Genomic DNA, 72089 nt, shown 5'->3' on the forward strand with positions numbered 1-72089 from the left:
AAGTCCATGTAGTCCATTTGCATACTCGCATACAGCTCCTCCAGGTAATGTCTAGATAAGTTTAGGGTTGCAGTGCATGTATGAAAAGGCTATAGTTTGAAGTGTAGGGCCATTGACCAAGCATCGGGGTTCGATAAACTGGAAGTGAGAACATGTTGCTATGGTAGATAAAGAAAGGGGATAGATAGGTCGAGAGATCTAGGAGCTGTTTTTTGATAAATGTCTAGACATCTTTAGGATTTCACTTTCAGCCCTGGCAATCCAACAATACCATTTAAGGTAGCTGTTTTTTAGTATGAAGTGAGGGAAGTGTTACTGTTAACATCCACCTTTGGTTTCATCTCTCTGTTAGACGTTTGAGAGCTAGGTAGATGGACCTTGGATCTTGATTGAAAACCTACAGTTGACAGAATCATGAGAGAACTGACCTTCTCTTGGTGCTCTCTGTACCTCAAAGGCATCTTAGCAGCCATCACTGCAAATGATTCATTGGTTCACAAAATGAGGACAATACACACACACACACACACACACACACACACACACACACACACACACACGTAGAGCCAAGCCAAGCTGAGCGCGTCACCTCAGAAGGTCAGTGTATGGAAAGATGGAAGGTGACACCCTCTGACACAGACCCCACCCTCTCGCTACAGCTCTGTATCCCCTGTTCACAAAGGAGCCGGACTAAGAGGACAATGATGAGGTACACATACACACTCACAACCGAGTATGAGTACCAATCAGTAGCCACGTCTCATCTCTCACGTCTCAGGTTGATGTAGAGCTGAAATCCCATCCACTCCATTACATAGTCAGGCAGATGTCAGCAGCTGTGCACAGAGCTGCTTGTTTCCCCACTGATAGCCACGCAAGCAGAATGTAACTCTATTGATTTGCTATAGCAGGAACTGTAGGCTATTAAAAAGAGAAAATATCTCTGGCCCTGTGAAAAGGCCAGCACATGCAAAGAGGAGAGGAAATAACACCAATTTGATGAAAACACTTGATATGCAACGTGATCTCACCAAGTTGCTGATGAAAAGCTTGCAAGTGAGAGAGAGGCTGAGCTGCCTGAGTGCACAAAGCAGGCACTAACACTCTTCCACCACCGAGTATAATAGAGTCATACTGTGTTTTATTTTAAATGTCTCCCAGTTTGTGTCTGGTACTCTGTTCTTTACCGGACGACGACTTAGCAATCTGCAGGGGAGCATAAACGCAGACTCAGGCTCTCATCCCTGCCACTGTGGTTACATAATCCAGAAACTAGTCCTCACCCAATGCTCTGCCCCTTGTTCAACTTCCTCTTTTACCCTCTCTTGTACCCTCCACAGGGTTTCCCTCTTTCTCCTTACCTCATACCCCTCCCTCATCTCTCATTCCACTCTGCCGTGTCCCTCCGTTCCCCTCTGATCTCCTGCTCTCCTCCCCCTCCTCTCCCTCCATCAAATGGTAGTATGTATCTGCTCGCCCACTGCCGTTGGCTAGGGCGGCGCTTTGAACCCAAGGATGAAAGAGCTGATCCTGTAATGAGAATCTTAATGCCGAGAAACTGTTTGGTTCTAACACACACACACGCGAGGAGACACAGACACACACTCGCGGGCTTTGAAAAAGTGAATTTTACAGTGCTCCTCTGCTCACAGCTCGGCTGCATGTCTAATGCGAGCTATTTTGAAATTCTGCTGCCGCATGAAAGTTGAGTTAAAGTGGTTATGCAATTTCAGAGTATCACTCTCGCTTGTTGCGGATGGATTGCATGCATATGTTCAGAGCACAGAACTGGTCTTTTTACAGGAGTAAACAACTGACATGGATGTTAGCGGTGCTTGCAAACCAGTAAACACTTACTCCACACTCATTAGGCATGACAAAATCCACTTGCATCACAGATTCTATGAATTTGACCTCGAGCACATACTCACGTGACTAAAGGTAAGAGGTGCATGAGGATGTTGGTTGTGGTAACATTTTCCATAAATGAAGTGTGTTTTCTCAACAAGAAGGACTCTGTGTTTTTCAGATTGTGAAACCTTAAAGCAGCAGTAGGCAGTTTGATTTTGCTGTCATTTGGCAGCAATACCATTAAAACATTCAAGCATATTGTAATTTAAGTGGTCTGAGAGACAACCAGACTTCTGCACCTCCTCTTGGCTCTGTTTTCAGGCTGTAGAAAAATCTAGCCTGTGACAGGAGACTTTGGCCAATCACAGGCCATGTCAGAATGAGGGCTTTCCTATTGGCTGTTCTACAAATGAGGGGCGCATGCACATCCCTGACAGTGAAAGCCCGATTCAGTGGTGGAAAATCATACTGAAAAAGTTGCTACAGTATATCAGCAATGGCAACGACTGCCTACAGTGCAAAGCAATCCAAAACAGGGAGACAGAGTCTAAAAGTCTGACAATAAATGACAAAAAAAATGTCGGAAACGCATTTGAGAGATGGAGAAAATGTTGGTAATAGTTTATAGCCTTCTGCTAACAAGTGCCAAAAGCTGATGGCTGCAGCTAATTGGAATTCATGTGTATATTTTTAACACCTTCATACCTTATGCATCAATATGTTTATATTTTTAATGCTCATGAAATGACTGGCACAGATGACGTACTTTTTACAAGTACGAGTATCATCTGAGTAAATTGTGTCAATATCCTAACTTGTGATGAAGAAAAATCATCATCTGGGTTCAGCTCTGGTGATCACAAATGATCTGAAGTTAAATTGATATTGTTCTGTAAATAATTTAATAATAAATAATAAATAGAATGACTTCTGATCAACCCATATCAGTTTCAGGCTTAAAATGACAACTTGTGGTTAGGCCACACCCATTTTCAATTTAAGCCGCATCCACTCCCACCCTCTCTAAGTACAGATACAGGTAATTGAGTTGGTTGAACAGATACAAATGAAGGTACAGACAATGGTGTAGCCACTCGCTCATTCCTAATGTTTATGTAACGTTAGCTAGCTACAATCTCAAATCACTGAATTTCCCTTGCCTCACTTGCCAGTGCTACCGACCACCTCACCAGCAGAAGAGGGAGCTGAAGCAACCCGAATCCCACCAGCACAAACCCCAGTGCCAGGGTACCAGAGAGCTCTGACTTCCTGCCAGATCAGTAAACTTTCTGTTGCTGCCATCACACAGGTTACCCTGGTGCTAGGAGGTTTGCTCTGGCTGTATTTGAGCCTCTACAGCTGCCAACTGAAGGTCTGCCTCTAAGCTGCAGCCAGCTCCCCTCCCAGGGTAGCAGTTCAACGCTGCTGAGAGTGAAGTGGAAGGATCATGAGCTGAGATAGCTAGTTAATTCTTGTCTCATCAAGGTTTGGAAAACACAAGGTTACTGTATGAAGCATGTGCCCAAGGTTGTCTGGTGAGAGGGGCTTAGGACAGAGAACTGCAGGATGAGGGTGTATTTTCAAGTTCTGCCATTTCTGGCCTTTTACAGACAACTGCCTACCCCAGCTTTAAAGGCCAATTCTGCTGTATAAGAACCTGGATCTTGTTTTTGTAGGCTTGGCTATCCCTCATGTTGGTAATAGTGAGATTGTACCCACACCAAGGTAATTGCTGAGATCCAGGAACATGGTGGCAGTATCTCTTAAAGAAGTCTGAGGAAAGAATCATGAACAGTGAACAAACCCCTAACTGTTTTTGTTCCAATGTCCCTGTTCAACTTTGACTTAATGTATTGCCATAGTTGTACATGCACAGTTTTCCAGAGCAATGACAGACTATTTCCAACATTTTTTACTTACAATTTTAAGTCCAACTAAACTAAAGCATTGTTAATTATATACAATAATGGCAGCAATTAATTCTTCTCAAAGCATAACTGACAAAACAAATTAGTAACGTACAAAGATTATTTCTAGGAGACATGGTTGTTTGTGGTGATGAGGTGGTTGAATGATAAACTCATTGACCTAAAACAACATGGTAATATGCTGGTGTCTGTATAGTTTATAGGCTTTCAATACTTAATGTATGTTTGTGACACAGCCCAGAAAAAAAATGAATTCACCACCTACAGTATGATGATCTCACTGTGTTGCCAGATGTCAGCAATTACTTTACACAATGTTATCCTAACCGATTATTATGAAAATGAGATCTAAGTTGTAATAGACTGGAATTAGCCTTTGAATAAGCACACATCACACTAGCATTTCTACACAGTGGTATCACTTTAGTCATCCTCTCTCTCTCTCTTCTGTATAATAATGTCCCGTGTGGTTTCCAGCAGCAGTCAAACATTGTGTGGTTGCTATAAAGGTTCTAATCCAAACCACGTGGGAGGAGAAGTGAGTGTTGGCCTTGAATGTGTGTCATCCTTTGACTGTGTCAAACAATCGCCTTTCAGGAATCAGAAGAATGCAGGAGTACAATATAGGATGTCAGTAGCTGTAACCCATGTGCTTAGAGTCAAGGAGTGCACGTCATTGTCAGGCCAACAAAAGGATAAGGTGGGGAGGACATTCTTTGTATCTGAGTTTCTGTATGTTTCTATGCTCAGATATGATACACTGAAACTCTTAAAAGCCCATGCAGTTGTCAGCACTAGCAGCTAACAACACAATGATGTATTGAATGTGACAACAATGTTAAATATGAGAAATCATATTACAAAGTTAAAAGCTAAATAGCTGGATTTTTTGTTCATCCTCAGGGCCACAAGTCTAAGAAGACATCAGATGGGTCGATATTACTGAAAGGCTTGGAGTTGGAGTAGTGGAATGAAAGCTGTATCGACCCGCAGAGCAATGATCTGAGGCTGATGTTACTCCAGCCTACAGATTTCCCAGCAGCACTTGCTCTTGAGGAGTCCTAAAAACGGCACAGATGTGAATCTTTCCATTCCACCTTGACCTTTCCCTGAATATCGTGTAGCGCATCAGAATGCCATTTACTCTCTCAGCTAGTGAAATATTTAAACCGTGGGAGAGGGCTGCTTAAAGTGCAGCGCCGACTCCTCGCTCTTCTCTTTTCTGAGAGAAATATGACAGAGGCAGGAGCCAACTGCACTGCATGCATCTATTTTGATGTGAGCCATAAATCAAACATGGAGTTAGGGTGATGGAGCCTCAACATGGATAAACAAAGAGCATTTTGGTAAAGTGTTTACATTTATGATTTACTGCCTCTGCAATCAAAACTCAAACAGCCTCACCTGCTCTATTCCATGAGCAAACTGAATATGTTTAGAAGCAGGCAGCTTTCACATCTGTTCCCAGCTTATCTGTCGTCCTAATCACTTCTCATTCCATCAGTCGTTAAAATCATAAGGAGGAACAGGAGAAGCTCAGGCAGAGGAGCATTGATGGATGGTTTTCTTAATACTCCTCGGAGCAACTGACTGACTGGCCTCCGTGTATCGGACAGAGTTCTTCAGTGATGAGTCATCTTGGGGTGGTTCCCTTTCTGTCTATACATACGTCACATACAGAAACACATGGCAACAGCACACAGTACTGAAATTCATCCACCCCTTTCATTTGACACACACAGGAGGTGATCTGGAAGCTTATAAACTGCTGATAACTGAACCCTGCCCCGCTTAGTTACTGTTGCTATGCCTAAAGCTATACGTACTAGTGCTGCATTGTACAAAGTTCACACTGATAACAGGGACAGATTTAGTTTAAAAAAATTGGTCCTTAATTTCATAAGTAGACAAAAACAGGCTTCTCATTTCAAGCCAGTGTTCTCACTTGTCATTTGATATGACAACTGTAACTAGCAGATTTTAGGTGCCATGATAATTGTTCCAATGGCCCAAAATTCTAAAGCCAGATTAGTACAAAAAATGTCCCATTGGAACAGAAGCACATTTCAATCAGAAAAACAGACACCCACTGCGAAAACAAACGCCAAGGTCCTGCAGTTAGCTCCATTTTCCCAACAGCATTTGAGCCACCAATCGCGGGTGTTTTAACCGACCCTTCCCAGAGTTAGCCACTGAACCCAGGTGCTTTTCACCAACCCATACCAGCATTTTAAGCGACTTTTGTGCCATCAAACATAGGTGTTTTGAGCCAAAACATTTTCTTCTTCCAACTATTCTTTTTTTCCTAAAGCTAACCAAACACCAGAGTTGTTGACAATTGTAACGTATCTGTGGTTTACATAAACATACAAATTGAATATTATTTTCTGGTGATTGTCTAACTGCAGGGAGTGTGTATTTTCCGACAAACCTGACTTCAGGGTAGGCATTTGTTTTTGGGAAAATGAGCTTTGAGAGAAATCGGCATTCAGTTCAGTGGGACATTTTTCGGACTTTGGAATTTCGGACCATCGGAACAATGGCCAGTCCCACAGATTTTATTGGCTAAAGCTAGCTAATAACTCAATACGTTGGTTGAAAACTGTCCTCATCTGAGCTCAGTGTTTCAAGACTTGTATTAAAACCAGAACCCTGTAAAAGGATCTTGAATGTGCACTTGATGGCTGCTTAAATGATATAATGCTGAAAGGATTAGGCTAAAGCTACCTACCTGTCCTAAGTAAGCACACTCCCCACCTAATGATCCATGCAGAAGACATGTTGTTCTTGTAGCTTGTTATAGCTATGATTGTAGTGCAGTATTGTCAAAATGTAATGAAAGTGTTATTTTGGTTCAAATACAACCATGTTTGGATGCTTGCTGTAGGCAAACAGACTTGAACAGCAACACAAAAGCTGGACTTGTGCTTTGTTCCCCGACATTTTATGTGTGTAAGAGAAAAGTATTTGAGACTGGAAACTAACAGATACATTTTACAAACGCAACTGTATCCCCAAAAACAACTCTTGCCTTGTTGCTGAAGTATTTAATTCTCAAACCCAGTAAAGGGCGGGACATATTAGCCTAATATTAGGCCAAACTCTCATGTAGCATCTTGGCTCTCAGATGATGGATGTGTCCATGCTGGAGGGGCCTTATTCTTACATAACCTGTAACCCCACGAAATAGTGTAAGTGCTGTCTGGCCTTGGAAGTAAAGCTTACTGTAAATTTTAAGCTAGTTACATAGCCAGTAAGCTAATGTTTGCAGTTTATGGCACAACAGAGAAAAACACTGTTAGCTTAGTTTTAGCTTTGTTTGCTCTTTTGATTTACATTTTAGAAAGGCAATAAGATGCCACCCAATCCCCCAAAAATCATTTGAGAGCCCAGCACACACAGCTTGGGCATGTGGCTGAATCCAAAGCTTCACAGGCAGACAATCTCTGTTCAGGGTAGGGGTTTAACATCAAGTAAGAGAGCAGGATATTCAAACCTTCCAAAATCCCAATGTGATGATGCTTTCATCAAATGCTGGCCTTCAGCTCATCATGGATGCTGTTTATCCAAAGAGATGTATCGGTTTTAAGTTCCATGTAACTAGAAAAAAAGCATGAGAAAACTTTGTTTGGAAGACACATTTTAATTCTTACCCAGCTGAGTGTGGGAAGCAGGCCTCTCCGGACACATATGACAGAGCTTTGAAAGCCAACAGAACCATTACTTAATGGTTTAATCAGTTAACTTAAATTCCTCTCTCATGCCTTAATGCTGCACCTAACACTGGTGCCATGTACTTGTGCTGTATCCGTCTCCTGAAAGCACACACAATAGAGAGTCTGCACAGCAACAGCACTACACATGAATGGTTCAAGGGTCTGGTATTCCTTATATTAACCACCCGTTCCTACCTCGCTCCCTCTTTCCTGATTCTGTATCACTGCTGCAATTTGTGAGTGAAAGTTAGCCTGGCCAAAACAAATGCAGCCTTATCTCTATGGTGCAGAGGCAAGAGCAGTTACACACAAACATCCACACAGAGAGGCAGAGATTAGAGAGGAGACTGTGCCTGGGCTTCCTATTATTAGAGCAGAGGTTTATGGTCGGAGAGAGCTGCAGGGAATCACTGAGATTAAATTACACAGACGGAGAACATCAAATACAGGAGAAACTTCCCAGGCTCTGGAGAGAATGATGGGGTTTGGATGAGTCGGGAATAGAGAGGGAGAGATATCGGAGTGGTGTGAAAGAGAGATGTATTACACCAAACCAATCTCCATTAACTCCTACTCTCAGTCTCCAACACACCATCAAGCAAGGCCCAACTGGAGTTAGAAGTCTTGACAGGTCTACCCAAACCCTTCGACCAAAGACCCAATCCAGGATCTGTAGAGGTTTGGGTCCACATTTTATTATGGTCAAATGGGTCATGGTATGGTCCCACTCTATTGTTTGTCATTATGTGTGACACCCAAATAGATCCGAGAATACCCATGATCTGCGCTGATCATAACCTCAGGTACTTTGTTGATCCAAGCTGGGTAAATTAAGGCGTTACAGCACAACAACAACAACAACAACATAAGTGACAATAAAATAAAGTAAAATAAAAAATAGACATCTGGAATATTATTTAACACTATTTACAGTAAGATGGGAAAGAAAAATATGTTGTGTCTAACATGATGAACGTTTTTAGCATTAGAACGGCATTTTTTGGTAGCAATTTTAATAACTGGGATTGTCAGGTCCATAAAATACCTGAAATCCGACACATCTTCCGACACATCGTCCTGACACCCATCTTTCTCCTCTTGGATATGCACTGGGCAAAAATGGGTAGAGCATATATATTAGATTTTGTAATGAATTTCCTGGGTCCATTGTGGTTCGGGTACAACATTTTGGACCAAGGATGAAGACCTCTCATTGGATTGTGGCTGCCATAGAAACCATACAAATGCGCCTCAGCTCAAGAAGACCTCAGTGAATATTTAATAGTATAGACACCATCCTGTGGCTGAAATGTCACAGAAGCAGTCTCTAAAATCTCTTAAAGGCTGACAGGTGAGTTAACCCAAGTTACAGATCACATCATCTGAAAATGTTACACTGTATTACTTTCATAGGTGTACATCATATTGAAAATGTGTTACAACTGGGGCTGCAACTGAGTTTTTTGTCCAATCTGTGATGTTAATCAGATGTAAATTAATGATGAAAATATCAGTGCTAAACTTTTTGTATCCTCTGTCCCTGACTTTGACTTTCTCAATATGTCAGTGTTTGATTTACATGAATTCTTGTAAAGGTACTATTAATGCCACCTGACAGGAGCATCAAGTCTTTTTTTTTTCAGATTAGAAGGGATCCATTATGTTCATTTTCAGGTTCATACTTGTATTTTGTCTGTCTTCTATGGTCAAAAAACAATTAATTTTCTTCAAACAGTCTGTACTGAAACACCTGTATTCACAAATTGACCAAAACACTCTGTTTTTGCGCCCATCTCTTTAACCCAGTCTACCAAAAAAGCCCAGTCTGCTCTGATTGGTCAGTACTTCAAGGTCTTCCATATCTTGCCATCTCTACACCTTTATTGCAGCCGGAGAAATGACTGTAGCGGAGAATAGCAGCACTTTCTGTCATAAAAAATCTCCAATGTAAGCTTCTGAACATAACCAAGCATGTTCCAACAGGAATATGATCCAAAATAATTAAGAATCAGCAACTGAGGTAACATGTTTCCCTGATGTTAGCATGTAGCTACATGAATAAAAGAAACTGATGTCTCACAGCTCAAACATCTAGCTGCAGTAGAGAGATCTGTGGAAACTCCTGAAACTGCCACTTCCCCACTAATTATCTTTATATATAATATATAAACTATTTAATAATATCTAATAATAATAGGAGCCAATACCTGAGAGACCCTTAATTGCTTGCACAACCCCTCTACACAATAAACAAGGTTATACCTGTGAAGGCAAAACATTTTCAGTGCATTTATTTGCCTTTGGTGAATTGCCCAGACCTAATTCAACAGCTAGTGCACTCCTTTCTGCTTCAGCAAGCCATTATCAGAATGAAAAGGTGAAGGAAATGTGTTGTCATGGCTACATGGTCTGCCATCAGTGTAGTTGGCAAAAAACATCTGTGTATCTCACTCCTTTGTCTTTTTTATTTTCACACTTTTCTTCCTGCAGACATGCCTGCTTTTCCAGCTTCTCTTCATGCCTCTGACTTGAGAGGGCAGGGTACCTACATAACTCTAGAGCAGGACCCACCCAGGTTCCTCAAAAGGGTATTCGTTCCTCTTTAGGCGTTACGTCAGCGCAGGTTATGATGCAGGTGCTAGAGGAAAGAATTCTTCCATGCCTTATTTGCATAGTCGTAGTCCCTGCTGTGAAGTCAAGCATGGTTGGCTGGTGGGAGGAGGAGGGAGGAGGGGTAGTATGAGCGGCGAGGATTCTCCTACGATGACGCAGAAACCCTGCAAGGTCTATTTTTAAACCTATTGAAGTGTGCAACACCCTTTCGGTACTGTAACCTTCAACTGCGCCTTCAAACCAAAACAAACAGAGACAGAGAGGCAGAGGAGGAGAGAGAGAGAGAGACAGAGAGTGAGAGACAGAGAGAGACAGAGAGAGAGTGCAACAGCAACAATACATCCAGCTCTTTCTTTTCTTCTCAAGCTTATAGAGCCACAATGAAATATGGATTATGACTCCATATTGCTGAGATGTGGTGCTTTTAGGTTGAATTATTGTCTGGCTTGGAATAAGAATAGGGTCGAATGGATGATCCCCACTAAAATGACTTGGCAGCACTTGAAAGCAGCGACTGACTGAGGTTCTGCTCTGGCCAAACACAGCACAGCCTGTATTCATTAAAGTCTCAGCTCCGGGTTTATCAGCGAATAACACAGACTGGATGGGGCTTTTTTTTATCCTCTTTATCTTTCCCCTCTCTCTGGTCCTCTTTTTTTCTCTTTCAATCAAGTGAAATGTTGAGCTACCTTAAATTGCAGATGTGCTTCCCGCTCGTGTGGCAGTATCTCTGGCCCACGAGCTTCAGAAATGTCACTGGCCATACTGTACATGCCACACTCAATAACCAGGAACAGGTGCTAACCTCACTTCCTAACGTTCAGCTCTGATCAGAGGCTTAATATAGAAGTGTGAGTGTTGATCAAGGTCAAAACCTATACCAGCACCTTTTGACATTTTACGACAAGATGTCATTTTCTTCCATGATTCTATGCTATACTACGTGTTTCACCTCTGGCCTACTGATCCAAAATCCTCATCTGGTATCAACTACAATCCAAAACATGCTGGATTTCCCTCCCAGCTCCTCTGTGTTCCCTGGCATCATGCTGAAATACTTGGACCCATCTGTCCTTGCTGAAAGCCTTGTGATATGCAGCACTGTCTTAAAACACAATTGAAATGTATCATCTGCACTTTAGGATGACTCACTCTGGCCTGCCCTTTGCCTTGTAAACACTGTGTTTACAGCATATCAGCCATTTGGATCTTCAAATTGAGGCTTAAAATGTGCACTTGTTTGAACAAGTGAAAAAAAAAGTCTGCCAATGAGGCAACAGGATTCTTTCCACAGCAGTTTGCCTCAGTAATTATATGCAGCTTCATATTTAGGGTTCAGATATGAGCATGATATCAATCTTCCCTCCAAGAGAGGAAATAAGTGTATTTCTAAAATGTTGGACTATACCTGCTGACATTTAAATTATACTAAAGTTATTCCATTAAAATATTTCTTTAAGTGAACAATCTGTCGAAATTCATGAGGTTTAAATTACTTTATCTTTAATTTCCAGTAGGTAATTATGCAACTTTAAAAAAACAACAAGATCTTAATTAGTGAGCTTCAGAGGTACTGATAAGTAAATTTTGTTACCTTCAGACAATGCCAGGCTGTTTCTCCCTGTTTCCAATCTTTATGCTAAACTAGCCCTGGTCAATGTGGAGAAAATCAAAAATTACATTTTTTGACTAAATACCTCAATAATGATATTGTAAAAAATATATATAGGGTTTACTACTGGTATTCTCACAAAATATTTACAGTTACATTTTTTGATTTATAATCGTCAGTAATGTGAATATAATGACTGAGTGGGTAAAGGAAAATAATTGAACAGCTAGAAGAGTCTGGTAAGTTCAGAAAATTACATCACTTTACTGTAATGCAGCCATTAATACCAGGAAAAGACAACACTTAGAATATTATGATATCCAAAATCTAAGACAATACCTAGTCTCATATCATGATTTCAATATGCTCTGCCCTATGCTACGCTAAGCTAACCGGCTGCTCACTCTTATTTCTTTTTCAGAAATGAGAGTGGCATTGTTCTTCTCATCCATTTCTTGGAAAGAAAGTGATGAAGCATACTTTACAAAATCGATTCCTTCAAATGGAAACACTGTTGTTAAATTCTGCAATTAAATATTCAGTTATTTTTAAAATTCTAATAATTACTGTCTTTCCTTGCTAGCTCTAGATGTGCTGGTGGGAGAATTCTGTAACCTCTAAACAGAGCCAGGCTAGGCCGTTTTTTTTTAAGCTAAGCTAAGCTAACTGGATGCTAACTGAAGCTTCATATTTATCATACAAACCCACCCATTCTCACTCCCAACAAGCCATATACTGACGCTTGTTGCAGTGGACCTTGGTGTCAAAATATGACGCTCTAGGTACCCTCCTGGGTCAGTTTTGGATGCACAGGAACAGCATGTCCATATACACTTGTTACATGCATTGTGTCTTTTCAAAATAAACTTTTGTATTCACAGGAAATGTACAGTTTCTGCTTGTTAATCAATCAGTCAATCAATCAATCAATCAATCAATTTTATTTATAAAGCCCAATATCACAAATCACAATTTGCCTGACCCTCACGGCGGATAAGGAAAAACTCCCCAAAAAAAACCCTTTAACGGGGGGGAAAAAAACGGTAAAAATGCATACAGTCTCTTTTCAAAATAAACAAAGTAGGTAAAAAATTACTTATTAAGCTATTGAGTTTAAGCAACAAGATATATGGTTAGGTTTAGAGCTTGTTTAAAGCTCGGAGCAACCGCATCAACCCCGACTTACTTTTCGATTCAAGATGGCTGCCAGTCAGACACATAGTGAGAAAACACTCTGCTAAAGTACTGTTTATAGCAATTTTATCTTATTTGTTTTACATTTGGTCAGCCTCATCTGCAGCGTTCATCAGTTGGAGTGCATGATGGTTTTGAAGCTGTCTATACTCTGAAAGTGCAAGGGCAACAAAGGCTTTCTTGCGGGCGTCCATGTTTTTTTCTGACTTGTCCACTGTTGTCAACTAGAATGCAAAAACTGTTGTCAACTCAGAGGTGACGTCATTCCCACTTCCGACTTCCGACTTCCAAGTACAAAACGAACGCACCATAAGGTAATGTCACATGCCATGTTTCACATGACATACACTAGCATAGCATGATACACATACTAGTATACTGTTGTTATTAAAATAATTTGATATGCTTTTGGTTTCACATGGTAGACAAACTACAGTCTCCTGAATGAAAGAGTTTATTTGACCAATCCAACTTCCCTCCCACCCACCCCATACAGACTATCTTGCTTCTTATGCTTTAGTTGTTGCCCTAAATGTCAAAAAATGCCACCGCCCGGTGCATGTTTTACCACCTCTAAAGGGTGCCTTTGTGCCTCTGTGTCTGATGCCGAAGGCCACTGACCAAGTGTTGGTATTTAACAGGTTGGGAGAGAGACCAGGCTGTACAGACATAAGAGTGGAATCTTCTCATCTAACTCTCGAAGAATGTTTAACTTAAATCTTAGCACTGTGATTAAATTTCACAATGAGCTATCTATAAAATTCAAGTTATTATGGCATGTCTTTACTTCCATAGATATTCTTTGCAGCTTTAAACACAGCACTCGCCTTGGCTGAGAAACAACCTTCAGAACAAACACAAGTCCTGCCTGTTTAGCACACTAACACTACTGGGCGTATGAGAGATACGGTATGATAAGGTCCTGTGTGTAATACGTGAAGCTCATGTCAGGAATGTATCTCTCTGAAGCAAGGGGAGAGCACACTCTGGAACAGACAAGATGGAGTCACAGCAAGGCAACACCCCACACCCTGGGAGTCTCCCAGCTGGTGTGACACCAGACCATCTGTGGGCCTGTTTATCCCAGAGAGCTGAGGTGGTCATGTGGAACTGTGTGTGTCTGTGTGTGAATATGTGTGAGTGCTTCTAATATAGTTTTCCACTCGGACTGCAAGGCTTGCAAGACTTCTATTGAAAAGTGACAATTTGGGATGAGGACTAAAATAGTTTTATCTGGTACAGACCGACCCAGTTAATTACAGCAGTGCACACAATGTGAAATGGACTTTGGTTTGGGAAGTTAAGTTCCAGAAATAGCAACTGCCTGGATATGCACCTTAGTACCACCATACCATACTGACATTACATTCACTTTAATACATCCAAAGTAAATCTGCACAGGTGTAGGCTGTGGACAATTAACTACAAAGGGTGTGCTACCTGACAAGAAACCAGTTATGAAAGCAAAGACTGGTGTCCTTATGCACAAAGGCATTGGCATTATTCACAGCATCAACTAGGAATGTTTTAAATGCAACCGTGTCTTACAAGGGTGGAACGCAACTCGCAAAAATCGCTTTTCCATCTAATCCTCTGCCAGCTACTCCCCTGAGCACCAGAGGAATTCATTTGCAACGTCTGGGATTCTGAGCAATTTATTTGCCACACCAATCTAAACTGAGATTTAGATTACCGCAAACAGAATTCAGAAGTAGATGTATACTTCCAGGCCATATTAAGTGTTTTAACTTCTACAGGCTGCAACACACACACTTCTAAGGCCTTAGCCATGACTGTCTACACCTACATGATGATACAGAAATGCAGTGGTGCTAAATAACTAAATACATTTACTCCAGCACTGTATTTCGTACTGTACGTCCACACTATTGCTAGCTGCTCTGTAGCATGCTTGCTCACATTAGCGGTAATGTGTGCAACAGGAGATATTACTGTCAGCAGAATTCAACATGTCTCCTTCCATAGAGCAAAACAATGGATGGTCACGCAACACTTCATCCTCGCATTAGTGTTTACACTACAAGAGATATGTGGTCACATGCGTCCCAGATCACTTCACCTTGGCAAGTGGTTTGAGTGATCGGATCACAATGCGTCTTAGTGGTTGTTTACACTTGTCCTTAGGTCTTGTTATCAGGTCTAAACAGGACCTAGGAATTGTTTACAGGTTCACCAAAAAGGCATTTCCCCTCTAAACCAATTACATGGCTTCATTTAAATGACAGTTTATAGCCCAAATATTAAAGAAAAAAAGAGAGATACCTTTCATCACATCTGTTGAGTTTGTACAAAAACTCAAACTCAAACACATGGTATAACTTTTGTGCATCTAAAAAAAAAACAAAATTTCAAGAGTGTGCCAGTAAACCCGGAACTCCGTTAGCGCTTTTAGCACTTCCGGTTCTCTCGTCTAAAAGTCAATACGGTTTTGAATGGGAATTTGGTAAAATGCCTCAAATAAGGTCTTTGGTTAACAAAAGCTTAAGCGAGTTTCAGGTTTTGTTTTATGACATAAAACACGTCAGTAAATACCCTACTTGTGAATTTTGAAGCTTTTACGTGTCGTGAAAAAGGTGGTTGCTAACAAGTTGCTCAATACGACTACAAACCCTGTCGGGGACATTAAACGTCATCACCCCCAAACAGGCGAGAGTGCTGCTAGTCCACCATTACAGCTTCTTATTTAGCTTAAACAGTCCGATTTCCCCATTATACAATGTTTTTAAAATAAAGCAGCCGAAATCAGTTGAAAGCTTAGTGGCGGTGACATCAAGAGTCATGCGACTGTGGAGTAGTCATGTAGTCCGTTAAAGCTTAATGTTAGCTTTTTACTTCTGGTGATCGCATTTAAGCTTCAAATGCGGTATGAAAGATGTTCATATGTGAAGATTATGTCACTGAACAAAACCTGTAAGTATCATAAACTTTTGTTAGCCACAGAGTTTATTTTCTGACATAATCCAAAACACAATGCAAAAATCACATTCACTTTCTCTTCCGGGAACCAGCGCGATGCTAAACTTCCGGGTTTTGACGTCAGCCCTGGCACTCTATTACTGAGCTTTGGAGGTGCTGTTACCTTCGGACAGAGCCAGCCAACTGTTTCTCCTGTTTCCCCTCTTTATGCAAAGCTAAGCTAACCTGCTGCTGACTCCAACTCCATTTCTTGGCAGGAGCGTATCTATGTTTCCCGGGTTCTATGTTCCCCACTTAACCCTGCAAAAAAGTTTCTATGTTCCCCGCTTACACAAAAAAGGTTCTATGTTTCCCGGGTTCTATGTTGCCCGCTCAACCAAGCGGGAAACATAGAACCCTTTTTGTGTAAGTGGGGAACATAGAACCATTTTTGTGTAAGTGGGGAACATAGAACCCTGGAAACATGGAAACCCCTTTCTGGGCAAGCCAGCAACTGAGAATCCTGTCCAAAATGTTTAAATATTCCTTTAAATGGCAACACTCTGGTTAAATTTCACAAATGGAGAAGCTCTACACAATATCCAGAGCATATCTGTAATTCAAAGTCTAATTCAGGTTGTCTGCACACAGTTCTCAACATGGAGGCAGCTAGCAGCTAACAGTGCTAACAGCACAGTGCTGACAGAGCTGATGATGTTAATGTGGGAGGAACCGAAGGATTGGCTCCATTTCTGTGACGATGCTGTGGGTCAGGACAGCGCTATTGGCAGTGACTGCCGTACGAGCACATTGAAGAGCGGAGGTTAGCCAGCCAGTGGGATATACTCAGATTAAAACACACACACAGGGAACGTGACTTCAAAATCTGCTCAGGATGCCATTACTCCACTATATTGTCACATCGCAAATAGTGTTTTGCAGCTGTATTAATGACTTGAATGTTGTATACTGCTCCTTTAAATAATCAGCTTTTTTCAGATTTAATTATGTCACATTAATAATCTCTCAAACCCTCAGATTCATTGTAGCTGGCTAACTGTATAAACGTTAAATCTATCTCCATGTCAACCAGCTACAACATCAAAATGTCTCTTATGCTTTGATCAGTATTATTACCTCATAATAATATAAAATCTATCAGCTACACAGGCAGTTTGAGTACATTCGCTATTTTAAACTCATAGAAGTCTGTATTCTGTTTAAGTGTGACTTTGAATGGAGTATTTTTTACATTTTTGTATTGTTGTATTGCCATTTTTAGTCAAATACAAGTCATTCTGTCACCACTGCAGAAATGTAACTACACTGTTCTTAATTTAGATTTTTTTTCATAAAGTGGTAAACCAAAATACAGCATTAGAAAATGTACAGAATGAAAGTAAAAACACAACAATGACAAGGGCACAGTCTTTGTCATTAGATCAGGCATTTAAGAAAATTCACGTGTATTTCTTGACAGGCTCTAGGTGTGTTTAGCTGGCTGGGTTTGTTTAGTCATAATGACACTTCTGTGTGCATAACAAGTCTTTGACAAAGAAGGGAGGAGGAATTGTTTGAGCATAAGAACACACAAGCCATTTCCTCCTCAGACCTTTGAGCCGTACAGAATTGCAAATGCGATGATGTGTTTGGCAAGTTCCACTGTTGGAAGTCTAAACCTTGGTGAATGTTTGGCTTGTTCTTTACTCCACTCTTTCCTTCACAACATCCAAGCCCATAATAGCCAACCAGTGTGATTACAACACTTTCCCGTACTGTTACTGTAATTGATGTTTTCAAGCCTGTAAACATACCAGCACACCAACACAAACCTGCCCTGAAATAAACAGACAGGCTGAATGAGCTGTGATGGTTCATACTGCTACAGTGACACATCATAAATAGCTCTCCACCTGTCTTCACAGCCATCATGTCACGTGGCTTACTGAGACTGTAACCTCCACCTTCCAACCCTGAACAGAGCCAAAGTTTACAGTGCATAAGCTGCGAGCCTTATGTTGCCACACAGATTGCAGAGTCAAGTCTTCATTTTAACAAGTTGCCCGCATGACACAGAGCGGATACTCCTAGCATGTGACCATCAATACTATTATCTAATCAGACAGAGGACTGTCCAATGGCAAAGTCTGCTACTGGTTAAATATAAAAAAAAAAAAAATAAAAAAAAAAAAAAAAAAAAAAAGTCACAGTTGTGTTTAAACACGCAATAAATAAGTCCGCTTCCAACAGATCATGTTCAACTGTAGTTTATTTTATTAAAAAGACCAGGGTGCAAATATGAAATTAAAAAAAATAAAGACAAGCATATAATTTTTAAGCATTTAATACAAACTTAACAATATAAACTATTTCAGTCCCTCTTGACATGTAAGACACTGACTCAAAATACTTTGTTATACCGTATTTTTTTATCAAGTATTGCACAATGTAGGTACAAAATTAATATTCATACGATTACATTTTGTCCATTGTATAGCAAAATCTTTTTTACCTCTTAACAGAAAATACAATTCATCTTTCAGAAAAAAAAGCAAATATTCCTACACTTGAATTCCACCACTAAGGAATACTCTGTACACAATCTTCAGAATATTTGATGTATTTTTTTTTTTTTTTTAAAGATGGTTTTCTTTAACAATTATCTTTAAAAAAAGAAAAAAAAAAATAAGGAAAAGCTGCTGCAGCCATCACAGATCACTGGAGTAGTAAAAAGATATAAATGCAACACCATGTCATAGAAACAATATATACTCTGATATCTTACAAACTCTGTACTAAATTAAATTATACAATTAGAAAAAGACCAAGTAACCCCACTTAGTAGTGCCAATTCATAAAAATCAGCCTTGTCTTACCACCTGTAAAATACTGTAAGAGGCCAAAACTTGAAGCTTGTGGTTTTTTTTTTCCTTTTACATTTTTTTGGAGTATTTTCTCAACATGGTAAAAAATTTTGTGCTTGGTTGGCATAAAGGAAAAAGAAAAACAAAAACAATGATGCATGTTGAATTGAAGTAACCAAGCTTGGATGTGTTTGTACAACAAGCTTTTAGTAGAAACAAACTCAAGGGGGCACGGTAAAAACACCCTTGGGCACATGCGCTTGACTGACTAGACACTATATCCTTGAAAGTCCAGTTTCTAAGTGTGCGTTTTTGTTTTTCCTTCTCTTTGAGCCACCATCATTCATAAATAACATCTTGATGATGAGTTTAGTTAGCCATGACTGGCTGGAATTGCTGGTTAGAATACTGCATGTTGCTCAGACTGAAATTGAGGCCATCCATAAGGGACTTGTCGTTGAGGCTTCCATAGGCCGCAAATACGTCAAAGGCATTGTTGTACTGCAGGGGACCGAGACCCAGGGAGCCCTCCCCGGGGAACACGGCTCCAGGGCTGGCCTGTCCCTGGAGGCTAGGGAACACAAACTCCTTGGCATTAGGGGAGAGAGCAGAGGCCTTCTGTTGTTGTTGCTGCTGCTGCTGCTGCTGCTGCTGACCCAGACCCAGCCCGTACAGTGAGTGCATGGAGGTGGAGATGGCTTTCTGCTTCAGTAGGGTGTTGACATTCAGACCCAAGTTATTGGTAGGGGAGGTGCGGGCCACCTTGCTGCTACTGCCGCTGTTGCCGTTGTTGTTGCCTCGGCCACTGCTCTTCATCTTAGTGGAGCCGAATTTGGTGGCAGCAAAGGTGGCAGTGGTGAAGGTTAAGGGCTGGGTGGAGCGTGGCATGAACGAGGGGCTCACGGCAGCTGACTGCCCGAAAGGAGGGGATGGGGAGCTGGACTCTGAGGAAGCCCCAACAGGGTCGCTGATTGGCATGAAGACCTGGGCCTCAGGATTAAAGCTGTTCTTGATCTCTTTGTCCAGCTCTGACCCGTTCTCATTGTTATCATCCACATATAGCACCTTGACCGGTCCTTTCTCCCCAATCTGGTAGGAAACCTCAAATGGGTCGATCCACACACTAAGGTCCTGAGGGAGATTATTCCGGACGTCTTCAATGTCCAGCCCGCTCTCTTTGGCTGCCTGCTCCACCACAGGGTCCACCTTCTCCCCTACATGGATGCACCTGAACCCTGAACCTTTGTATGGCTTATCCGGATACCAGTGGCCTTCATATTTTTTCTTCAGCTGCCTCTCGAGCTCTTCGCCGAAGATATTCACACGTCGTCGAGGGAGTTTGTTGTATAAATAAGAAATAATAAAGTTGAGTGCTACTTGAATTTCAAGCTGCATAGCTGCTTCAGTGGCAAGGGTGATTCTTTTTCTGTCACAGAGTTGCTTTTTCCAAGCCTTGCAAAAACCTCCACGGCAGCAGCGATCAGTTTGATGAAAAAACTCTGATTGAGTGCTTGTTGCCAAAATGAATATCCTTCCTGCAACAGGGTGAGGTTTAGGATCCTGAAAGGGAGCAAAAACAGAAAAGCATTAAGTATATGAAGCTGTTTGTATAAGCCAAAATCAAATTAAATATCAAATTAAGCACCATTATGATCAATGACATTTCATCTGTATTCGCTCCTATTACTCCCTATTCACCATCCACTCCCTCCTCCCCACAGCAGTGCTGTATCTCAGCTGTACAATAGAAACAGCTATAAATAAACAGAGGCCACTGACTCAGAGACAGTGTCAGCAGTGTGTGTTCCCCAGCGGTCTAGTGTGACAGAAATACGCAAGCACGGTTGACCTCTGCGGAGGGCGGGGGATCTGATGGCAGGTGTCAAGTCAGAAAGATTTTCGATTGCCTCATTTTGGCACACGGACATGTTCAGGCAAAACTCCTGCCTCGTGCGTCGATGTGAGAGAATGTTTATTAATCTAACAAGGCTATTCTAGTGCTTTCCCCGTGCACCGACGGAGCTACAGTGGGTGAGAGGAGCACGTAGAGCTCGCGACGAGAACTGCTGTTACATAATCAACATTCAAAGTCTAACCACGACCATAAAGCCCCTTTCTGCAGCAGAGAAAAAGACACTCGTTCAATTGCGTGACGACAGTGACAATAAATAGTTAACGCTACAACCACGACTTGCTTTCTGGTCACGTTCGGCTCTGATATAGCCGAGCAACTAGCATTAGCTGGCCAACTTAATGAAGGGTGTGAACAGAAATGTAGCCTGCTAGCTATCTTGAAGCCAGATACTGTTAATGTTTAGCTCGACCGGCTGGTTATCAGTGTTACCTCATGGTGACATAGTGTTAAGCAAGTCAAAGATATAACGTACGGACACGGACAGAATAACGTTACGGCAACGTTGCTGTTAACAAACGGAAGAGCAGAAAATTCGCTTTTAATCAGGACTAACGACCGTGTTGAAGGATAGCAAGCTACGTAACATTTGAATTAGCTAAAGCTACAGCCTGAATATTCGACTGTAAGACTAATGTTCAAAAACACCACTGAGTGACAGCGTGAGGTATCAACAAAATAATGCACACCTATTTCAGAAAACAAAAAATAATGTAATGTCGACATTAAGTTAATATTTACTTACATGGAAATTCACAGCAGATCCTCCTTGCATTACCCAGAGTCCGCTCCAGCAAACGCTTTGCTCGTTACAGCCTAGTGTTTCTTTCTAAAGGAGATACAAAATGAAGTTGCCGTCGCTGTGTCTTTATAATGCTCCAGGCGATTTTTCTTCTGTGGGGTTTAGAAATTCCGTTTCACAGGCTAGCAAGCGAACTCCCCACAGCCTGGGAGTTTTTACAACTCTGCCCTTTAAAACTTGGGCTGATTTGTTTATATAGTAGTCCTCCGCCACGGACATGGAGGAGGTGGTGATGCGGCTCACAGAGGTCAACACCCAGTAACGTGTTTCTATTGGCCAAGAGCGGCGGCGTCATCGACAACCACCGCCACCACCGCTGTGATTGGAGGACTTTGTGCTCAATCAACCGCAGGGTTCTATTTACGGTAGTGGTTTGCCTTTCATGTGCTCCGGACTATTTTTTGCGAGCAGGTTTTGGCTAAAATATCATTTGAAAACCCAATTTGGGGCAAAATATAATTCTTGTAGCACCACTGAAAAAAATTCTAACGCTAACATGGTTGAAGGGTAAAAGACTGTCATGTCTGGACATGTCTGTTTATGTGATGCCAAGCCTTAAAAGGTCCTCTGTGCTCAGAGGTTGTGCTCAGTCATGCATGAAGCCTATGGCTGAACAAGGAGTCTATTGTGATGATAACGCTCAGTAGTCTGTATTATTACTGTTGCCAGCCAGAGTCAACATTGAAATGAAACCTCATTTGCCTCTGCTCTTCCCACTACAGGGTTAAACAGAGCTAGATAGTCACTGTGGCGGAGGGACACACCTGTCACTGGTTGTGTTCCTGCTCCTCACCAATGACATTTTGATGTTCCCTGAGCCAGCTGTAGCTGTGGATCTAAACCTAAAAGCCTCCCCTTACTGAGAGAGAGAGCAGTGTTCTATGATACAGCACAATTTCCACCTCTTTTAAACAGAACAGACGGAATCTCATAATTGCCATCTGCATAAATATTGACATTATTTTCCCACTGTGTACCTGTGATAAAATTCTCTCCATTATAAGGCCCGTGGGCTGTGAAAATGCATTGTTATACAATGGATCCAGGCATCTCTCCGGTGCCTGCATGCTGGCCTCTTGTTTTCAGCAGCTGTACAGTGCAAGGCTTAAGCTCTTCCCTGTCAGGCCTAAGGTGTCTGACGCCACAGCCTGCTCTTACCTAACATGGGCTCCCGCACTGTGTGTTTGCACAATAAATACAATGACATATGAATTGTACTGTTGGAAGGGAGGTGGCAGGGCAGGGGAGGAGGAGAGAAGACAGGCTGTTCTTTGGAGGGGGGAGCTGAGACATAAAGTATATCCTGACTCAAAAAAACCCACTCGAATGGTGTTTGTCATATCTGTAAATGTTGCATTTGAAGGCTGATTTAAAGAGAGCTGCTTGCTACTTACAGGCTCTCTAGAGGAAACAGCAGGGGAGGGGAGTCAATATAATTTCAGAGGCATATATGATTGGTCTGAATCAATAATAATTCATTTAAAAAGTCTGTTGTCCAAGTCATGTTCCTCACTAGATCTTCATAGCAGAAATGAAAAAATGGACACATTCCTCTCCTCCTTCTTCGCTGAGCTAAAATGAACATATATGCTTCAAAGTACATTATACATTACGGCAACATCAGAGTGGCCTTGAACAGCCTGCTATATCCCCAGTGAGAACATTTGCTCTAAGAGGATGTATAGAATACAAAGAGAAGAGGAGCAGAGCGGGAGTGTTTCATCAGCCTCTTATAGTCATTCTTGTCGTTAATTTCCTTTTTTGTATTCATAGCATCACCTCTTTTCCCAATGAACTCTGCAGGTGTCTAAAGAAAATAGTTAATGTATACATTAAAGGGACAGTTCACCCCAAAATCAAAAATACCCTTTTTGTCTCCTGACTGTAGTGCTGTTTAGATTGTTTTGGTGTGAGTTGCTGAATGTTGGAGTGGCCATAGAGATGTCTGCCTTCTCTTGAATGTTATGGAACTAGACGGTACATGGCTTGTGTGGCTTAAAGCGCCAAAAAAATACATTTGAGAAAGTCAACAGCAATGTTATTCAAGATAATCCACAGACCTCATTGCGAGCAGTTTCGTGTAGGAACTATTTCCTTCTAACAAACCACACCCGCTAACCATATCACCACATGACAGGAAGCATGCATTTTCTGCTAGCTCAGCTGAGCTAGCTGAGGTGAACACCATTCATTCCAAAGATTACTTTGTTCGCATACAAAAACTATGCGGTGGTCAAAAAAAAACAAAACAAAAACAAGAATAACAGTACGCAAAAAGTGTGGGTCAAAAACTACAAAGACACGACAATTTCCACCTTTGTTCAACATTTGAAGCTTCATGAAGTATGCAAAGTCAAGACCAACAGCCTATTAACATAGTTAACGAGCTAATGTTTAGCTAACGTTAGCTTAATAGTTAAATAGGTTTTAACAAACATGTTTCAGCAAATAAGATTTAAATAGCATTCATGTTTTTTTGTAATGTAATACACTGCCTGGCCAAAAAAAAAGTCACCACCAAAAAAAAGGTCATACACTCTAATATTTCATTGGACTGCCGTCTTTAGCTTTGATTACGGCACATATTCGCTGTGGCATTGTTTTGATAAGCTTCTGCAATGTTACAAGATTTATTTCCATCCAGTGTTGCATTAATTTTTCACCAAGATCTTGCATTGATGATGGTAGAGTCTGACCGCTGCGCAAAGCCTTCTCCAGCACATCCCAAAGATTCTCAATGGGGTTAAGGTCTGGACTCTGTGGTGGCCAATCCATGTGTGAAAATGATGTCTCATGCTCCCTGAACCAGTCTTTCACAATTTGAGCCCGATGAATCCTGGCATTGTCATCTTGGAATATGCCCGTGCCATCAGGGAAGAAAAAATCCATTGATGGAATAACCTGGTCATTCAGTATATTCAGGTAGTCAGCTGACCTCATTCTTTGAGCACATACTGTTGCTGAACGTAGACCTGACCAACTGCAGCAACCCCAGATCATAACACTGCCCCCACAGGCTTGTACAGTAGGCACTAGGCATGATGGGTGCATCACTTCATCTGCCTCTCTTCTTACCCTGATGCGCCCATCACTCTGGAACAGGGTAAATCTGGACTCATCAGACCACATGACCTTCTTCCATTGCTCCAGAATCCAATCTTTATGCTCCCTAGCAAATTGAAGCCTTTTTTTCCGGTTAGCCTCACTGATTAGTGGTTTTCTTAAGGCTACACAGCTGTTCAGTCCCAATCCCTTGAGTTCCCTTCGCATTGTGCGTGTGGAAATGCTCTTACTTTCACTATTAAACATAGCCCTGAGTTCTACTGTTGTTTTTCTTCGATTTGATCTCACCAAACGTTTAAGTGATCGCCGATCACGATCATTGAGGATTTTTTTCCGGCCACATTTCTTCCTCGAAGACGATGGGTCCCCACTATCCTTCCAGTTTTTAATAATGCGTTGGACAGTTCTTAACCCAATTTTAGTAGTTTCTGCAACCTCCTTAGATGTTTTCTCTGCTTGATGCATGCCAATGATTTGACCCTTCTCAAACAGACTAACATCTTTTCCACGACCACGGGATGTGTCTTTCGACATGGTTGTTTAGGAAATGAGAAGCAACTCATTGCACCAGTTGGGGTTAAATAACTTGTTGCCAGCTGAAAGATAATCGCCCATGCAGTAATTATCCAATAGGAGGCTCATACCTATTTGCTTAGTTAAATCCAGGTGGCGACTTTTTTTTTGGCCAGGCAGTGTATATTGTCTTGTCTCGACTTTGGACTTGAGTACAAAGATTTGAAACATACTTGATTTGCAAAACAATGACTTGGTCCCACCCCTGGCACTCTGAGGACCACAAGCTGAGTACCATCTAGTTCCATTATATTGGAGATAAGGCAGACATCTCTACAGCCAATATCTCAGACACTCAGCAACTCACACCAAAACACTGACAAATAGCACTACAGGTAAGAGGAAATATATGTTTAGTTTATTCTGGGGTGAGCTGTTCCTTTAACCCTGTATGTATAGATATTGAGGTTAATTGTTTTAATCACAATGCTACAGTTGATGTTTAGCTCAGTACCACGTCCCAGTGCCATAAACAAAGTGCTATAAAATGCAGTCAGATCATAGCTGGAGGGCTGCAGGACGCTGCAGGCGCAATGGAGAGTTCTTCCAGTCTCCAGATTGAGTCTCAGCAGGTGTAAGAGATGAGTCCCTCCACCACCAACGATCTCGTGTGATGGATGACCTGAGCACAAACTTAACACACCATGGGGGCCTTGGAGACACACCAAGGCCACCAGAGCAGGGCTGGCTTGTTTTTCTTTTTTTTTTTTTTCCTCACAGCACAGGAAATGTGTGACTATGACCAAATGCTCAAATATGTTTCAATTTTCACCAGGCTGCATCACTATTCAACAGAAAAAAAGTTTTTTTCCCAGTACTGTAAGAAATACCATGAGCAGGTCCAGAATCCCTCATTCTCCCACTGTGTCTGCTCAGTAAGTAAGTGTTAGTTTTGGCTGTGGGGAGGTGGTGTTTAACAATGACCTATTTGTTATTCTCCACCAGAGTATGGATCTGGTGAGTGGCGAAAGTTTCTTCCTGTTGTTGTGAGTCTGTCTGTCTGGGACCTGTAGGTAAACACAGCTAATGAAACGAGATGTTTTAGCATGACTCACGCAAATTTTTTAGTGAAGTCAGTTCACATCGACATTTTACCCCCTTCTCTTCACAAAGCTGTGAGATCCTTTTCTCTTCTCTCTGGCTTTGTAGCCGCACACAAGCTCTGTTAAAGTCCCAGATGTGGTCATTGGATATTAATCTGATATGTGTAACATCACATGCTCAGTAGTGGGGGGGATTAAATGTAAGAGGAGATGAATATGTGCCACTCTTTGTTTGCTTACTACCAAGAAAAGAATGAAAAAACAGTTTTATAAGGGAAGAAATTGGGTTCTTGCATACTGAACTGACAGAGGTGGCGAAAAAGCATTGCTCATGTGAGCCTGCTGTATAATGAAAGCTGCCACAGACAGCATTCATTTTCTTTTGGTTATTTGACTTACACTAAAAGAGCTTGGGTAGATTTATTAGATCTTGTTCTTTGCGGCAGACTTCAAAGCTCAAACAGCATTCGGAGAGGTGACTTCACTCTTTCACACTCGCCATGTGGGCTTTGTTCATATCTTGAGCTGAGAATTTCCACCTGCAGGACAAAGCAGAGACTTCTTTATTACCCTTTTCAATTTTACGTTATGGCAACTCATGTAGCACTTTCTCATCTGGTTGTTTCTTTCCTTAGAAGATGAACAAGTATAATTCAAATTCAGGCCAAAATAAATAGATTGCTATAACAATCTACAGGCTCTTAGCTTTCCTGCAGTGTTTTATTAAACCCTGCACCCCTTTGAAGACAGGTTCACTTATCTTCATTTCTTTTTATTCCAACATTTTGTGACCTCTAACCAAGTGCAGCTGCATAAATCTTTATGTATATTGCAGAAAGTAACAACTAAAACATGTTGGATATTTTCTGCTTTTTAAATTAACAATTAACAATTATATGACGATGTGTAATGTGAATGGGTGGAAGAGACGTCAAACCAACACAATGGGGTTTTTTGGTTTTTTTTTGTTTTTTAGATTTATGACTAGAAAAACCTGAAACAATGGGCTGAGCTCATCTCAAATTAATCATCAGGTTCCCAGCTTTCACATGATGTATGCTACTTGTATGGGGCATATACTGTTGACCTGCTATCTCACCCCGAACATCCCCGGTCCCCACCTAAAAACACAAAAGTGTGTCTATGCTGGGCTTCAGAGGGTTAAGAGCTGATAATATGTCAGTGTTGTGTTTACAGCTTGTTGTGCTGACCAAATAATCAATTGGTTTAAGGTTAAAGTATTCTTGGGGCATTTTTGCCTTTTAATCTAAGCTTGGACCTAATTGGAAATCGAATCGGGGTTGACAAAATCACAGTAGATCATCGCAATGCTACTTTTTTGCCCTTTAAAGTGAGACTATCCTTTGTTGACTGAAGGCTACAGAAGCCATATTTAGTAGTTAAGGGTTAATTATAAAGGGTAAAACTGTGTAACAGTAGCACAAGTAGAGAGGAGTTGTGAAGACTTAGGCTTTTAACAACAGTCACATAGCACATTGCTCTTAGGTTTGCTAACTTGGCTAGCTTACATTAGCAACCATAAGCTACTGGCCATAGCAAGTATGGCTGTAAGAGCAAAACCTCTGAATTATTAAAGTGAATAAAAGCCATTGTACATCAATATATTTTTTAGAATTACTATTTTTGTCATTAGTGCTTTAATACAGAACACAAATATAACAGGGTGAAAAAAGGACAATTTTTTTTCCCCAAATGAGGTAGACTTTCCTGAGCTTTCATACTGCAATTAAAGGCATTAATTAAACCCATTGGGAGAGCGGATGTTACATCACAACGTCACGACCATAGACTAAAGGTGGGCGACATGACCGCTCCTCAAAGGTGAAGTCAAAATATCTTGACTGCCCCCTGGTGACTGCCTAAACCCAGCCCTTTCCAGTCAGTGAATTGGACATGGGCCAAGCTAAACCCTCAACCTGATGTGTGTTCAAGTGTTCATTTTTCTGATCATTTTGGTTATAACTAGCAATTTTCTGTTTAAAAAAAGGGGGATTGAAGTTATGATTGACAGCTATGTGCCAATGGATATGTTCACTATCAGTGGCACTGCTTAGGATTGGTCACACGGGTGTATGGACAGGAACTTGGTATCGGCAGAGATTGCTACTCTCCGGCTCCAAATGACATCACCAGAGCAAGATGGCAGCAACCCTATCCAGAATATTTTGTCTTCATTTCCAGTACAGTGGGGGGAAGTGGAGACATGTCGTCCATCTTTATATACAGTCTACAGTCATGACAATGGCTGTTGGTATGAACAGTTTTGATGCCAAATATTTGTGTTGTTCATGCGTCACACCCCCAGTGTATAGAGGCCTTACAGGTGTGTTTTATTGCTCAGGAACTTGGATTTCCAGAGGAAGACTTTGTTGTGTCACATTTTCAGATTTTAAAGTGTAAAGGATGTTTCTTAGTGAAATGAGAAGTTTGACAGTGTGACCATGTCAGGGTTTTGAGGATTATATTGACTTATTCGATCAATATCCTGCCTTTGCTAAAATGAAATTATCTCAGCAACAACCTGACAGCCACTATATGTGATATTTCATCATGATCTCTCAAATGAGCCCAGTCACCAGAAGAAAATGTTGGCATTGTGCATTTCTGCAAAACACGGATACGTAACATTTGTACATTTCATACATATCACATCAACGTTTCTAAAATGACATAGCTCTGATTACATGTACATGAGCTGACTTTGTCATCAGGGAGGAAGAGGGGATGGTAGATGGTGTGACACCTAGGCAAGATGGCTGCCAATCTACAGACTACCATTCAAGAACAACAACCGGTTGTTTTTAGTGATACATCGGCAGCATTTCCAGCTGTGATTGTGGCACCAAAACCTGGTATTTTAAGCCAAATCATGATCTTTTCCTAATCATAACCAAGTGTTTTTTGTTCCAAAACATAACCATACGTTAACCAAACATTTCAACGTATCCGCTACATATTAACATACAAATATTACATGTCCATAATTTGCGGAAAAATATAATGGCAACATTTATTCTGGCAACTGGGTTGCTCCAAAATGTTAACAACTCAAAAAATAGCTTTTATTTTGTATTTATAAGAAAATACTGAAAATATACTGTTTTTGTAAGACAACCTGACTCAAGGCATAATATTATGTTAACGTTCCATTTAAGTGCAGTTTTGGCAGCATTGTGGATCAGTACTGTTTGTTATAATCCTCTCTCTAAACACAAGGCTCTCTTCAGCAGGTATCTTCAACCTGTAGTTCTCTGTGCATATATATAATTTACCCGCTGAATAAATGTGATCCTGTGTGGAACAGAAGTTTAACTGCTCTGTTATTGAAATACAGTCTTAGCCGTGGAAGAGGAGGTGGTGCTCAATTAGTATTCATAGCGGATCTGTGGCGATAGCAATCTAAGATTACGCTGCTCACTGGAATTTATAGCTTCATGCACACATGCACAAGCACCTGCTTTATTCTTCCCTTAAATTCAAAGGAACGACCGTCTTTAAACACTCTGACTGTGATGATGAAAGTGGGCAGATATCTGCAGCACGTCTGAGCTGTTTACACTGGAAAATCATTTAAAAGTTTGGAAAATGAGTCTTTACACTGCTACATGACAGCCCTCTTGAGTGTGGTGTGCATGCTGCTTCCTCTTGAGTTGTTTACAAATGCTGTGGCAGGCAGGGGGAGGCCAGAGAGCTCTTTTTCACACCAGTGCCAGGAATGTCATTAATAATATAAGCAGTGGTAATATTTGCCACCACAGCCCCCCTGGAACACACATACCTGCATGCATGGACAAACACAGACATTTCTCGGTAAGTCTGAGCTTGGGCGTACTCGCCATACATCTGGAGAGGGAGATGAAGTGGTGTTTATGTGGAATAATGAGCGTATTCATGCCATGTAGTACCCAGCGGTTACACATTTGAGCCTGGTCACAGTGTTTTGACCCCTGGACAGATTCATATCAAGCCATCTGGAGGAGAATGAAGGTTACACAATAGGGGATCAGCTGTGCTCCTCCTATTTAAATACCATTCTGCTCTACTATTTGGTTTCATGTCAGGGGATTATGTTTAGCATGCCGGGTGCTGTGTCATGAATCAGCCAACAGAACAGAACAGAGTTGCATTAAGCTTAATAACACAAGCATGGCACGAAGACAAGATCGCTCCGTGCTTTCGCTGCCGTCCTCCCTCAGACGGCACACTACATGGCAAAGCTGTGCCCTTGCAGTCAGATCGACTTTTTGAGAAATTCAATTACGCTCTGAAATGAACAGCCAGTGCTTGTGGATAGAATGGGTTTTAGAGTGAGAGCCATCCATTGCAGTGGGAATGTGCCACATTTCCATGAATACTGAATGGAGTATGCTACAGTAGGCAGGCTGTCCCTGTCATTGTGATTTGTATTTTTATCACCCCCCCCTCCCCCCCCCAGTCCTCTTCCATTTGGACTGTAACCTTCTCCCCCGCACCCGCTGCATGCTCCTTAAAACAGATTTCTGTCTTCTCCCTTCGTCTATGTGGGTGAGATCCGTCCCTGGGCCAGGCATTGCAACGGATGATGTCAGATTATGTGAACGACATGCATCATCATCGCAAGATATTAACAGAAAACATTTGCATATACAAGCTTGAATGCATCCTCAAAACATGGCCTTTTCACATGAACTCCCATCAAAGTGTATGCACAGCCAGAATTTGCACAGACCCTCTATTGAAAAGTCCTCAATCCTGTTTGCCAGAAATGATGTCAATGTAGTCATGGCAACTATTCTTACACATTACCCCATGCTCTTCCACAGTTAGAGTAGCACTCAAGTGCTATTTTTCTGACAAATGTCAGATCTCATCTCTTAAATGCCAATGAGGATTTTTTTTTTTTTTTTTTTTACAGTTGGTAGTTGAAAATGCAGAAGAGGGAGAGTAGTGTATGGGCTGTAGAGACAAATGTGATGGGAAGGAGAACAAGAGGAAGCAGCTCTGTTAAAAGGGACCTATTATGCTTTTCCTTATTTTCTCTCATATATATTATTACAATGATGGGTGTTCGTATTCAGCCTGGCCAAAGCTTCACATAATGAGGCAAATATGTGTAAACGTAATCAAGACAGGTGTTACTATATATATATTTGTAAATAATCATGTTAGATTTTCTTATATTTTCACTTCAAATTGCCCTATATGATATGTCTTGTAAGGAGCACCTGTAACGCCAACAATTTCCCCCCGGGGATCAATAAAGTATCTCTGATTCTGATTCTGATTCACACTACATAGCTTACTATGCTACATGAAGCTACATGCTGACACCGGAGAAACTCAATCTTGGTAGCCAGCGTTGTTATTTTTCCCAGATTTTGGATCATATTCCTGCTGAAACATGTCCAGACTTGTTTAGAAACTTTTATTGGTGATTTTTCCCCAAACAAAGTGCCACTATACACAGTCGTTTCCCAGCTGCAACTACAATGTAGCTACATTGTAGTTGCCACTATACACAGTTGTTTCCCAGCTGCAACTACAATGTAGCTACATGCTATCATCAGGGAAAAATGTAATCTTGGTTGTTGATGTTGTTTATTATGCCCCAATACCAGATCATACTCCTGCTGAAACATGTCCAGTTTTGTTAAGAAGCTTTCATGGTGATTTTCAATGGGAGAAAGTGTTGCTGTACACAGTCATTCCCCAGCTGCAAAAACATTGCTACATGTAGCTACATGTTAACACCAGGGAAACATGTAATCTTGGTTGCAGATGTTTTTAAGTTTTTCCCAATTTCTGTTCATATCCCTACTGGAAGATGTCCAGTTATGCTTTTATTTATGATTTTTATCTGGAGAAAGTGTCATTCCGCATGTGCAAGCACACTGCCACATGTACTTACATGCTTACACCAGGGTTGCTGTTGTTGTTAATTTCCTCACAATTTCAGATCATATTTGTGCTAACATCTGGTTTAGCCAGAAGTAGAATGGGGTTAAAATGATTTAACTGCACAGCTCCTCTAGAGTTTTGAAATGTAATTAGACTGAATGGATCAAATCCCAATAGTCAGTCATTTTGCCGGTGTTGTGGTGCTCAAAAAAATGAATCCACTGATTTACAGTCATCCTTTCCTAATCTAAGTCTATGGTAAAAGGAAAAACTGGGCTGAGTGACATCACATGACAGACCCAGAAGTTGTATGGACCCAGAAACGCCAACCATTCAGAGTAGATATGGCCTTTTCGGGAGGTCGGCTTATAGAGACAGGAGCTAAAACGGCGTCCCCTCTGACAGAGGGTGAATACCATAGACCTTATAAAATAATGGACATAGCTACCGTGACATCACCCACTGGTTCAAAGACAGCTGTTTTGAAGCCTTGAGTTCAGCATTTCAGCCATCGCCATCTTGGTTGGTTGGTTGGTTGGTTGGTTGGAGCCAAAAGTGATCATATTTGTGAGAAAGGGTGGAGCTGTGAAAAGGCGAGGGGTGAATCTGACTCATAGACTGTGGCGATGCCCTGCTGATAGCCTAATAAAAATGTAAACAGGTGAGTTTAAAAAAAAATTGGATATGTTTACTTCTGCTGTAAAGTTGGGCATTTTAAAATAGGTCTATATAAGGATTTATCCTGTTTTGGAGCCAGCCTAGAGGGGCTATTTAAAGAACTGCAGTGTTTGGCACTTTGCATTGACTTCATTTTTCAGCCTCGAAGCTCACTACTTGGAAGTATACAGGTGTTACCAGCTAAGGAATTATGAAGAAAATAATGCATGAAAAAGTGTTTTTTTTAACCATTGAAGCATGTTCTAGTAGAAACCCGAAATACAAGTATGAACCTGAAAATAAGCATAATAGGTCCCCTTTAAGGTTGGTCCTTTGCTTCATTCTGCCTACATGAACAGATGACCAGGATAGGGAAACAGGATGAGAAAGAATAATTAGCCAGACATTATGATCAGTTACATGTGGAGAGGGTAACGATGAGTGCTGCTCACAAATGTACTCCTGTACAGTATGTATCATATTGTAAACATCCTAATGGGAACTCACGAGGCACTTGCTTGATATGTAAAATATTCAGTGAATCACTCAGAAAAGCGGCATATAATTTTGATGGCATCAAATGTGTGTTGTCTGTAACATCCCCTCCACCAGCAGCAGCAGCAGCAGTCAGTGCTCTCTGGTTCAGAGAGCTGACACAGTGCTGTATGGGTAACAAGAGAAGGTGGAGCCATATTTCGCTGATGGATGTCCTTTGATAGAAATGGAGAAAGGTGATAGGCTGGGCAAAAAAGAGCGTGAGAACACAAAAAAGAGCCGCGGTGCAGAAAAACAAGTGTTTCAGAGGCCGCTGTACTGTATGCAACTGCATCAGCAGCTCAATGCTGTAATCTCCGGGGAGGGGAGAAGGAGAGTAATTGTGACATTGCTCTTTGGCTGCGAATTGCTACTCAGTGCAATTCAGCCCAGTAATCAGAAAGCATTGGGGTGAATACTCAACACGGTCAATTCGGTCAATTCAGTCGGTTTAGATGATAAATGGAAATGGCAACACCTAACTGCAGTACACCTGAATGATAAAGGAAAGGCTTTCCTCATAGGCTCCCTCCTGATGTTATTGATGGCAGAGAACACTTACTCTTATTGTTTAGCCTGGATTCTCTAGCAGACCTTGTGTTCTATACACAGACTGTATAAAATAATGGATATAGCCACTGTGACGTCACCCATTGGTTTGTGGACTTCTCTTTGAAGCCTCAGTTCTGACTTTTTTGATTTTTGGAGCCAAAGGTAACTACATTTGGACCAGAGGGTGGAGCTAACCATAATGTAACACGCTAGCTTGGTTAGCATGATGCATTTGCTGCTGTAGTTACAGTAAGTGTGATTTTTGCAGGTGAAAAAAAGGCATAACACTATTAAAACACATGCATTTAACAGAAAACCTGCACGTCCAGCTCTTGTCAACAGATAGTACCCACCTGTCACTCAAAGCAACCACGCCCTTAATTATGCTTAACTTGCATAACCCCCCACCCATCAAGACCCACACTGTTTTCGTACCAGGCTGGAAACATGTTTACCTCTGCTGTAAAATTTGGGATTATAACATGGGGGTCTGTGGAATGACTCGCTTTTTAAACCAGCCTCAAGTGGCCATTAAAGGAACTGCAGTTTTGTTGGCTTCATTTTTCAGCCTCAGAAATTTCCACTTGGTTATATTAACTTATATTCTATGAGTAGCATTTGAACTAATTATATGTTCATATTGCAAACGCATTGTAGTATGTCTCACTTCATTCTGAGGCTTTGGCTCATTGGTGCTTGCTTTTCATGATGTTAAAAGTTTGTAAAGGGTCAATTTTTTCATATTACAGAAAAACATACATTCATAATTAGTGATATCTAGCCATGCAGATAGTTTTGGGTTATTATCAATGGGATTATATGCCAAGGTTTTGAAACAGAGTTTTTATTGGAGCTACTTTCTGCTTAAGAAAAAGTTCCTGGAAACTGGTGACAGTCATTTGTCAATGTTGTGAGCACTGAAAAATGACATTCACCTCAGCGTTACTGGGGTGGTGGCAGAAGTGTCAGAGACTGATAGCTCAAACCTGGGTGCACAAAACTGAAACTATCTTAAAGTAATCACTAGCCTACTAGTCTAAAATAAACAGAAACAGAAATGATAATTCTAATCACCATCTGAATAACAGATGCTGCTATCAACATGTCTTTTCAGCTGTCCTCTAGCACTAAGCTTCCATCCCTCTCTCTCTCTTTCTTCACCATAAATTCTCTTAGGAGTAAAGCCACAGAGGAACAAATGCTTACTGTATGGACTACTTTTCTTTTTCTTACAGTTTTCAGATGGGTGGATTCTACCTCTGTTCAAACATAAAATAAGGACTCTGGGTCGGTGACTTCTTGGCCATGTTGCTTGCAGTTTGTCAGTAGATAAGCCCCTACATAATCTGAAGTTTGACCTTAGTGGGTCAGCTCCCCTCCTCCTATCTCTCAGCATCCAAAACCAACATCATGTGTCCCTTTGTTACGCCACCTCCTATAAGTACAATACAAAAGGCCACACAAGGCCTCTTCAGTGCTCGCCACAATAAATCTGAGCTGTGTCAATCCCACAGAGCTGCTGGTGTTGGGAAATATCCACTGCCTTGTTGGACACAGAGACTCAGTCTCCACACCAACAGCTTAGCTTACAATGTGTGATAAGGAAATTCCTACATCCTGGTTAATGATGTAATGTGATTTGTAGTAAATATTGCTGTAGACACACCACAGAGTTGAACTCTCTGTTGTTCTTCACATTCATGGCATAACTGAACATTTGGATCCTGTCATCCTATGTAAAATCAGCTACTGTCAGCGCTTAATGTAGTCTTTGTATTCATCCTACTGACTTTGCTGATCCCTGAATTTTTGTCATCAGCTGGTTTCATAAGTCCTCTCAAATATCTCAAAAAAAGGATTGGGCCTTTTCAAAAATTTTCAAACCAGTTTGATATTGACCCAAAAACACCAGATCGGACCGGTATACCACATTCTACCACAAGGAATTGTTTTCGACTCAGCAGCCACTTCTGAGTGGAACTTAATGACACCAACAGCCAATGAAAGTCTGAATATTACGTAGCATGACATCGAAACTGTCCACCGTGAATCTATTAAATACACACTTCTGTTACCTCATATTAAAAAAAATGTAATTCAGTCAGAAACACTTTAGTCAAAGAAAACTTTATTTCCATTTGCAGTACTATATTTGGAGGTATGGCTCTGTTCTAGGGCCTCTGCCTTTCCAATACAAGTTGGATTTTGCGCTGACCGGCAAAACCAGAAATCAACGCAACATATTTGGATTGGCACAAAAATTTGTATGGCCATTCATGCCCTCCAGAGGATGAATCCTACTGATTTTGATGATCCCCTGGCATTTGCTCCAGCATAATTATCAGGTTGACCTTTTTTTTTTTTTTTTTTGGAAAAATCTCAACAACTGTTGGATAGGTTGACATGAAATTTCATACACACATTGATGTCCCTGGATTGTAATATTATTGTAATAGTGATCCCATGGTGACTTTTTATCAAGTGCCATCAGGTTAAAGTGAATAACATTCCCGTCTGCCTCAAGTGTGTTTGTGTTTAGTCCTGTTTAGCTAATGTTAGCATGCTAACATGCCAATCTAAAATGTGTTGGCTCAAAACATCAACATATACAAGTATAGCCTCACAGTGCTGCTAGCATGGCTGTACACTCTCAGTCTTGTTTGTGTATATTCACCAAAAACTGGCTTGGCCTTAGATTTTTTCACACTCCAACCTGCAAAGCATGTGTTTACCGTATGTGTGTGTGTCATAAGCATTTAGTGTGTGCCTCGGCTTACAAGGGTGGGAATAAATAAGCTTCTGTATGTAGAGCCCAGTGTATCTAACCTTCTCTTTCTGAGCTGAGTCCTGTCAGCCATTTACTTAGCACAGTGTTTACTGTCTGCCATGACCCGCGGTGTGGGCGAAGAGACACCCACAGCCCTGAGCTTGGATCAGGCCTGGTTAGAGCCAACAGATTGGAAAGAATGTCACAGGGAAGTGGTGAGTGATTCCATGTCCGTGTGAAAATCCATTAATCACAGATTTGCCCTGATGGAAATGAGAGGTCAAAGAATGAACCCAAACCTGCCTCGCCACACTTCCTCCCCCACCTTCAACCATTTCTTCCTCTATTCTTTCCCATTTCTCCACTCTGTTGTGTAAGTGTATTCTTCTTTTCACTTAGCACTGCAATATTTGCCCTCTTTCCCTGAGATGGTTTGCTCTCCTTATCTGTACTTCTTTCCATAAAATGTTCTATATTTTTCCCCTCTCAGTGTGAGTGGCTAAAGTCTGGAGCGATGCCAGAACAAACAGCTTGGGCAAACCTGCTTTCAGAACAGGGTCCATAAGAGCACAAGAGTGTGTGTGTTTGTGTATGCGTGAGGCACTCACATGACTAAGTCCAGGACACGGTGCCTTGTGTCTACGAGGTCAACATGTGCATCCTCAGTCTGATTTGAATAGGCAGCATCAACTAACCACACAAACACATATATGTTTGCTCTCCCTTCTAACTGGGTTGGTAGAGCATGATGTCATCAGGACACATTGTACACACATGCTGCATTAATCATCTGTGGTATTGATAATTGCTCTGAGGTATGCTCATTACTGTACCTGCCAATATGGCAGAGTGGTGATAAGACAGCTGTACCAGCAGCACAAAACAACTCATTTATCTATAGGAAGAACACTTTCTAGGCTAAGCTTACATAGTATACTGATAAACAATGAGGGTAATAATCTTATATTTAAAATTTGCTTGATTGGTTTAAGAATCTAGTGCTGACTCAATTCATTTAAATGGCACATGCATTAAATTGATTAAAAACAACAACAAACAACATGTCTGCTAGTGATCCACCTCGAGCCCATGATGCAAATAAATCATCTTTAATCCATCTTTACAAGTTTTATTGAGTCCCACAAATCTTTTGCTTTGGTCTGCCACTACAGTAAGCTTATTTCAGCCTGTTTCCAAAACAAATCTTATGTACTTATTAACATAATTTATTTTAAGTATTTTCTGGAAATTAGTTTCTTGGAACATGAGGGAATATGGCTGTTTGCACAATGAAAGTCTGCAAATCAATCAGTGTGCTCCAGTCCCTTTCTTTTCCCACTGAATATGATGGATTGCTTCTTTCAGAAAAATCTTAAAAGAGGTGGACTGTGGCTTATTTTGAAGCTGCATTGATTGATTTTTGGTGCAACAAGAAGCTGTAAAACACAGCAATGACATATATCACCTTATAATGCCAATATGATGTCAAAGAGCAATATTTACATTCATTTGGACTCATCCTTTTAGCTCTGTTTTGGTCTCCACCAAATCTGGAGGGAAATATCTGGTTCTTTAGCACAGGCTGTATAAAAAAATATGAATAAATGAATGAATGAATTAATTAATTAATTAATTAATGCATTTTTTATTATTGTGTTATGCAAACAGTTATGCCACCATAAGATCAAAACAAGGCAGGACCAGAGTCCATTGTACATATTTTAGTCATCAATAAAAAGAAAGAAAATGGAGCAAAGCAACAGAAGCACCCATCACAGTCAGATCATCATTGTGTAAGAGCTCATGGGTCACCCACAAAGACATTTACTGTGTAACACTGAAGAATCAAATAAAGTACTAATTCAACAATCTATCTTGTCTTCTTTTCCAGGCTTTTGCAACAAAATTGGCAAACTTAAACACATCAAAATTAAACAACTCTCACAACTCACAATTCTAGCTCAATAAAATAATAGACAAAGCCACAGAGAAGTAGCCTGGAGTTTGACATCCTTCCCTCACCATGTTAGAGTTTTGAAGCCAGAGGTGACCAAATTCGGACAAGAGGGAACTGTGGAGGAGCAAGGGGTGGATCTGACTCAGACTTTGGTGATGCCTGGCAGACAGTCTATCACTCAGAGTAGCCACGCCCCTAATTATATGTAACTTTAAGCCTTGATAAAAATTTAAACGGCGGCGTTCTAAAGACATTCAACCCCAACAGTTGTCAGGAATGGGAATATTAGCTTTAGAGATCAAAACTTTTTTTGTTCCAGGCTGTAGTTGGGCATTTAAACATGGGGGTCTATGGGGACTGACTCACTTTTGGAGCCAGCCTCAAGTGGCCATTAGGGGTACTGCAGTTTTTGGCTCTTCCACATTGGCTTCATTTTTCAACCTAGGTTAACAGCTAAATACTCCACTAGGACCAGCTAGTTGCTACCGTTGTCTGCTGTTTAGAGCTGGGTAGGTGGTGCACAGTTGGTTTAGAGCTAAAACAGCTGCCTACTGCTACTGAACCAAAACAGTAAACTTATTGAAATATTTCATACAGCTGAGGGTAATGGTAACTTTCTCATTACACATAGCCAGTTTTTTATTGTCAGCATAAAAAAGTTGATTAATCCAGCTTTAAAGGTCCAGTGTGTAGGATTTAGGGGGATATATTGGCAGGGATGGATTATAATGTTATATTCATAACTGTTTTCATTAGTGTATAGTAACTTTAAATTAGAATCACTGTGTTTTCTTAATTTAGAATGGGCTATTTATATCTACATACTGAGCAGGTCCTCCCCCACAGAGTCCACATGTTGTTTCTATGGTAGCCCATAATGGACACACCAAACGCTGGCTCTTGATAGGACCATGTCTGTTTTTGCGTCGGCTACTGTAGTTCTTCTACATGCTTGGCAATCAGGACAAGTTTCAGTTGGTTTCAGTCTACAACGCCATTACTAAATGAAACTATATCGTACACACTAGACCTCCACTTAAAAGAATAAGCTGTGTTTATCGGTGGGAAGCTAGTGAGGGATCATGCTCTTGTTACACTAATCTGACTTCTACTGGTTGGGGGAGGTGTCAGCATGGAACCTAGTGGTATTTGAAAGATGAACATGAAATTATCTGTACATAGTACTTCTTAACTGAGCTGAGTTAAAAGACGAATGCAATTAAAAGCACCTTTACCTTGAATTTTTGACATTTTGTTGCTCACTTTGACCAAAAAAGTTGTATTTTGTTGTTTGTTTGCTTTGCTTGTTTTACCGTAGATTCAGATTGTTGTAGTGGTTACATATTTCTGAAAGTCTCAATAATTCTTTACATTTTTATTTTTGCACACTTCATTAGTCAATCTCTTACTTAATATTAGCAAATATTACTAAACTGCAAAATATTTTGATTGCGTCTACAAGGGGATTTTTTGCTCCTATAGAAGCTCAGATGTTGGCACTCTCATCTTTCCCCAAGAGATAATTTTGCCTCTCAATCAACCTGTTCTGTGTATTGCAGAAATAATGATCGAAATACACAAATGTGTCGCCAGAGAGTACTAATCACACTGAGCAATCTGCAGCTCGCCTCCAAATCCAAACCTGCATCTGTGCTCCTCGACAAGACAGATTGCTGTCGTTAATGCAAATCGCAAAAAAAACAAGATGCATGGATGTCACTCAAGCGGCTTAAAAAACCACCTCCAACCACGGTGAGTCATCACGTCAAAAGACGAAGAAGGAGAAAGACGAAGCGAGACGTATTGTCACAACATCATCCACACCCTCCAACACAAGATTTTGATTTTTGATTTTTTCTAATAAAACACTCAGAGCTACTTTCCCCTGCTTTGAAGTTAGAGCTTGAGTTGTGAATTCTAGAGCTGAGTGGAAGTTTTCCTGACGTGCCAGCCCCGGAGGCAAAAGCAACCCACGAGCTGGGAGATGAAGCTTTAGTCCTCTGGAGATGTTACATCTTGTTTCATGCTGCTAGAGCCAACACTCGCCATATTTTCAACATTCATTTAGGCGAAACTAGCCTGACGAACACAACAACCGCTGCCTAACAGTGGAGCCACACACTTTCTCAGCAGGACAGTGGGCAGCTTATGCAAGCAGAGCTTCATTTTCAACAGCAGCTGTTATCGAATGCTAATTCACAATCCCATCTTGTGTTTGTGTATCCATGTATTCATTATTGGCACAGGGCAGACTGAGCACAGGATCATAATTGTGTGCAGCCACTGGTGCTGTGAATGATTTCAGGAGGACTTGTCCTCTTCAGTGGAGTGGAGCTGAGTTGCCACAATGCAGTATTGTTCAGCTACGTGCTGATATGAGCTTTCCTGTTATCCATTTTCACCTTAGCAATAATAAAATACGGAGGGGTCGCAGAGAGGAATCGATAATTTGTTTCTAGTGGGAATCAGAGCCTGTGATGAGAGAGGTTTGTATTTCACCAGCCCAGACCGGGGTGAAACTCCAGCCTAGGCCTAGTCTCTGTGGGGAATGAGGCAGAGGCCGGGCTGAATGCTCCCTATTCATGGATGATGCCCTCTCTCTCTCTCTCTCTCTCTCTCTGACTCCCTGTAACATGTTAACTGTCTGTTGCCTGGGGCAGACCTGCTGGAGTTGTTGTCTTTTTGCAGAGAGTTGGGGGGGGGGATGTTCAGAGCATGAAAATAGTTGGCCATACTTGGAAACTTTTGGACCATCACACATGGAAGTGAAGTTTGAGGGCTTTGATTAAGATTTGGCACAGACGCAAGAGCAGGAAGAGATGGAGTGATAGATGAAATAGATGGGAGCTCACTGTAAAACTCATATTAAGAGTCTTGTTCAAACTCAAATGTACATGTTGTTTATAACAGATGTTTGCTTATGTACTGAGATCATTTCTCATTTTAAACACATCAGAACAGACTTCAACACAAACACTAAACCTCACACAAAAGAATGGTCACTATCTTGAAACAAGGCATAATGAATCATTACATGCTTTCAAGGAAGCTTTGAAAATGTCTGAGAGAAGAAATAACACATATTTCTGATTATATATATAAAAATATCATTTCATAAGCAACAAGCAAGCTCCCACTTCCTCAGTTCATTCCTTGCAGACATTTTGCTGTTACAGCCTTATTGAGTCTGGCATGACCAGTCGCTTGTGGCTAATGGTAGCTAATATTATGTAAGATGTAGTTCATTTTATATTCTTATCTTTCTTCATGTATGTATTGTATTTTATTTCTATTATTGTGTAATATGTACATAATTTATTATTAAATGTATATGGCAGAGTTTAAATGTCCCTATTTTAATGTTTTGAGGAGAACTACGTACTGTTTTACTTATTGCCTGTTGCGGTAATGATACATTGATTTGGAGTGATACATCTATTTACTGATCAACGATCCAGTATCACTGATGCAAAGAAAAAACATCAATGCATATTGTCATCTTTAGTACATGCCTTTATTTTGAAATTCCCATGGCACTTCTGTGTCTCCATTTCCATTCAAGCACACCTCCTTTCTAAACATTCAAACAGTACTAGAGATCTAGCGCCTCGCAGACAATGGCATCCGCAAAGACAAGACAAACAATATCGATGACAGGCACCTGAACTGAATCGATTAAAATGTTATCGTGTCAGACTTTGTGATATCAGAAATATCATATCATTGTCCAAAGAATCAATACAATATCGTGTCATGATGAAACCTGTGAGTTACACCCCCATGCATTTGTTGTGTTGTAGGCAGAGTGATAAGATGTGGAGGGCAAGAGAGTGATGCGATGAATTATGCAACTCTTTTCCAAAAGTAATGTTTTTTCTTCACGTTTTATTCCCTTCCAACAGTAATTCATTACAATACTGATTATATTACTTTTCCTTTTCACCCCATAAAATTGTGTAGGGCTACAGCCACTCTCCGCGGCCACAGAGGGCTCACCTTTCCACAGCTTCATGTTGCTGTCGGTCATAGTAGTTGTTTCAGAAGGTTTGAGGACATGTTCCTCTCAGTGGAAAGAGTCTTTGTACCACTACCTGAAAAAAACATGTTTATGTCATCTTTCCTTCTGCCAAAATTGGGAACATTTACAGCTGCTGGATGTAAGCATTTCCATTTTTAAAGCTAGCTTGATGCTTTGTGATGTGCATGCACAGTGCAACAATTACGAAAATGAATGCAGGGATGTGATTAATAGTTTGATTTCAATTCAAAAGGGAGCTGACAATAAAGCCAAGGTTGTAGCAAGTTATTTGATTTTGGGGTAACTGTAATATTCTTACTAAAATTTTATTAGTAATTTGTTACATCACTTGAAAAAGTGCCAATGCCCAACACTGATCTTAGTTTTAATAGTTTTAATGTACTAACCAGCTAACTTTGAAATGCAACATTACATTAGCAAACTATAAACAGTCTACTGTACCTAACCAGGAGACGTGTGTTGTTTCCCACTTAAAGAACAGTTCAAGAATGTATTATGAGAAGTGGCTACTAGACTTTAAGATGTCACCAATTTCTTCTAATTAAAGGTGCCCATCCAGTGTATATTGTTGTCAAAATGGTTTCCCATTTTATGGCTTGCTTCCATGTTGTGCAGCAGCCCACTGCACATGTAGATTAGTGCCTCATTCAATGTTGAATTTATCCCACAGACAAAGACAAATATTAGCATTTTATATGATCTCCTTATGTAGCTCTGTTTTTGGTCTCCACCACCCCCTAAAAAATAGTTGTCTCTTAAGCTGCTAAATGCTCCACTGTGTTCCCCAGCTAGCTGCTAACTTTGTCTGTCTGCAGTTTGGTACTGAGCAGGTAGCATACAGAGGGTTTGTCAAAGCTCTTTTGACCGAAAACAGCTGTGGCTACAAATTACAGTAGGTTGATGAGATTGGAGGAGAGAGTGAACAAAAACAGGAAAGTTGTCGGCCATAAAACCAAAACAATGAGCTCAAAGCTAAAATGTTCTGTAGAGCTGAGGGGAACTGCAGAGTTCGGTGATAATTCTCTGCGTCTTTGTCACCATGAATGACCTCTTTCACGTACACAGTCATTTTTTTATTGTTAATAGAAAATATTTATTGGGGCAGCTTGTGCAGAATGCTCTGAGTCCTGTGCTATGTTTAATTTAGTCCCCAAGAGTTTCACAAAGAGCAAATGACAAAAACAGAACAATCTAGAAAATAAGACACAGTGTACGCATACCTAGACATACACACACTCCTGTGTGTGTGAGAGCGTGTGTGTGTGTGTGTGTGTGTGTGTGTGTGCAGGCCTCTGTATGAGACTGTGGCTACCTACTGAGTCCCTCTTTAGTTTCCACCCTGTGCTCAGTTTCACTCTATTTCAGAGTTGGCTAATTAATCATGCATTATTGAGAGACAGAACCAGGGAGTGTAATAGCCTTCACTGCAGTCCCAGCACAATACAGAACCAGGTCTTAATGACTGTGTGTGTGTGTGTGTGTGTGAGAGGGCTGCTCAAGGTCAGGCAGACAGTAACTTTGACTGCTATTGTTTTTCCTGGTTGTGTTTAAAGACAAGTTTCCCCAAACTCCATTTAGATTTGGCAGCTGACATATTTATCCTATGCTACTGTATCAGGGGTATTGTGATGCTGCTCTGCATCTCCCTACAAAGCGTACACAGTCTTCTGCTCGTACAAATTTGCTTGTGATTGGTTGTCGGACGTGAACAAACCAGATCGTGGTGACTGGATATACCATGAGTTGTCTAATCCCTCTTTCTCGTCTTCCAGACGGACGCTGGTTAGCAGCAGTTAGATAGTAAGCTGTCTGTGACGAGCAGCCTGGCAGCGCCACAGGTCACCTGCACTTTCCGTTTCATATGCCTCCTTCATCTCTCTCTTTCTCTCTCATCAGACAGCAGGACAGGCTGACAGACTGCATGCCAATGTCCTGCTGCACCCGCCCCCACACACACACATACACCTCCACCCATAGCCCTTTTTCTCCTCCCCTTTTCCTCCCCTCACCCCTGGTAGATAACGTGGGCTGGCGTACACGTGCAGACAGAGCTACGCCGCTGCCTCCTCTCCCCTCTCCCCCTGCTGCACACACAGACATGTTCTCTCTCTCTCTCTCTCTCTTCCGATCACACACACATAAGCGCACATGGGCTCTTGCCAGGACGAAGCCCTTGCTTCAAGGGTTTAATCAGAGGCAAAGGGACTCTCGTCTGCAGGCAGCCGCTCTGAGAAATAACACATAAACCAAGCGGCGGTGAGGTGCAGCAGTCCACTTTGCAATCAGACAACATTTCGAATACTAATCAAATATGAGGCAGAAATTTTTAAGGAGCCATCTGCCCATTGATTAGCAGGACAGCGCAGAGATCCCTCTCCTCTTGGACGGTGCACATGACATGCATGTTAGACACAATATTGATTCCACTGTACGAATGTCAGTCTTAATGAGGAGGGGGTCATCCTTTTATTATGGCAGATTAGTATGAAGTCTGCATGTGTAAGAAGCACAGTGGTGATATTTTACACTGATTGGCTGCCAGTGTTGCTGACTTCAGCAATCCCTTAATATAGTAAAAGACTAATTCAGACCTGAGTTAGAATGATTCAAAGATGCATCGTACAATGTGCTGGGACATTTCATCAATGATGTTACCTGAGGGTACTCAGTCGACCCAGCCAGGGTTGATCTGACCCTGACCCACAGATAACCTCTCCTGATCCACAGCCATCAAGCAGCCTCTGTGGTGAACTTGATGTCTTTCTTCTTCATAGCTCCAGAGGTGTCAAGTTGGATTTAGACTCTGCAGAGCGAACAGCCAATAAAGTCTTTGCAGCATACCTCGACAAGCTAACAGCGAGCCCTCCAGCATTACTTCATCACCACCAGTGCTTGGTCCACTTCAGTTTATTTACCTTTTCGATACAGTCCTCTCAGTGCAGTGTTAGCTCAATTAATAGAACCTGCTTAGAGGAGACTGATGTAAGGACCACATAAGGCCTCAATTAAGTTGATGTTATGTGGCCCAAGAGCTTAAAAGTTACTTAAGTGTTTTACAACGTTTTTGTGTCAAGGTGACTAATGGTAACAACAAATTTTGAAATTGGTCCAGTTTTGAGTAAGGGTGCAGCAGCTGGAAGCAGCAAAACAGGCTGCAATGTAACCACCCGGGACATCTTTGCACCATCAATTTATGTCCACTAAAAGTGCTTGTTTTTGCCACTGACAGGCTCCGATTGTTATTCTAAGTCTAAGACTTTTTGTGCCTCGGTGACTAATGGAAACAACAGTTTTTAATATTGGTCCAATACTGAATGACAGTGCTGCAGCTGGCCATTTAAGGCATGTTTGCACTGTCAGTTTACATCCACTAAAAGTGCCTGTTTTTGCTACTGACAGGCTCAGATTATTATTCCAAGTGTTTGACAAAATTATGGAAGTGATCCCTACAGAGAAAGACCTTTTTGTGAAAAAGTAAAATCGATTTTTTAAACCAAAAAACAGGCCTGAAATCACCATCAACAAACCCACCAGACTGCATTTAAATAAACAATCATTTTATCATCTTAAAACAAACTTTATTCAATGAAAATAAAATAAAACTCACAAAAACGTCTTGGTTCATCTTTCCACCGTTCCAACATTCACCAACTCTGGTTTGGTTGAAATGAACCCTTAATTCACCCAGTTAGATGTGAAAATATGCTGACTCTATGCACACTAAAATGACTACTTATTTAAATGCAGTCTGGTGGGTTTGGTGATGGCAATTTCAAGGCTGTTTCTGGTTAAACTTAAAGGACTCACTCTTAAACAAAAAGCTCTATCTCTGTAGGGATCCTTTTGATAAACTGTCAGACACTTAGAATAATAATCTGAGCCTGTCAGAAGCAAAAACGAGCACTTTTAGTGGACGTAAATTGACGGTACGAACATGCCCCAAATGGTTAGATTGCATCTTGTTTCACTGCGGCCAGCTGCAGCACTTTCGCTCAGTATTGGACCAATATTAAAAACTGTTGTTTCCATTTGTCACTTAGACACAAAACATGGGAAAATGGAGTCCAGGTTGAAAAATACTAAAGTTTTCCTTTAGGCTACCTCCACAAGTTGACTCGCAGCTCCCAGTCAGACACAATAGTGAGCAGGCCTGATGTTCATGGCTGCGGTCGGGGCTGCTCACTTCATAGTGAGCCGTAGTAACATCATCTTAAGTGAATGCACATTTGTTAAAATTATTAAATTGTAAAATTGTTTTATCACATTTAAAGACATCAATATGCTGTGCAAAGTGCTTTTTATGATGGCAAGGCGACACACTGTACCAAAGGCTCCCTGTCAGATGACATCACAGCTCCTCCTCTTCATCTGGGTGCAGGCGTACTCACCCCTTTTGTGTCCAGAGTTACCTGTTAATTGTTTAAGAGCCCTGCTTGAAGCAACAGTGGTGTGTTGTGTGCTCAACTGTGTGCATCCCTGAAGATAAACCACACTACCCTATACACATACACGAATACACTCAACTGTACTACATGCTCACTGGAAAATAAAGAAGGCTTAAAGACAGAAAGAAGAAACCGCTTCCTGGGTGTTCATACTGACACCACCTGAACAACACTCATCCAAACCCAGCACTTTCGTTTCTACCTAGTTCTCAACAACACACATCCAAAAAGGTTTGATGTGGCAAACAACACCAGCACTGAGACGACAGGTTATAAACAAACCACCAAGTTAGAAAAAGAAGACTAACAATAAAATGATCATACTGCTTGTTTCCTGTTATTTTCCAGGCAAAATCAGTTGACCTTTGACCCCTAACACACATGATCCTTCACATCTAGGCTACAGCCCAAGTTCTATATTGAGGTCAGGATAGTATTTAGAGAAATGTTGTGAAAGCCTCACCTGACCTTACAGCACGCTGAAGGCACACAGCCCTGCTCGGCCCAGGATATTATGTGGTCAGGAGCAAAAAGGAACAAGTCAAACCGAGAGAGAGAGAGAGAGAGAGAGCGAAGCAGCTAATCTATATGTCAGGCTCCAGTTACATGAGAGGTGAGCTCACTTGACAGTATTTCTGCTTCGCTGCTCTTCATCACAGGAAGTGGTCAAACAGATCACTGACAGAGGGAGTGACCCGGAAAACGTGACTCACTAATAAACACGCTGGAGTGTTTGGCACAGTGATAACCTTAGTGTGTAATGCAATATGCTCAGGTTTTTTTGCAGTGACTAATTATGACCTCTGTTCTCCAGATGAGGAAACCTGTCATTTGATGGGAGCTCATGGAGGAACCAACAGATTGCTAAACTTCAGAGCATGGTGGAGGTGTTTTTCTGTCTTTTAATAGCACAGGACAGCAATGGGGAATCCTGGTGATCAGCAGAAGAGTATTCTTGCCAGTTATCTCTTAGGTTACAGCACGAGATAGCACCAACTGACATGCAAACACAGGGCAGCGTCCATGGACGGACTACAAGACAATGTGTCCCTGGGTCCAGATATGCAAAAGGCTCCATCACCTCTCCTACACAGGAGCAAGACACACAGATTGTTGTTGCTTTGTGTCTTTCTTTAGTTGTTATGTAATGTTTTTTCTCTCTCTCTGAGGTAATTTTGCCTTTTTTGTCTCTTTGATGCTTCTTTGCCTGTTTCTGTCTTTATTTTGTGTCTCTTTTGTAGGTCCTTTGCATTTTTTTGTGGTCTTTTTGTGTCTCTTTGCTGTCATTTTGAGTCTCCTACTGGTCGATAATTCAAGTGACAGGGGGGCAACTGACACATTGGGCCCCTTGGCTTGTGCCCGGTAGGTGCTTTCAGTAATCTATTCATGGCAGCATCTCTGTCAACCAGCCGCCTGAGCTTCTTACAAGACTGTAAAAAGATATTTTACAAGGATTTGAGCAATAAAGCTGTTCAAGTTGGAAGGCTGAGTGGTAATCAGCCCCGTACAGCTGTGGGCAGACATTAATGAGAATATGATTGATCACATGGGGAGTAATTGAAATTGATTAATCATTTGAGAGTTGGAACTTAATCTCTGCAGTCTCCAGGAGTTATAGAGGTTATGAGCAGACAGCTGTGAGATTCTGCATTATCATGCGTGCCGTAGGCAGACCAACAGGCCAACACAGCCGACCCTGATCAATACTAGTAGAGACAGACCCGAGAGGCCGGGCCCTGACAGCTGATTTCCATTCCCCAGAGGATTGAGAAGTAGCGAGCGCTGAGGTATTTGTTGACATCCTTGAGTTGTACCCACGGGGTGATTTGATGGATAACATGCTTGGTATGGACAGCGTGATGGCTGTTATCAAAAGTTAAAAGTTGCGTAATTTGATGGTGCGTGCCAGAACTTGAAGATTTTACTGATAAACACTCACAGGCGGATATGTACGCACTCCCACCACATCTGGCTCATCTGGCTCAGGCTACACACTCTGACAGGAAATGGATTAGAGCGCTGGTTGGCCCGATGAGGACAAGCCCACTGAGAATATCTATAATCTGCACATCCACATATCTAATGGAGATGGTGGCAGCGGCCTCCAGTCGCACTAAGAGATCTGAATGAGGCAGCCAGCTGTTGTAGAGACGCAGCCAGATAGCAGAGCTTTGCTAAAGACCTGAGTCTATTTGGCACAGTGAGTCTGTCAGAAGGACGGGACTCCAATGCAGCAGTCATCTCTTCACAGCAATTAGCTCTGAGTTCATGATGTTATGTCATAGCACACTATGACCATATGTTACCTGTGTGCAAACTGTAATAGCAGGCGGCAATGTTCAGTGATTGTTTGAGCATCCATTTGCATTTTAGAGTTGCCGTGTTTTCTCAGTCCCAGTCTCCTGGCACACGATTGCACCATGGCTAAAATAAACCATCTGAAAGCTCTGAGGCTTATACCCCTTCTGTCGCTCACATATTAGGTGGGCAGAGGAAGCTTGACTTATAAAGATAATTCCTCTCATATCTGACTGCAGCAAAACCTCCAACCTTAATGAAAAATATGTTGAGGGGGAATAAAATAGTGAAAGAAAGTATAGACAGAGAGGTTCTGCAGTCTGTGATTAGCAGAGTTGATGTTCAGCATGTTGTTTTGCACTGTCACTTTTACAGAGCATAGTCACTATAAGGCCTCCATCAGATGGAGCTGCAGACGCGAGGTGGGCTGCACCGCACCACCTTTTTTTTTTGCCAGACAGAGCGCTTTTGGCAGCTTGCTGCATATGTTTTTTATATACATTGTTGCTAGGTAACCACCAAATCACCTGTCCTTAGATTAGCCACTATTTCACTGCAAAGTAAACTCACAGATCTGTACTTAAAAATCTGCATACAGGGCTCCTACAGCTTCAGGCAAGTTAGAATGAAGACTTTTTTAGACTTTTTAATGCCATTTAAGACCAAATTTACAGTAACCAAAATTAAAGGAAAAAAAACAAACACTGGCCAACAGCAGTTATGTAAGGTATGAGGAAAAAAAATATCAAATGTTTATTGTGACAAATAAATATGACCAATAAATATCTGGCAATTGTTGGCAGTTTTCTTGGCAATTTTCTGTTTCTCATACTGCCTGTGGGATTCCACTACCTTGATTCAAATCGTGCTGAGTATGGAAACGCCATGAAGCAAAATCTTAGTTGAAAGGCTGATTTTCGTTGTATTTGTGCCTCCCTATGTAGTCCTGGGAACAGTGCATTCACAGATAGCAGTGAACGCTCAGATAGCTCTGAACGTCTTGGCCAGAAACAAAATAGGAATGTAACTGGTTCTGCTATCCTGATTTGCGTAACGAGGCATTCTGTAAGTTATTTTATTTTATTTTTTTTAAAAAAGATGTTTCAAGGCATTTGAAAGATTGATTTCAGACATTTTAATCCCAATTAAGGGTCATTGTTTAAGGATCTGCAGGAGCCCTTTGCATTAAAAATAGACAGGCAGAGGGCACATGCTGTGGCTTTGATTGAGGGTCATAGGCTCCTCACAAATAGTACATTGGACACAGGGAAACAGAGATCAGCAGGTTGCATGAGACCCTCAGAAAGAGGAGAAGTCACAGGGAGCACCACCAGCTGGTCCAGGAGCTTTGCCTAAATGATAGTCTTTTCAAGGCTTAATTACGGTTGGTAAAATGTAAGAACGTAGTTGAGGCTGCGGTTTGATTAGATATGTCTTGCAGCTTGTGGGTGACGCTGACAGTGAGCTAACATTAGTTTAACACAAACCATGTATGCTACCACTTGTTGTTATCGCCACTAAAAAAGGCCTGCCTTTCGATTCACCTGATTAGACAATAGGGAAAAACACCAGAGATGTCTGACGCTTTTCTGCTCTGAGTTGTTTTTATATTATTGGCAGAAATGGAATGTAATATTCATTACTACATTTTCATTAGTGCTTAATCTCCTAAAAATAAAATACTGTTGCGTTTTTGTTTCCTTAGAATGAGCTATTTATATCTACATAACAAGGTGGTCCTCTTCCTCTGTATCCATCATGTTGTTTCTACAGTAGCCCAGAACAGACAAACCAAACACTGGCTCTAAACACTGGCTTTTTAATGTCTTCCTCCGAACTTCGCCTGCATGCTAGGAATACTGAAGAAGTTTCACTTCCGCAACCTCACTGCTAAGGGGCCAATCACACCTACAGGTGGCACAAGAAACGCGGCCGCTTCAAAGACGCTTGAAATGCCTGAAGCGCCCTTTCAGTGAGCGCTCCATACGAGGAGTGCCTGTGGAGCGGGAGTGCGTGCGCAACCAGGACGGATGGACCCAAGACGGAGGAGGGTACTTGCCGTTGATCTGCTTTTAGACGATGAAGAACCCTGCAAAAAGTACACACACACACACACACACACAACTCCTGTCATCTCAACTTGAAGTCAATACGTTGCTCTCCACAACACTGCAACATGTTAGCTAACTAGCTAGCTAACCTAGCAAGCTAACGTTAGCATGTTTATCATCGTAGTAACGTTTAATGACATTGTACTCACCAGACAAATACTCACACAGCTCCAAGCGTGTGCTCTCCGGTGCTTATTGCTATACTGAGGTATTGAGGGATTGTTTAGCTCCTCATAATTATTAACAGCCAGGATGAACCGTTCATCGTCTCACTGCATTTCCCATTGTGTTTACACAATTTACCTCAGCTATTCTCAACAACAAAACATGAATGAAGTTGATGTGATAGCAAAGCCCGTCTCTTGCTTGATTCCATGGATTTGATTGGCTGCCTGGGCCAAGTATGACGATGATGAAATGGTGCTACTGGTGCCTGACGCCTAAAAGTTAAGATTATTTCAACTTTCAGTGTCTACAAACGCGCGTCTAAAAAGACGTCAGAAAAAGAATGTGCATCTAAAAAGACGCCAGAAAGACGCTCGGCATAAAAAATGTTTGAAAACCAGTCAGATGCGCCGTATCATAGGGAATCAACTGTTTTACTGGCGTCTCATTTCTAGCACTCCTTGTAGGTGTGATCGCCCCCTAAATGCTTCTAAATCCTACATACCAGACCTATAAGCCCAGTTTAGACCACAGATTTGCGACGAGACAAAACCGTTGAAGATTGTGACATGGAAAAGTTGCACGGGTGTGAAGTGGACCGTCTCCGCTTGACTCAAGCTGGTTGATGGTGTCACCTGTGACTCAGCTTGTCAAATTACCAGTGGCTGGTTTAAGAACATATGGCACGCCACCTGTTTCAACAGCCAATCATGTTGTTGTATAGTTAGCTGGCCAAGTCAGTTTCAGACTGTCAGCAAATGGCATGTTTACTTGCTGTGGATGACAACAGATTTTCTTCCCTGCCAAGTATCCTCACTGTTTACACGTCCGTCTCCGTCCTCACAGTGTGTCAGTGACATACAGTGGGTTATTGCTGCTCAAAGAAACATTTACTCTTACAGTTGTTACTTGTTCTTGAAAAGCTGGACGTTAGAATGTAAGTACAGAGAGCTGTTGCTAAGGAGAGTATACACCTTTGTCAAGTCACATTGTTTGAAACTGGCAGGTTTTAGAACATTGTAGACTGGCGCATTGCAAGAACTTGAATGTTTCCACTCGTCTCGTCACAAATCTTTGGTCTGAAGTGGGCTTTACGATTACATTGGGACTACCCTGTATTAAGGTCCAGACAGGCCTGGGGGACATCTCCACGGTCAGGGAAAGAGTCAGATCACAAAAAACATAGCTGTGTTCTTGTTTTCTTCCACTCACATATTTTTTAACATAACCACAATAGTGCCCAAATTTTAGAAATCATCCCCTGTCACTTCCCCCAGTAAGTCAGAGTGACACTTCTCTTTGTCATTTTCCCTACAGCATGTTCCTCAAAAAAGGATCCCTTCCCCATATTTTAATGTTTGCTGTTCTGCTGCGTTTTAGCCCCAAACCTCAACTTCACACTCCCATCTCCCACTAACATGCAAAATCCATCAGATGTAAATAACCCCCGAAATGCTGCAACCAAAATGTATCAAATAAAGGGTTTTTTGTTGTTGTTGTTTTTTTTGTTTTTTTTTTAAATGCAGTAAAATAGATGTCCAAGCTAGGGCACATTAGCTGAGTGATTTTCAAACCTCCACACCATGTATTTGATCTTCTCTTCCACACTTAGCCCCAAGATTATCAAGCTTTTATTAGATGAATAAGGTCTGCTGGAGCAGGAACAGATCAAATGTGTTGCAGGGGTCCCAAGGACAGGAAATTACTTTGAAAACAAGCATTTTCAAATAATAATACGTCCAGTTATGCCCCTTTCAACAGGTTTCATTTGAATGCAATATACTGCCATCCCTATTAAAAAGCTCCTGCTATCAAACAGCATGAGCAGCCAGGCATGTGGCTCATTAGCCCTTCAGCTTTATAACATATGCTGGTATGATTATTGTTTCCAGCTATTTCAAGTTTACAGTCCCTTAGAGACAGGCTTAATGTATGTTAGTTGTATTATTTTACCACAGGTTAGTTTTGGTAGTTTAGTATTTTGTGTTCTTATTTGCTATTGAAAGCTTAAAGGAACCAGTATGCTTCAAACTGATTGCTTGTTGTATTGTCCAACGCTTTCTGAAACCTTTTCCTTACACTTTCTAGCATTGGAATCAAGAGGGTGACAATTTCTATAACTTTCCAAAACCAACAATCCAACAATCACGACCACAGTTTGAACTTCCCTCTCAAGTTCTTCTGAGACAATTCCTTTGTCATTTTACATGTCAGCTTATCCTCATACAACGGTTCAAATGATATCCAACAAATTAGTGCCCCATGAATAGCATCATCACATAATGTACTTGATATAAATTTACATACTTAACATAAAGTTACATAGGTTAGGTAAAGGAAAGGAAAGCTGATTAAGTTTGGGAAAAGAATCACAGTTGGGCAATGTCCTATTACGTACTTTACATGAACGTACACACTTAAATTAAAGTTACATACTTTACGTAAATTTATACAGCTTAGGTTTAGCCAAGTAAAGTTGTGAAGGTCAGGTTTAGTAAAAGAAACATGGTTCTGATATGCCTTAAAATAACTGAAAGTTCACTCGGTGTCACACAGGACAAGAATGTAGGTCGGTCTCCTGGAGGAAAGTCCCATGTTTCTTTGACCCATCCACCACCCCAACCTGCCTCCTTACACAGACTTTTGGTCTTTATACTACTTCCTTCCTTCCTTCCTTCCTAACTGTCCTGCTTACATGGGATGTATCATATGAATTCTGAAGCACTGCTTTTTTATATGGATAGGTACGAAAAGTGCATAAAAACAGCCTGATGTACAACTGAGTGCAACAACATAAACGCCTTTGATAAGAGACTGCTGATAAGTGTGCGCTATCATCCCCATTTGAATGATTGCTGTGTCTCGTCCATCTCAACAGCCATGTTTCCATTAAATTCTAAAGCAAATTTTAAGCAAATTTTTGGAATGTCAAAGAAAAGAAATGCCAGTTAGACAGGTTTCCATGTGGAGTAAATAAACTAGGCACTGCAAAGTGTAATTTTGTCAGAAATTGACATTTTACACATGGCTGTAATCCTCTAGTGAATAGAGTGGAAGAAGTCGAGGTTGCAAACCAGAAACAAAGCAAGTCACTTTGGCAATCTAACCCATCTACAAGAGAAAAAGTGAGAGAGGTCCCCAGGAATTTGTTTTATTTGGCAAGTTTTAATTTGTAAAGCTGAATGAAAAGACAAATTGTTGCAGTGATTCTAGTGCAAGGGAAGACACAGACAGCAAAACATCAACTTTTTTTCAATAACGGTTAAAACCTCCCCAAGCAAGCTTAAAAACCGATTTGCACAATTACAGAAGTTTTATTGAATTTTGCCAAACTTTTTTAAGGTGATCAGTCTCTGGGAACCATGAACCATGCTCTGTTAGAGCATTTTAAAGCAAGCCACCCAATAGTTTTTGAGATATTGCAATCTGGACAAAGTGGTGGACCAACAGACCGACCAACTAATCAACATTGCTGTTCCTAAAGCCACACCAATAGCATCTAGCTAACATGAAAATGCAGCTCATTAGCACAAAGTGTAAAGCTAATTAATGAGGGACATTACCTACCATCTATCACATGGTATCACATTCTGCTCTTAAAGTCCCAGTAAAACAGAAGTTAGAGTTGTTTTTAATTTCTATATCCTGACGTATTTCCCAGTGAAACAGAATTTTTAAGCGGTGTACAGTTACAAGATCAATTTAAATCAAATATTTTGCATTTGACTGGACCACTAAAAAGCGGGCAGGCTCAGAGTTTAGCGCACTACGAAGCTACAGCAGAGTCTGCTGCTGAGCAAAATGTTGATTCCATATACACCTCACTCACCATTAGATAGGAAGACGACAAGCGATGAATGACTAAGACCGTCAGCACATTGTTTTGGAAGTGAAAACAAAGATTTTGGCCTCTAACATCCAATCACACATATCTCTCTCCTTATTGCTCATTGAGCTAACTACTACAAACCACAAATGGTTAAGTATGGTTTCATATGACTGATGTGGGTGGCTAATCGCCAAAGTCTCACTTAACTCGATAAACTTTTGTAAACGACCCTGAGTGCAAGATGAGTCATCAAACACTTGAAACTTTCTTATCTGGTTTTACAAAAAGAGAAAAGACATGGAATTATGATGTAAAAGTACTGTAATACTTATTTACTTACTTATCTAAGACACTGTTGGCATCTAACTAGAGATAAATTATCAACTATCACAGAATTAAAACTGAGAACATGTATTTTTCATTTCATGGGGACTTTAATACTTTAGTTTTAGTTGGAATATTTCCTTAAGTTTCTTCAGAGTTTCTCCCAGTTGTGAGTCAAGAGGAGTCTGGAAGCGCTGTGGCAGAGAAGTTTGGACTGACTTGTTGGGTGTATGCCTGAATACTTCAAAGATGTTGAAGGTAGCCTCTGGTGACTCAGTTTTCATCAATAATTTTCAGGTTTTCAAGTTCAAGTTTTATCCATCTGTACTGAAAATGTAGACGGGTGAGGCAGGCACAGAGAGGGATGAGAGAGAAGAGGCAGAAATCCAATTGTAGAGATACAGGCTGGGGTAAGTTTTGCTCAATATTCTTAACTTTAAAGGGACAGTTCAACCTAAAACCACAGTTTATCAGTCTTGATTGTTTTGGTGTGAGTTGCCGTGTGTTGGAGATACCAACCAGAACTCTGCCCTCTCTTCAACATAGGCTAATGCTTGGGATGCTCAAAGTGCCAAAAAAGTATATTTGGAAAAAAAAACTTCAAAGGCACTTTCATGTAGGAACTATTTTCTTTCCGCCGAACTGCACACGCCAATCATATCATTGCACAGCACGCATCTACTGCTAGCTCACCTAGCAACGATAAGCTAGTTAGCATTACAGCTTAGCCAAGGAGGAATGCCATTAACAGTTACAGCTATGGTTAGGGTGAAACTGCTCACAACAAGGTCTGTGGATTAATATGAGTAACCAGGTCATGATTTCTGGAAAGAGACATTGCTGTTGAGGTTTTTAAATGCATTTTCTGGCACTTTGAGCACCACAAGCTGAGCGCCATCTAGTTCCATTGTATTGGAGAGAAGGCAGACATCTCTATGACCAATATCTCCAACAGTCAGCAGCTCACACTGAAACAATCTAGACTGATAAATAGCAGTACAGGGAAGAGGGAAAATATGTATTTATTTTTTTCATTTTAGGCTGAACTGGCCCTTTTAGGCTTACATCACATGTTTCCCATATTGTAGAACTGCTTTGTGACCAATATAATTTGTCAGCTGACAGCCAAAGATGTCGGAGGTTTGTTGTTTGAAGTTGTAGAAATATTATACAATATAAGAAGATGCAGCATGCAGCAGGTGTATTTCAAGCAGAGCTATCAGAAGTAGTTTCCCCCCTCTGTGGTTTTGCTTACAGTGTCACTAATTAAATTAGTTCAGTCTCCCAGTGCCACCTCCAAATACCAGAAATAAATATCTGCAGGCTCATGGTTTGATAAGCAAAATAGCACTGGGCTCCCTGGAGGCTGTGAGTGAAGCTCTGTCTCATCCCAGAGGCTTACAAACAGTGTGATCCAGACAGACAGCCTTGTGTGGAAGTGGTCTAAGGAAAAAGAGCGCAGCAACAAGGTGAATCACAAATGTGACAAAGGCCATGTAAGGATGAGTAAATAATGAAATGGCAATATTCCCTTTTTCCCAGCCTGTCTGTGAAGGCCACGCTGTAATTGGAGGAGCAGAACACATTTGGAGAAATTTTCCTCCTGATAGAAATGTGGAGAGTGACTTCAAAGAGATGTCGCCTAATTTAAACTGCATGTCAGCAACAGACATAAAACAAAGGCTGCTGATTTTACACCTTCGAATTTTTTGTGACAGTTATCTTTCCACCTGTCAAAAGTAATGAAGCCGGCCAAGAGTTATTCCTGCTATATATGTAAATAATTTTGATCTACAAAGAGCCTGTTGACCCATGAATAATTTCCTTAATGAGGAGTGTTGTGTGTTTTCATTATCATTACTGTTTTTCACATTACTGGTTCGTCTGACACATTACTATTTTTAACTTAAGTAACAGCATCAAACTGACAAACAACTGAGCTTGGACTAAAGTTTTAATCCACTGACCATTAAAATCAGTCACAAACTCCTTGTCTCTCACAGCGAGAGAACCTGATTTTATGTGGATTTAGAAAGTAAAGTGTCATGTAAAGTTAACATAACAAGTGACTCAGCACTCGTTGCAAATAAGCCACTTGCAAGCCCTTGACTAACAAGACAGTCAGGAGGGCAGATTGGCAGCAGCTGACACTAACTAAAGCTGAGTGTGTACAAAAATGACCTGCTTAAAAAGCAGCATGAGCACAGGTGACAAGATGACATCTAAAATGAAATCAAGAGTAATAGCTTACAAATTCAAGTCAACAACAGATTGTTAATGCTCCAAAGTGTCTGTTACATCCTCAACAAAGCCCAATGATACATCCAAAGAGATATTGTGTTTTTTATTTGATTTATTCCTCCTTCCTGTCAAAACCTGCCGACTTCATTACCCACAATTAAACTCTAACTGCTGACAGTTTGTTCCATGGATGTATATGGAGAACTGGATACAAAGTTGGAGGTTGGTTCATTCCTATGAAAGCTGCTCAGTGGTGCATGAAGCTAAAAATGCTTGATTTTCATAGTATGAAATTACCCTGATCTTCTGTATCGTGGGGCCTATAGAGCAAGTACATTCTGATTTAGTCCTTTGCTAACATGAATGGGGATAAAATGATTTAATTGTGCAGCTCTTTCAGACTTCCAAAATGTTAACAAACCAAACTGGTTGAATCCCAGTGGTGAAACAAGCCCTTTTACAGGGGCCGTGATGCTAAAAAAAAAAATGTATCCACTGATTTTCAGATGTCTCTTTACCAATGTAAGTCTGTGGGGCAATGTCTTTTGGGCCCAATGGCATCCCCTGACAGACCTGGGTGTTGTAATTCCACATTTGGCCACTATATAAAATTGGCTTCAAAGACTGGCACTGTTCCTGGGGGCCTGGTTTGGTCAGAGATTCCGGTATGTTGTGCTAGTAGCTGCTGATGTAACTTCAAGTGTCTAGCTATAAGCAGAGATGGGGAGCAGGCTACAGAGGTCTGGTGAGCTCCCTTCTGTCTAACTCCACACCCCCAGATTTTATTTTATCTTTAAGCTTGACGTCTGCAGACCCAACTGACACTGGCTCAAGTGATACTTAAAGGATGTTTACCAGAATAAACGCAGCTCCCTTGGAGCCACAAAAAGCTTCAAATAACTTTTTCATGCAGTGGTACTCCCCAGCACCTGTAAACTGACTTGGATGTGTAAAATCTGTGGAGTTTCCTGTTAACTTGGAGGAGGTATGCCCCACTCAATTTTGCCACTGCTTCTCTGTTACCTCTCTGCAGTAACTTTAAAACATTAAAACTTACAGCCACAGACAATTCAGATATGACAGTTTGACAGGATGTAATAACCAGACTAAGGGCTTACACAAATATTGCTTTTTTGCACCCGCAAATCCATTCTTGTCAATGTTGACACGCAAAGACCTGCATTCAAAAGTGTTCACAAGGGCCTGTGGTCTGTGGTGGAAGCACCGATACATAACATCCTATAGGTGCTCAATTGGAGTTAGGTCAGGGGAACCAGAGGGCCAGTCAATGGCATCAATGCCTTCGTCATCCAGGAACTGCCTGCATACTCTGGCCATATGAGGCTGGGCATTATCCTGCACCAGGAGGACCCCAGGGCCCACTGCACCAGCATGAGGTCTGAAAGTCTCTCTGAGGATTTCATCCCAGTACCTTTATACCAGTACTTTTGTGTGTTAGCATGCTAACATTTGCTAAATAGCACAAAACAGGCCTACAACATACAGCTGAGGCTGATGGGAATGTGGTTTACAGGTATTTTGTCATAAACCAAAGAAATGGAAAAAATTAACATTTGATGATGATAGAGCTAAATGAAAAGTCAGGGTATCCTCTAATGTTATGATAATTCACATTATGAACAACATGAACGTTGGCACCAAAGTTGAAAGTTAAAGCTTGGTGGACAGGCTGACCAGTACTGCCATGGCTAAGAGAATATAACAATTGTTTCGTCACAACACCACACAGACAGTTGGCCCTCTGACAAAATCGAAGGGAAAAATATGTGTAAAATGACTGTGTTCAAGTGGTAGCAACAAAGACATTTTAGATTGTCAAATTTAATACACTACTGGGCAAAGTGGAGGCCAGTTTGGAAGGACTGACCCAGTAACCCCTCACCTTGCTGACACAGTGTTTTTGAAGACGATCTGTTAAAGTGGGTCATAGACATTTTAGAGTCACAGATGTTCTCCTAACCTCTGACCTTGGGGTGCATGTCTCAGATACTCTGATCTTTACAAAGCCATAAATCTCAAGAAGTTAGTAACCCAAAACGCTGACCACTCACTGGGTTCTCTCTGCATGTGCACATGTCGGTTGTTACGTGAACACAGATATGTGACCCTTTCTTGTTTGCTTGTCAGCTCCTCAAAAGGCAAAACATGCCTATAATCCTCCACGGCTAGAGCAAGCACATCATGGAAAAGTGGTGATGGCTCTAAAGCATGATAGCCCTCTGCTAACGAATTCACAGCACATGGACTCACACCCATCCACTCACACATCCTGTTTGTGTTATGGCCATAAAAGCCCACATTAGCACGTGAATGGGCATCAAAACAGGTGAATTAGAGCCCTGTTGTGATTTCAACATCTCCTCTTCCTTCTGTCTCTTCTACCCATGAGCTCAGAGCCCTGCCCAAGCCCCCCCTTCTCTCCGTTTTTGTGAGATGTAGGAATGAAAGCACCCAGGGTGAAGGGAAAAAGCTATTCCTGTGAGACCAGAAAAAGGCAAGCCTTAATGAGGAGTGTGCGTCACAGGTGTTTTTGCTCTTGTGATGCTTCTCCGTGCTTGTGTAAGGATAAGACTGTGTTTTGCTCTCATTCCCAGCCATGCTGAGAGCATTCATTGCCTTAGCCCAGCAGTGTTCAGTGGAACAAGAGGGTGGAAAAAAACACACGGGAGAGCTACGGAGCGAAGGAAAAAGGGGGGCAAGGGAGTATGGTAAATGAGAATATAAATCATCTGAATGAGACACATGAGTCAGTAAGCAGAATTGTGCTCTGAATCTTTCCATCAGCAACGTAGAGCAGTCATTGGTTGTGGAAGTGCGACTGTACAGTACAAGTGGGTGGGTGGGGGGTTGGGGGCAGGGGGGTTGGATCATCAAAGTCTGGATTTCCTACGACAATAACAGACCGTGTCCAACTTGTGTAGAGCCTGACAGAGAGACAGAGTTTAAAAATGATTCCAGGTTTATGTAATCAATTTTGTAGTTTTGGCTATCATACTATAACCAGAAATCTAAGGTTGATTGCTGAGCAGTTCCACAGTGAGACATGTTATGAACATGGGGTTTTATTTAAAACCATTGGTTAACTAAGCGTATTTAAAGAAAAACAAAAGTAATTGGGAAAAATAATGAATAAGTTGTCAGTTGTAGACATCCACCACAGTTTACATCCTGGTTCCAACCTTCCCATATTTGCTGTAGTTGTTGGTGCACACAGTTTTCCTGTACCTTTTGGGATAATTGTAGGTTTTTACATCCAAATAAAGTGAATTAGATCATCTGACTAAACTGTTAAAAACAGCCTGACCATCTGACTGTTTGTGTCTTTCCCTGTGTAGTCTGATTCACAGGATGTAGACTGCGCATCTTAGCAACGTATCCTCAAACAACAAGATGTGTGATGTGTCACAAATTAGCACTGTGATATCTTATGAATAAACACCCCTCCCAGCATGGGCGGATTATGAGATAATGTACCTCTGGGAAAAGACATACAGGCCCCACCACCTCTCCCACATAGGGGCAAGATGCACAGACTTCTTAGTTATTTAGCCTGTGTGGTTTTGTATCTCTTTGTATTTGTTTGTGTCTGTGTTTTTGTCCCTTTTTGGAGTCCTACTGCATTCCTCTTTGTAGTCATTTTCTGTCTCTTTGCAGTTGTTGTATGTCTCTTTGTTGTTGTTTTGCCTTTGCCTCTCTTTTTTGTTGCTTTTCTGTCTCTTTGTGGTTGTTTAACACTGTGTTAGTCATTGTGAGTCTCTGTGTGTCTCTCTGCAGCTGTTTTACATCTATTTATAGTCGTTTTATGTTTCTTTGTGGTCATACATATGTGTCTCTTTGAGTGACATTTGTGGAATTTAAGACTGGGGCGCCCCTGACACTTTGGACCCCTGGGCCTGTGTCCTGTAGGCCTGTTCAGTAATCCATTTATGTCCACAGGGTAGGTTAGTTTTGGGAAAAGAATCATTGTTGGGTGGCATCGCAATGTTAAGTACATACATAACTTAGAATAAATCAACTTTGACTTTGGTTTTGATGCTGGACACAAACCCCGGTCTTCTGGATCAAAGTCCTATGTTTGTGTGGCCCGTCCATCCACCTAACCTTTCTCCCCATGCAGACTCTGTCGCTCTTCATACTATGTAACCTGATTTCCTCCTTTTCTCCTGTCATATGATTGACGACAGCCTGCAGCCCGTAGATCATGTGATGATAGCCTCCTAGCTCACTATTACGTGGGTTATGTGTGAATTAAAGGGTATTACTTTTAATAGGTCTAAACATTGAATGAGAACAGCCTGCAATTGGCCGCCTAATTCAGACAGAATTCTCCTTCCCTTCTACTATCTTGACACTATTTTTCGAGGGCACCATTGCTTTGTCCTGGGCTTAGCGCTTCTGCAGACAACTGTGATTGGTTTAAAGCAACACGAACAACTTAGAGCATTTTCTCCCTTGGTGCGGAGCTATGATGGGTTCAGACAGACTTTTGTACAGTGCTGGTACAGTCCAAAAACAAGTGTGGAGATAGGTCGGGCTATGAGAGACTATCCCTGTGAGACTAACTGAGACTGTTCTCACTAGAAAAACAGCAATAATGGTCTTCGGTCAAACACTTAAAACAACTAGTGTTGTTTACCTGACATTTTGTGATCTTGGAAATAATGATTGAGATAAGAGTTTGCCTTCGATCCATGAGGCTTTTGTTCATCATGTGTGCTGCCGCCAGTCAGCCTCAGTTTATGTCCCAGTAGTTTTAGCTGCCCAAACATAATCAAACCTAAAAGCTACACTAATCTATACATATATATATATATATATATATATATATATATATATATAGATAGATAGATAGATAGATATAGATATATATAATTTACCAGTGGATCAAAGGACTATTTGACAGAGTCAAAGAGAATTAAACCAACTCCACACTTCTCCTTAAATGAGTTGAGTTTTTTAGCCTCTTTTAGCTTCTTGTTTTGGTTTTATGGCCCACAACTTTACATTTTAGAACACTCTCATCACTCTCATCAGCATCACTTCCAGCAGCACAAGCCCAGTATCAACGATGGCAACAAAGTTAGCGATTAACTGGTGAACAAAGCCAAATAGTGTGTGGAGTGGAGTGGAGACCCAGCCAGAGCTAAAATTTATTTAGGTGGCCAAAAACATGACTTAATATTGTTCTGTGTCTGCTGGATGTGTAACTGTTTGCTAAGACATTTGTCACATTCACCAATTTTGACCATGTAAATACAGTTTTTCTCGATTGCTTAGACACATTTCTCGAAACTAAGCTCCATTCCTCAAAACTCTAAACACAAATCCAAAACTGCACACTCAACTCCCCAAACGTCAAACTTCCAGGTCAAAACCAAACTTTGCCTTCACACATCACACAATAGTCCAGAAAAACACACACACTACAACATAGTCTTAGACACTGCAGAGATCAATTCATAACACTGCCACAAAAACCTAAAATAAATAATGTTGCTTCTGGTTCTCCCCCACAAAACCTCTTTAAATGATAAACACAATAGACAAATGTTTTTACTTTTTTTATTCATAAGGGAGGAAAAAAAGAATAAAAACATATTTACACAAAAATATAAATACAGAAAATGGCAAAATAAAATGGCAAATACAGAAAATATTTCACTCTTGTACAGCATCGCGTCTCTGGTCTGGGTCAGGCCAGAGAACCTCATCCACATCATGTGCTATATTGGCCCTTGCCAGGCAGCAGGGGAAAAATGCTCACCTTCTCCGTGGCCTGGAGAAGGTGAGCATGAACATAGGGGCCTCTGTCATACACCTTCCACCACCATGCCGAAAAAACTCCTCTATGGGGTTGAGGAAGGGGGAATATGCTGGTAGGAAGATATTGCTGGTTATTGGTGAACCAGACACGAACTAGAGCAGCCCGATGGAAACTTAGGTTGTCCCAATGACAACGTAGCACGGCTGCTGTAGTTGTGCTGGGTCCCTCTGTTCTAACTGATATATATGGTCTTGCAGACTATCAAGGAAAGTAAGGAGAAGCATTGTGTTATATGGTCCAAGGATGGCATGGCGGTGGAGGAACCCACCGGTGGCGGTGGCTGATGGTGGCACACATAGTGATATTCCCTCCTTGCTGGCCAGGGACATGCATGATAGAGCTTAGATCGGGCCCAAAAAATTCAGCCCGACCCGGCCCGAGCCCGTACATGTTATGTCCGGGACCGGCCCGGCCCGTCCAATTAACTGTAATTATGGGCCCAAGTCCGATTTAAACCCAACATTTTTCAATAAATTGGCTGTTATAATTAACGCTAAGGACACACCGAGCGTGTTAGTGCCGTGGAAGCATATTTCTCCTGCGCTCTCTGCGCCGGTTAAACATCGACTCCACTCGTCTGTTCCCATCAGTACACATTTTTTCACTTCAACAGGTCATTTTAAACATGGGTAAGTCCATATTTTCATTGTTTTTTATAAGGTAATAAGTTACAGTAATGACAATTTGTCATTGCATGTCCATGTATTGAGTGTGTTGGGTAAACACTGAATGAATAGGGCTTATTTTTTGGAGGCACGGAAAGCCGCTGTCCCCTCCCACTTATCTCTACCACCCTCTCTTTCAAACGGGACATTCTTTTTTTTATTCTTTTCAGAATACAGTCGATTGTTGAGATACTAATGGCATCAATTCCTCGAAAGACTTGTTGATCCTCGACGACCCGCTGTTGAATCTCTCAAAGGCAAATTGCATTGTTGGCAATGACCATGTTGACCATTTCCCTCTCTTGCTCGTCGGACACCAGCCTTCTCCTGCCTCCACCAGGTGGTCGTCTCTCAGTTCTGCAAAAACAGAAGTGGGATGGGATACTGTAACTGTAAACCATCCATACTGTAACAAAATGGGAGCCTACAGTAATTCCACATTACATACTGTAACTGAAATGCATACAGAATGATAGAGCAAACAGCTACAATAAATATATACATGCTGTACAGTACTGTAAGAACTCAGGGTACAGCAATCTAAAGTAGAGTACAGTAGAGAGCAGTATGTACATAAAATACTTACCTATTTTCCTGCCTGAAGGTCTGTATGATGGAGGCAACAGTGAAGCGGCTAAGGTTTGGCTGCACTCGTTGCCCAGCCTCCCTCATTGTCAGGCCATGCACAAGGACATGGTCAACAAGAGTGGCACGAATTTCATCACTCACTACTTGTCTCCTCGGCCTCCCTCTTCCTCTTCCTTCTCCTCTTCTTTGACCTCTTCCTCTTTCTTGCTGTCCTGGATCCATTGTTCTGAAGAATGAACTGACCCAGGGCCCTTTTATCTGTGTATTGGACGTTCTGATTGGTGTGTGAACAATTTTGTCTCCTAGTGTTTTCAATCAGGTAATTGTGTGCTAATTGGGTTCAGCCTTTTCTGACTGAGTGAACAATATCGAATGCTTGTGCTTTCTGAATGAACACAAGGTGCAGGCAATGTTAATTAAGGGGATTTGTGTGTACAGTTTTGCACTAAAAGTTAAACTAATTTGAATCATGTGTGTAAACAGCTCAATACGGGTAACAGTTTAGGGAAATGGGTGTGTCTTTTGGGAGATGGCATTATGCATTAGGATATTTAGTTCATAAGTCTGGTAATAGTGTGTAAGCAACTGAGAAAAACTGTAATAATCTCTATAAACAGATATCTGCATAGGAATTCAGAATCTGTAAGCAATAGCACAAGATTTGGTACTGACAGTGTTCTGGTTTCCATTTGTAGTCTGTTAGTATTCCTAGAAGTACTGACCAATCATATTTGAGCAGGCACAGCAGAGAAAGTCTTTCCCCAGATATCCATTATCCATTGTCTGGATATTCGTTTGCTATACCGGAACCTCTGAAGTATTGGCCAATGCCCCCAGAGGCTAAATCGTCATTAGACCGATTGCCCATGGGTTCTGAAATACTTACTGTTGTCTCTAAGAATCAGATTAGTAGTAATGTGATGTGATGTGATGCCACAGGATCTCCTTGGGGTATTTGGTTGGACACACAAGTGGCTTACCCCAGACACCACTGTTCACATTCCATCTCCCATCAGTGATCAGCATTGGTTTCTTTTAACCATAACCACTCCTTTGTCCAACCTTTAACAAGTGGTTATAGTTCACTAAATCAACCAAAACTTGATCCATAAAGATGACAGTTGCAAAATGCTGGAAATGACCTGTTTTGATGTTTAACTTGGAGGACTTGTCGAATTTGTCAATGTCGCAGTGTTACCAGATCTCAGCAATTTAAATCATACCAAGTTACTGTAGCCGAAATGATGACCAACGCTACAAAAGACCAAAGTTGTTATAAAACATAATGATCCTTTTAAGAAAGAAAGATTAAGACAGAAGGAGATGAATCAGTGAAATGGAGAGCAGAATGAGGCAAGATGTGTGTGTTTACATCGTATGGGTGTTTGTGTGTGTGTGGGAGGGTAATTCAGCCATATCTGACCCTTAGCAATTGTCCCCACCAGAGACAAGTCTCCTCGCTGTCAGCCAGTGTAATCCTCAGCCAGTGGGAAGAGTAGGATACCACGCTCGCCCCGGCGTCATAACTTTGTGACCTGGAACTTTTTGATTGACCCCGGGGGGATTTGGGATTAAAGTGGGGAGATAATGTGTGATGGGAGGATGAGGAGGGTGTGTGTGTGTGTGTGTGTGTGTGTGTGTGTAGTGATCTGGGTGTTAAGGTAATCCTGCTAGAATCTGTATTTAAAGCCAGGGTGAATACACACTGATGGCCTAGCAGACACAGACAGAGAGAAATGATTGTGGCTATGTGGAAATATTAAGTTATTTAAGAGATATATGGAAGTACGTACCATCCCACTATCACTATCTCTCTCTTTCTATCCCCTCTCTCTCACACACTCCTACATGTGCAGAGTATGCAGGACCTGAAGTGCTGAGAGAGGTTAATATATTATGACCGATCGCCATTCCAACCTACACATGAGCCTCAAATAGACTCAGGACTTCTAGCATGTGAATGTTCCAGGAATCACAGCAAAATGGACGCCGCAAGTCTCAGAAAGATAATAATCATATGGCTGCCTTCTAAAGAGATATTCAACAGATTTAGGATTCGTTACATGTTAATCTTTTGATGAGCAGAAGTCACTGAAGACTGGGACCGGCTAGGCTGACTTTCTATTGATCAGTGCACTGCAAAATATCAGTTAAAGATTGTTGGATACGGATTAAACAGTGTGGAAGACGTCTCTCACAGCAGGATCCATCGAAGATCAACAAAAACACCTTTGTTTGCTCCAAGTTAAGGTGTTTACCAATGTTAGCTGGCTTTGCATGTTCACAAACAAAGACAGTTGAATATTTGTTATTAATTAACTTAGCAAAGGGTCTTATGAAACCTGTTCCAAATGAAATTATCTAAATTTTTGGCCAGTCTGTTTGGTGGTGTGGTGCTCAGTTGGTCAAACAACTAGGCTATAGACAGAATCACCACCTAAAAAAAAGCCCACCAAAAAGTCACTATCAGTTTAAGTGTGCACTCTATTCTGAATCATCAGACAGTCTTCTCTGATAGATCAGTAACTGAAGCCGTTATATCAAAACCACCAGACTCCCCTGACAAAAATTTAGGTAGCAGAATACAGAGTTGCTGGTCTACTGCAGCCTCGATTGGTTAGCGTGTCAGGTAAAGCAGAGCAAATATTCAAATATTGCATACACTTACACTAATGTTGATTTTTTTTGGGTGGTCAAAATATGTTTTTGCTGTGGCCCTGTTGACAGCAGTACATTATTTAGGTCCTGTGCCGGTAGATCTGGTTTATCAAACATGATTACAAAGCAACAGAGTACATAAAATAAGCATAGCAGAAATGTCAGATAGCTTGGACCATCATGTTTAACTATATATCTTTAAATATTACAGTTACAGCTAAAAATCCTAACAGAAATTGCCAAGTTTGCCGAATCTCCACAATGGAAATCAATTGCCAGTTTTCCACTCAGAAGTGATTGTTGTTGTTAGGGCGATGTCACAGTGATTCCATCTTGGATGATTGCTATAAAACTTTGCACAGACATTCATGGTCCCCAGCGAATGAATGGCTCACAGTCTTGTTCTTACCCAGACATTCATGTATTTTTCAGCTGGAGCTAACAATAAATAAGTCTGAAAAGTGGATTTTTGTCAGTAATATTCCAAAAATCAAGGGAAAACAAGACAGCTTTGCTTATTTCACAACAATCAGGCCAATCTTAGACCCAGGCGAGAGAAAAACAACACTGACAATATTACCAGAGGCCGCACCATGTCATCTTATTAGGCTATCCAATCCTAAGTCCAATACAATGTTATTGTGATTTGTTTTGCAATATGTTGAAAAACAAAATCACAGTATATATTTTGATATACTGAAATTTCTTACCCATTTTCAACTGCAAATTATTTTCCTGAAGAAAAACTTTTATAAGATTTCAGGCTGTTCATCTCACTTCAATCATTTTCGTTGCAGCAAAATGTAGAATGGACTGAAAAAGCTATTTCATTTTAGTATTCTAGTCTAGTGACTATTCTAGTCAAGTTTAATTTATAATTGCCATATTAATGATTCATGTCATTAAAAAAATCAATACTATTTTGCGATACTGTACTGTAGTGATGTTTCCTATCACCCTTAAAGCGACACTTACCTTTATGGAAATTTTACACTTTTCTTTGTTTAGGTTAAAATGCTATTAATAATCTGATGGCACACTAAAATGTAAGTGAATTCCACCAGAAATAAAATCTCATAATTATACCATTCTCATATGGTTCTAAGAAAACTCCGACCAATCATTGCATTCGGACCAAATGCAATGATTGGTCGGAGTTTTCTCCTGTCCTGTCTGTCTTCCCCACGTGGAGGCCTCCGACAGACGTAACCACTTGCGTCGCGTTGCCAGTTTCTAACAGACATTAGAAACTGCTGCAGAGATCTAATGCTACAACCGAGAGAGCTCAGGATGTGTAGCAAGCTTGGCCTGCTACGTCGAGGTAGCCCTAAGAGCTGGAGCTGTCCCGACAGGGAGATGCTGGCAGCGCTGTGACAGGACGCAGAGGCGGGGGAAGCGCGGAGGGGTTAGCTCTAGGCTAAGAGCTAGCCCCATCAAACCAGCTGTTCCCAGCGTCCTTCTGGTGAAAGTCCGCTTGCTGGACACGAAAATGGATTACATCCAACTGTGGAGATCCACTCACCGAGGAGTGAGGGACTGCTGCGTCCTTGTGTTCACTGAGACATGGATGAATGGTAACATATAAGATGCCGGTGTTGAGCTAAGGAGGCTAACACTACATAGACAGACAGGGAGGAAGTATCATCTGGTAATCTCCGTGGTGTATACACAAACAATTTATGGTGCTGTGATGTGAGGAGGATCTCCCAGTTCTGCTCTCAGGATGTCACAGGAGTTTTTGACTGTGAAATGTCGACCCTTTTCATCTTACTATTGCACTATATGTTCTTTCTTATATGTTGCACAAATTAAATGTTTTGTTTCTTTTTGCTTGGGGTATGCGAAATGTCATTTTGTTTTTGTGCTGCGCATAAAAATGACAAATAAAGAAGTTCAGTTCAGTTCATAATGTTATATATGACAACACAGCATCCAGTTGCTAATGGCTAACTGTGCATTCACACCAAAAGCGTCATGAGTGTCATAAGCGGCCGGCAGCCATTCATTTCAATGTACGCTTGCTACGAAGGGCGTCTGGAGCGTCGGCGGCAGCGAGCAGCGCGATGCCAGCAACCGGAGTGTCACTGTGAAGTTGAGAGAAGCTCAACTTTATGCAAATGAGCAGCGACGCCGCCGAAGCAGCAGCGAGCAGCAGCCAATTGCAGACCATGAATATTCTCAAGGCGGGACAGTGAAAGAAAGAAAGAAAGAAAGAGATCCTCTGCAGCGCAGCTTGAAAGCCCCGCCCCTTGGCAGCCTTCTGCAAGCCCTGCCAGAGCTGCCAGAGCTGCCAGGCAGCACGATGCCAGTGCTGGCGCTCATGACGCTTTTGGTGTGAATGCACAGTAACGTTAGCCTACTGTAGCGTAGCCTCTGAAACATTAAAGTTACCTTCCTTGTGCATTTCCACTTACTAGTAACGTTAACATTACTATCTAAAATAAATAAAATTGATAAAATTGAATTGATTGATTGATATCTAACGTTGGCACTGTAACTTTATTCTAAAACTCATCAGTCATCACTGACTCCGGTTGAGTTTTAAAACTCCAGGTTTGCATTTGTAACATTATACTCACTCTCCTCTTCTGTGTATCTCCTTACCTTGCCAAAGCCTATGTCTATCATAGACATAATGAGGATGTAATGGAGGAGGGGGGAGTAGGCCTTTGGAGGGAGGTGGAGTTGCAGGAGGAGGGGGATGGCACTTTGGAGGGAGGCGGGAGTTGTGGATGTTCAAATTTTTTCTAAGTGCTGTGTGAAATGCAAGAAAGGTAAGAGTTGCTTTAACCGACAATATTGTTTTTTTAATTGGTTAAAGGGCCAGTGTGTAATATTTGGCATGGTTTATTGTCAATCTGAATCTGAATCTGAATATTCTACCCATTAATATGTTTATACAAGTGTATGATCGCTATAAAATAAAATTCGTTTGGTTTTCGTAGCCTTATAATTATGCTTTTATATATATATATATATATATATATATATATATATATATATATATATATATATATATAAAAGCATAATAATAAGGGCCTTGCTTTAGAGAGATTGCCATCTTGTGCCGCCATGTATGTACGGCAGACCGAGTGGACAATCCAGCCAGCCAGAGAATGCGTTTCACATGTATAAATGAACCAACGAAGACAGCGGAAGGAAGGAAGAAGGAGGAAGAAACAGCAGAGAGTGGTAGTAGTTCGTCGATAGAGGGTAGTGAAAAGTTTTTTTAGTTATAAAGTTTGCGAATGGACCACACGTACCACGCAACAGGAGAGAATGAACCCGAACCGTCATCTGTGAGGAAAAGAAGATGCAACTTCACTCCTTGTGATGCACTCTCTGCGGCGCTTTTCCTCCTGGTGATATATCTCCCCAACGATGGTAGCACCGAATCCCATTCTGTACATTCAGCCTCTCTTCTCACCCGCTCAGCATCAAACACATGGAGTTCCTCATCTGTATGCTCCGGCTCAAACAGGTATGGCTCTGGATCTGTGTCCGCTACAAGAAACTCTTCAAAATCGTGTTCAAAGTTGTCCATTGCAGCTGCTATAGACCGGAGATATTGCTAGGCTAAATAAACAGCTGAGCACTGTTTACAGGCTACGCTGTCAGTCAGTGTGCGGGCTGGAGATTGGCGGAGCAGAGAGGGGAGGGGGGTCCCCACTTAGTATCGTAAACGAGTATGTGTGTAAAGTTAGAAGTGTGTCTGTTACGCTAGAAGAGTCAGAGTTTGGGACGGAGTGGAGTGTTACCGGAGTTTCTGGAGTGCTCAAATAAACGGGCCTGAGGCCTGAGCCCTGCAATCTAGAATTTGACCACTGATGTCACTGTTTCCAACGGTTTTCAACCCATTTTACACACTGGCCCTTTAAAGTCAGTCTTTAGTGCATGAACTACGCAGTGCTGTACAGCTGCCTGTATAGAATAATCCTGCATCACTGTGACATTGAAGTCAGTTTTACTTACTTTAGATCACAGTACTAATATTGAGAGAGATGACGCATCTAGAAAGCTAAAGGAGCCCTAGTTGAAGAGAGAATGGTTTGTAATGTTTCAGGTCATTTATTTGTTTTAAAATATTAAAGACCACACACCCATGGTACAACCACACAGGTGATGTCATTTATTTTGGATGATTACACCTCTTCTTAGAATTCGGTGCGCATGCACAGACTAAAAGGCATTTCTCACCACAGCTATGAAAAAAATGTGGTGGGAAATATAGAAAATACACATGCAGATTTCCTGAATGAAAGCTATGCACACCAGGTCTGGTGCACATAATCCTCATTTCTGTTTCAGTTTTGTCAAAGAGTGAGGAGTGCCCATGTCCACTCCACACAACCAAAACCTATCCAGACAGAGGATGTCTAAGGGGCTAACATTAACTACACAATACAATAACTAATTGGACTCCTAATTT

General features: G+C 41.3%; 1 protein-coding gene across 1 annotated transcript; it reads right to left on the bottom strand.

The window, feature by feature from the left end:
* Positions 1-18081: 18081 nt before the first annotated feature.
* Positions 18082-21589, bottom strand: LOC117247664 (protein Tob1-like). The gene is made up of 2 exons (XM_033612264.2): positions 21352-21589; positions 18082-20254 (listed from the first exon to the last, which is right to left on the bottom strand). Exons 1-2 carry the CDS (start codon positions 21379-21381, stop codon positions 19064-19066), a joined length of 1221 nt encoding a protein of 406 aa, XP_033468155.1. The 5' UTR covers positions 21382-21589; the 3' UTR covers positions 18082-19063.
* Between the last annotated feature and the right edge of the window lie 50500 nt (positions 21590-72089).

This window comes from Epinephelus lanceolatus, chromosome 21 (genome assembly GCF_041903045.1).
Source record: "Epinephelus lanceolatus isolate andai-2023 chromosome 21, ASM4190304v1, whole genome shotgun sequence".
Taxonomy (NCBI): domain Eukaryota; kingdom Metazoa; phylum Chordata; class Actinopteri; order Perciformes; family Serranidae; genus Epinephelus; species Epinephelus lanceolatus.

Coding starts and splice junctions, on each gene's coding strand:
- LOC117247664 (XM_033612264.2), bottom strand. CDS start 21,381: ATGCAAGGAGGATCTGCTGTGAATTTCCAT. Junction 20,255..21,351: donor GATCTGCTGTGAATTTCCAT/GTAAGTAAATAT, acceptor GCTCCCTTTCAG/GATCCTAAACCTCACCCTGT.